This window comes from Columba livia, unplaced genomic scaffold, assembly GCF_036013475.1.
Source record: "Columba livia isolate bColLiv1 breed racing homer unplaced genomic scaffold, bColLiv1.pat.W.v2 Scaffold_102, whole genome shotgun sequence".
Lineage (NCBI taxonomy): Eukaryota > Metazoa > Chordata > Aves > Columbiformes > Columbidae > Columba > Columba livia.
Genome location: NW_027043007.1, coordinates 338,231 through 399,178, shown reverse-complemented (window position 1 = coordinate 399,178; position 60,948 = coordinate 338,231). Strand labels below are relative to the sequence as shown.

The following is a 60,948-nucleotide window of genomic DNA, read 5'->3' as shown; positions in this document are numbered from 1 at the left end:
CCTCATTGTCTACTATTCTCTTGTTCTTTGCTCCTTCCTGCAAATCCAAACAGCGCTGAAAAGCAAGCTGTGAAGGAGGAGTCTGGTTTAATGATGCCCACTTGGCGCTGTAGCAGGGCTGTGAGAGGGTCTTAAAATCCTTGTAGGATTTAGTGAAATCAGATAGAATGAAGGCAGCATGAAAGAAAAACAAGAGACCCACAGATAAGCTGAATTCTTGCAAGACTGCAATTATTTCCCTTTTAACCCAATGAAGAGAAGAAAAAAGAAGACAACACATTTTAGTCAGATTATTCAAGCCTGTATCTGCCTCAGCATATTCTAGATCACTTCAGTATTACACAGAAAACCTAAATGCACAGCCCAGCAGATCAGATCAGTTCACCCGTGGCAACACAGCCCAGTCTTGGTTTTGTAGGTCAAAGCGATGTTCTTGCTTTCATGTGCTCCCTCCTGTTCACAGCTGCAAGTTCCAACAGTCTCTGCACCAGCAGAGCTCCTGAGAGAACTGGTGCTAACCCTTGTGGATCAAAATGTTCATGCAGCGGCCGTCAGTATTGGGTGTTAGTGCCCCTTCTCCTGGCAGGGCACAATTCAGGATGGGGTGAAGAAGCAGAAGAAGGAGCTGTTTACCGTGTCACTCTGAAAAGAGTGCAGATCTAGCAAGCTGCCGACGAAGGAGCAGGATGGCTCCGGGTAAATAAAGCTGGCGCGGTGGCATTTAGGATGGCTGCTAATGGACTCTGACACCCAGACCCCGGCTCCCTCCAGACCGCGGCGCCAGCTGCGTGCTGGGCACTATGGGTGTCTGGGCAGGGGAAGGCAGGCGAGGCCAGTCCTGGGCGTCGGGGGAGGCTTTGCGCCAGCCCTGTCCCCTGGTGCTCTCACCAGCTCAGGGAGGACAGCAGCAGAGTGGAGGACTACCTGCGCCAGAGCCTGCCGTACCTGCAGAGCCCGCAGGAGCCCTTGCGTGAGGCGGCCGTCATGTTCCTGGGTGAGCCACAGCCCTGCCGAGGGACCCTCCCTGCCCCACGGCAGCTTAGCTCCAGCCACGGCTGCTGCCAAATCTGCCGGGCAGCTGCAGAGCCCTGCCTGCCCCATGTGGGGCCCACGGGGAGTCCTGCTGCCCTTTTGCACCTGGGCTCGCACACGGGCTCCCCGTGGGAGCTTTGCTGGGTCTCTCGCAGCCTTCTTGGCCTTCCCATTCGGGGCACCGCCCTGGGCTCAGCCTTGCCCAGGGGCAGGAAGGAGCGTGGCCAGGCCCATGGGGCTGGTGGCAGGAAGCTGGGTCTCTGGGCAGGCAGGCTAGCGGGCTGCGTGACGGGCTGTGTGTGCCTGGGGCTCATCGGGCGCCAGCAGGCAGACGTGTGCCAGGAGAAGCTCCGGGTCATCTACGAGGAACAGTGAGGACAGTGGGGTGTCTGTGGAGGCTGGCAGGAAGGAGGAAACACCCCAACTCCTGTCCCAGGCCAGGAGGGCTCTGCTCCCTGCGCAGGTGAGGGTCAGTGTGGGCAGAGCAGACAGAGACTTCAGGGGCACGTTGGACACTGGTGGCCAACACCCTTGGGCTGATCCCGACACCCCTGCCTCCCTCCTGGCCCTGGGAAGAGCTGGGAGGGTAGGGGTGACCCTGGCCGGAGGAGCTGCAGAGGTCCCCACAGAACAAATAAACCTGACAACAACAAAACAAAACAAGCAAAGGTGAATAACCATGAAAGAAAGAGGAAGACTGCCCCGTCCATGGAGCTCTGCAGAAGGAGCGTGGAGCCGTACATCATGAGGCGATATATTTGGCATCAGCACGTAGAGAAGACTTTTGTAGGGAAGACTTTGAAGGGAGCGGCCTGACTCCATGCAGCTGAAAACCTGAGAGCTGGCAGTGTGCTGAAGGGATGGGGAGAAGTGTCCTGGGCTGAACAGAAACCTGTGGATGACACAAGGTTGGAGAGATGTGCTTTGCAGAGACTGGCAGGAGTCCTTCCCAGGGATGAGCGGGATGAGCTTTGGACACACGGAAAAATAAAGCGGCTCTCAAGCGTGGTTTGGAATTAGTGCCACTGTCACTAATAGCAGAAAGAGGACCGTGCCGTAAGGGAACTCCTTGTTCTTCAGGAAAAAAACTGAAGCTTTTTCACGTCCTTACTTGTCAAAGAAGGTGTAATTCTTGAGTAGTTAGCCTGTGGCATCACAGAATCCCAGAATGTCAGGGGTTGGAAGGGACCTGGAAAGCTCATCCAGTGCAATCCCCCCATGGAGCAGGAACACCCAGATGAGGTTACACAGGAAGGTGTCCAGGCGGGTTGGAATGTCTGCAGAGAAGGAGACTCCACAACCCCCCTGGGCAGCTTGGTCCAGTGTTCTGTCACCCTTCCCATGAAGAACTTTCTTCTCAAATGTAAGTGGAATCTCTTGTGTTCCAGTTTGAACGCATTTCCCCTTGTCCTACTGTTGGTTGTCACCGAGAAGAGCCTGGCTCCATCTCCTGACACTCACCCTTTATATATTTGTAAACATTAATAAGGTCACCGCTCAGTCTCCTCTTCTCTAGCTCCAGAGCCCCAGCTCCCTCAGCCTTTCCTCACAGGGGAGATGCTCCACTCCCTTCAGCATCTTGGTGGCTGCGCTGGACTCTCTCCAGCAGTTCCATGTCCTGCTGGAACTGAGGGGCCACAACTGGACACAGTATTCCAGGTGTGGTCTCCCCAGGGCAGAGTAGAGGGACAGGAGAACCTCTCTGACCTACTGACCACCCGCCTTCTCATCCACCCCAGGTACCTTCCTGTCCACAAGGGCCCAGTGCTGGCTCGTGCTCATCCTGCTGTCCCCAGGACCCCCAGGTCCCTTTCTTCTATGCTGCTCTCTAATAGGTCATTCCCCAACTGTGGCAGAAAGCAAACCCCCCTATCTCCCTCTCCCTCCTTCATCATGGAAGGAGTAGACACATCTCCCTCTCTCTTTGCTACAGTTTCTTTCGTTTGGCCCCAGAGCCCCCTGGCCAGGGCTGTTAGGAGAAGGGAGTGACGAGGTGCCAGGGAGCCGCTGGACGACCGTGGCCAGTGTGGGGGATGTTTGGAGGCTTCAGGGGCACCCCCACAGGCAGTGTGGGGGTGCAGAGAAGCTTCTGGAATGCCCACAGTCAGATCTGATCACCCAATCAAAAAACGGGACTCTCGTCGAGAGTCCGCCCATTGTTGCGGGTCTCTTGGAGCACGAGCTGAGCCACTGACACCAGGAGCCACGGCGCCCCCTGCCCGGGACAAAGACTCCGCTTGCCTTGCCGCCACGGGTGTGAGTAAAATTAACCCTCGCAGGATTGTGAGTGCATCTACTTTCCGTGCACATTTTGCACATGTGTTTATACTTTCCGTGCACATTTGCATGTGTCCTCCCGTGCTTCGACATAAGCACGTGTAATATTCCGTGCACATTTGCACGTGTATTTAAAAATAATCCCACGCCGTGTTCAGGCAAGTGTGGACTCTTCCCGGACTCAGGGGTGGCTCCGGCATTGTTTTGGGTGAAGCCACGTGCATGCACACTGTGGACCTCCTGTTGTATTAGTTGCTGGCCCTTAATAATTTACTCAACTGATATCTGAACCTGTATTCAAGTCACTTTGGAGGGCTAAAACCCTACTTCTCACTTCTTTACCCTCTTGTCCCTCAAACTAACCCCGGGGTGCCTCCGTGACACCAACTTATACTGGAACCTGGGGTTGTTCCTGCCCAGATTCAAGACTCTGCACTTGCCCTTGTTATATTTCATTTAATTTTTCCCCGCCCAACTCTCCAGCCTGTCCAGGTCTCTGGATGGCAGCACAGCCTCTGGCGTGTCAGCCACTCCTCCCAGCTCGGTGTCATCAGCAAACTTGCTGAAAGTCGCTCTATTCCCTCATCTAAATCGTTAATTAATGTATTGAATAATACAGGCCCCAGCACTGACCCCTGAGGCACTGCACTAGATACAGTCCTCCAACTGGACTCCGCCCCATTGACCACGACTCTCTGGCTTCTTCCCTTCAGCCAGTCACCTCACTACCCGGTCATCCAGACGGCATTCCCTCAGTTTAGCTGTGAGGATGCTGTGGGAGACTGTGTCAAATGCCTTACTCAAGTCAAGGTAGATCACGTCCACCGCTCTGCCATCATCCATCCATCTTGTTATGTCCTCAAAAAAGTCAATGAGGTTGGTCAAGCACGACTTCCCCTTGGTGAGGCCATGTTGACTGCCCCTAATGACCCTCTTATCCTTGATATGCCTTGAGATGGCACCAAGCATAAGTCATTCCAGCCGTTTCCCAGGGATGGAGGTGAGCCTGACTGGTCTATAGTTACCCAGGTCCTCCTTCTTGTCCTTTTTGAAGACTACAGTGACATTTGCTTTCCTCCAGTCCTCAGGCACCTCTCCCGTTTCCCAAGACTTGGCAAAGATGATGAAGAGTGGTCCAGCAATGACCTCAGCCAGCTCCCTCAGCATCCGTGTGTGGAGGGGTTTCTGTTAGATGGAGATTTATTGTTGAATTAGTCAGGCCCAAAGGAATCTCAAGGCCACTCCAAAAAGCTGAAAACAGGCCCTGCTCTGGGAGAGAGGCATTTCTACAATAACAAGGCCTCAACGTGACGTAAATCAACGGACCTGTCATCAGTGGGACTCCAGCGTGTGGACAGCTCGGGAACATAGATGATATCCAATGAGTGAATACATGCTTGGAGCGTGGACGTGCGATCGGAGAATAGTTGCATGTATAAGGAAGCTTGTTTCTGTAATAAATGGCTTTGCGTGATTCACATTAAATTGGAATGCTGAGTCCTTTATCGTTCCAACAGCACGGAAGGGGTTTTGGGAAAGGGACCGATGGGGCAGTCTCTGGTAGGGTATCAGACACCCCAGGGTGAGGCTGGGTGACATTTTCGTGAGCTGAAACCTCCAAAGGCGGGGATCACCGAGAGTCCCCGGGTGTCCTGCTGCAGGGCAGCACCACCCGCCTGCTCAGTTTTTCCTAATGCTCCGTTCAAAGCTCCCTGGAGGGTGTTGGTGGCTGCTGCCTCTGTCCCACCAGCCGCCACTGCAGAAGGGTTTGCCTCCCCCATCATCTCCCCAAGCAGGAGTCGCTGCTTTTCCAGTGCCCTGTGTCCCCTTCAGCAGACTGAAGAGGCCCAATTGACTGAGCTGCTCCACAAAGCTCAAGTGCCCCTGACCCCACCATGACAGATGTTCCTCTGGACCTTCACCCGTGTCGTAGTTTAACCCGAGCTGGCAACACAACCGCGGCAGCTGATCACTCACCCCCAACCCCTTCCCCTCCCAATAGGGGAGAGAATCGAAAGTGAAGGGAGAAATTTGGACTGAGAGAAACACAGTTTAGTAAAATAAAAAAATGCTAAGAGACTTCTAGTAAATATAGATAAACCCATCATAACTCCCACGCCCTTCTCCTCAGGACTGCTCAGCCGGTCACATCCCAGCCTGTCCCGGGACACCAGGTTTGCTCCGCCCCCAGCGCACACCTTGCGCCTTGGCCTTGTAAGACTTGCAGAGGCTTTTGTTGGCCAAATCCACCACGGTGTCCAGGTTCCCCTGCACTGAAACCACAGTGTGTGACCATTTAATGATCCTGGGGCGTGGCCGGAGTGCGATGACGTCACAACAAGCCCCGCCCCCGGCAGGCTCCGCTCCCGGCGTTGCCGGGACGCGCAGGCGCAGCTCAGTCCTGTTCTGGACGCGGAGCGGAGCGGACGGCGAAGGCGAGGGGAGGAGTCAGTGGGCCGAGCCGAGTGCGAGCGACCGCAGCGAAGGGCGGGACTTGAGGAGGAGGCGCGGGAAGCGTGTGTGGAGGTGGAGAGGGAGAGGCCGAGAGACCGGCGCGACCTCGAGGCGGTGGCACGTGCGGCGACACGCCATGGCGGGCACGGCGAAGCCGAGGGAGCTGCTGAAAGCGCGGCGGGACGCGGGCGAGGCCGGGGCGCTGGGCCGGCTGCTGAGCACCTCGGCCACGAAGGTGCTGCTGCACAAGATCGAGTTCCAGCCCGCCAGCCACGGCTTCTCCGGCCAGCCGGAGCTGCTGCGGGCCAAGTACCTGCTGCTCAACCCCCGCACCGAGCCCGCCGAGCACCCCCGCGGCGCTGAGGAGGGACAGCCGGGCAAGCAGGGTGGGTGCAGAGGGCCGGGGGGCTCTCCCTGCGCTGCGCAGCCCGCGGCTCACCCGCCTCTCTCTCCCCGCAGGCAGCGACCGGACCCCGGGGCGCCTCGGGGACGGCGTCCCTGCACCCCAGAAGGGGCTGTTCCCTGCAGGGCGCCTCGCCATGCAGTGGCAGCGTGTCCAGCGCATCGGCGCCGGGCTGCTCAACCTGGGAAACACCTGTTTCCTCAACGCCACCCTGCAGTGCCTCACGTACACGCCACCGCTCGCCAACTACCTGCTCTCCAGGGAGCACAGCCGCACCTGTGAGTCGGAGGCGAGCGCCCGCCTGTCCCGGGGCTGCGCTCAGCACCCTGCGCACGGCTCTGCCGGGGCTGTGCGGATGCCGGGATGTGCCTTCTCTGCTCCCTCCTGCCCGTTTCTCCGTGGAGAGGACATTCCTGCATACGGGAGCATCCACTTTTCCTGGCCGTAGCAGTGTTCCTGAGCTCTGCATCCTGCGTCTCAGAGGCTCTGTCTGTGCTGGACACAGCCAGGACTAAGATGGGTCCATGAGGGTCTGAGCAGGGGTCCCAAACAGCCGCAGCCTGTGGGGACCGTGTGAGCGCAGGGCACAAGGCTGCGTACAGGCTGCAGGTGCGGTTCACAGGCGGCTTTGAACGGGAATCTGGTGGGCTCTGCTCCGAGCCGTGACCGAGGGGAGCACGTGGGGCTCACAGCCCTGTCCGTAGGGCTCCGGTGGGATCGACCCCTCAGGGCTGACCCGTGGGCTCATCAGCGAGTCCCTGTGCCCTGTTTCCCCTCCACGTGGATGCTGTCTCATCTGGAGGGTTGCAGCGACTGGTGCTGTGACTGGGGCTGTTCCAGCCGGGGTGGTGTGTGCTGGTCCCTGTGACCCCGGGATGCCCCAGAGCTCTGCTGCAGCACAGAGCTCATAGGAAAACTGAGCGTGGATGAGCCGTGCTGGACCAGAGATTCCCTGTCCCCTGTACTGCCTCTATCTCTCCTGGGTTTGTCCTCAATGTTCTGTCTTCTCCTCTCCCACTCCAGGTCACCAAAGCGGCTTCTGCGTGACATGCGTCATGCAGAACCACGTCACGCAGGCGTTCGCGAACAGCGGCAGCGTGATAAAGCCAGTGTCCTTTGTCCGAGACCTCAAGAGTAAGGATGGCTGCCCTCGCGTCCCCTCCTGTAGCCGTGCAGGAGGGCAGAGACTATTGCAGGAGCAGAACCTTTGAGATCAGGGCAGGTCTTGGCAGAGGTTCTTCCGAGATGACTCACTGAGCCTGCCAGGGCCTTCACGGGCCTTGTGGGGCTTCCCCCACGGCCCACATGAGTCTGACGTCTGGTTTGGGCCGAGGGAGCTCAAACCCCGCAGTCGCTGTCCCGAGGGAGGGCGGGAGGACCTGCCTCTGTTGCAGCGCGTGCTGCGGCTGATCCCTCCCTCTCCTGCAGAGATCGCCCCGCACATCCGCTTGGGCAGGCAAGAGGACGCACACGAGTTCCTCCGTTTCACCATCGATGCCATGCAGAAGGCCTGCCTGCCCGACTGCACCGAGTATGTGGGGCCTCTGGTGGTGACAACTGCCCTTGTCTGCTGGTCCCCTGTGCCCGCGGGAGGGGACTGTGGGGTGAACGTGTCCCCCGGGCTGGGCTCATGGAGGGAGGTGCTGACTCCAGGGTCTGGGGTGGATGGCCCAGCTCTCTGCCCCTCTGTGACACAGCCCTGGGCTGCTGTCTGCCTTCTCCTGACACCTCCACCCCAGCACAGCTGCGGTTCTGTCCCCAAATCCTGTGACTGGGCTGGGTTTGGATCCTGAGGACACAGCGCTGGCCCGTGGGGGTGGCTCTTGGGGCGGGCGCTGTGTGATCCAAGCTGCCGTCTCTAGGTTGGATCGCCAGACCCAAGCCACCACCCTGATCCACCAGATCTTTGGCGGTTCCCTGCGGTCCCGTGGTGAGTGCTGGCTGCCAGGGCCTGGGCCTGTGACTCTCAGGGCTGCTGTTTCCCCGAGAGCCTTGCAGTAACTTGGGAAAGTTACTAAGCATGTGCAAATTATGCAGAGCTGCAGCTGGTCAGTCTTTTGGTATCTGTGGGTCACGAAGCTGCTGGCTGTGGGTCCCCAGCTCATTGCCACCAGCAAAGGAACCCACATTGCCAGCTGTCCCGCAACACTTGTTGTCCCAGCACGTACAGACTGCGAATGCTGGTGCTGCCGTCCCAGAGCCCAAACGCGGAAAAGGGCAACACGGCAGCCGCCTGCGCTGTGCTGGGGGTGGTGGTGCCGTGTTGTGCCAGGGGGTGCTCACTGCTCGTTCTCTTGCAGTGAAGTGCTCGATGTGCAAAGCAGTCTCGGACACCTTTGACCCCTGTCTGGACCTGCCGGTGGAGATCACGGTACCGGGGCAGGGTCAGGTGGGGAGGAGCTCTGCTCTGCAGGGGATGTTCCTGCAGCTGCACCGCTACTGCTCGAGGCTGTTTAACCTGCCAGTGTCAGGCACGGTGCAGGCAAGAGGGAATCAGCTTCTGTTGTTGCGCTGCCTCCTCTGCCTGGCCCTGACCTCTCCTCTGTCCTGGCAGCAAGCCGCAAACGTAGAGCAGGCACTGGAGCTGTTTGTGAAGCCAGACCTGCTGGGCGGAGAGAACGCCTACCTGTGTGACAAGTGAGTGTGCGGGGCTGGGGCGGGAAGGGGCCGCGGGTGTGCTGGTGGGAAGCAGGAGGGCAGCTGCAGTACAGGAGGGCTTCTCTACCTGCTCCACCGCTAAACCGTGACGTGCGTGGCTGTGAAGCCTGCGATGAAGCCTGTCACTCCTCATCTCCCCCGTCTTGAGACGGGGACCTGAGCCAGCAGACCTGGCCGTGAGCAGGTGCCCTGGAGCAGAACCCGCTCTCACCAGGGTCATTTCCGTGGGGTTTGTGGCTTGGCCAGGACTGGCAAGCACCTGGGTGGTGGAACAGCGTGAACAGCTCAAGCTCTCCCTGTGCAGATGCAAGAAGAAAGTGTCGGCAACCAAACGCTTCACCATCCACCGAGCGCCCAGGGTTCTCACGCTTGCTCTGAAGCGTTTTGCCGACTTCACTGGAGGCAAGATCACAAAGGTGAGTGCTCAGCAATCCAGAGCGGGGCTGTGTCCTGTCCCGAGGCCCTGCTGCCCCGAGCAGGGTGGGAGGTGGTTCTGTGCGCGGTGCGAGCTCTACCGCAGTCCTGCAGCCCTTCCCCAGCTGTGCGCTGCGGTGGGAGTTTGGCTCATACCGGCATCTTCCTCACCGTGGGCTCTGCCTGGGGAGAGTGGGTTCTCCCTCCCTCGTGACACGGGACTCGTAGGACAGCTGAGCTGCTCTTGCCATCTGCTGTGCAGGCTTCTGAGACATCCTCTCTCTGCAGGACGTGGGCTACCCTGAGCTCCTGAACATCCGCCCGTACATGTCCCATACCAGCGGGAATCCGGTCATGTACGGGCTCTACGCGGTGCTGGTGCACTCGGGGTACAGCAGCCACGCAGGACACTACTACTGCTACGTGAAGGTGAGCCCAGGGCGCTCTCTTGGCACCTCTCTGTGCTGGGGGTAGGCAGGAGGGTGCTCAGCAGAGGTGCATGGTGTGGAGCACTGGGGTGTACGGGCTGTGCTCCGTCACAGGAAGTGTGGAGTTCTGCTCTTGCAGAGACCCCTCACCTGCCCGGGATCACCTGCGGGTTTTGGGGAGCGGAGCTCTGCCGACGGGCGCTGTTCCTGCTGCTTCTCAGGCCAGGAGCGTCCCTGGACACAGCCCAACCCCGTTCTCTCTCCCTCCCCAGGCCAGCGACGGGCAGTGGTACCAAATGAATGACAACGTGGTCCGCCCCAGTAACATCAAGGTGGTCCTTAACCAGCAGGCGTATGTGTTGTTCTACCTCAGGTGAGCGTGCCCTGTGTCCCCGGCCCCTCTGCCCCTGCTCAACGTGTGGGACAGGGCTGGGGGCACATGCCTGGATGTGGGAAGGAGCTTGGCCCAAGTAGCCCCAGTGCCCACGTGCGTGTGCTGGCTCAGGGGAGGGCGGCAGCCGTTTGTTGTGGTTTTGCGGCAGCTCAAGAGCTCCTCACCTCCTCGGAGCTTCTGGCTCCTGGTTCTCGTGCGCAGCTATGATGAGTGTGTTGCAGTCACTCAGACACTGGCAGTTAACACGTGCCCTGCTCTGCCTTCCCCAGGATCCCCAGCCCCGGGAAGAGCTCAGAGGGTCCCGTTTCCAAAGCTGCCTCCAGCCTGCCTGGCCGTGTCAAGCTGCCTTCTGGGTCACCGTCACCCAAGCTGGCCCTGAAAGCCAAACGCGCGGCTGCAGCGTTTCCCGGTGACGCAGCCCAGAGGCCCAAGAAGCCGCGCTCCTCGCAGCCGCCCCCCGCGCCCAGAGCGGCTCCAGGACTTTGCGGCCCCAGTCACACCAGTGGGGCCAAAGCGCAGGTTCCCCGGAAGCGCTGCTGGGAGCCCGGGCCCCTGCCCGCCTCCCCTGGGCTGCCGGAGCCCATCCCTGGCCAGGAGCCGTGGAGCAGTGGGGAGAACACCGGGACACCGGCAAGGGACCCTCGCAGCAGGGCTTCTGCCAGCCTGGTGCTGGCAAAGCTGAAAGCCTTCTTGTCGGCCAGGGCTGCTCCGCAGCCCAGCAGCACCATGTCACCACCACCGGCCAAGAAGCTGGCGCTTTCCGACACATAGGTGAGTCTGAGCTTCTGCCCAGAGACTTTAGTAGGTGCCTCGTGCCTCCGGAGTCGGGGCTTGTGTTGGGGAGTGCAGGAATGATGCTGGTACCTTGCTAAGCAGGAGGCGGGCGGGGAGAGCCCCTAAACCCCAGGGCTCTGCCCTCCCTCTGGGTCGGGGTGCGGGGCCAGGCCCCCGCTCTTGTTCCCATCCCTGCAGAGGCTGGAGAATTGGCTGCTGCCTCCTTGCTCAGGACGGCGGGGTGGCTGCGCCAGTCCCTGGAGCGGGGCGGCCTTGCCAGCCTTGTCAGGGCAGCGTGTCCCCGGGGGCGATGGGAGCTGGTGACACCACAGCTGGAGGCTGCAGAGTTGCCTCCTCCCCAGGCAGCGGCTGCACCGGCTCTCTGGGCGCCGCTGTGCAGCCGGGGCTGGGGACGGCGCTGGGGGTTCTGTTCTTAAAGTTTCCTTCCTTTTTTCCTTTCTGCTTCTAAGGGAAAACCCTTCTGATTCTTCTACTCCCTCACTTCCCTCTCGCTGTCTGTGTCTTTTCCCCTCCCCTTTCTCTGGGCTCCCCTTTTTGTTTTCTCCTCTTGGCTCACAGCAACCTCTTTTATTTAGACCACCAAGTTGTTCTTTATGTCAATAACTGCAGGGCGGCCCCCCAGGGAAGGAGAGCAGAGGGGACCACCGTGCATGTCCTCACCTGCTGCTGCCGGTTCCTGTGCCCGCCCCAGCCCCACGCTAGGTCTCTGTGGGGCCGGGGCGCTGCCGCCGGGACACCGGGCAAGAAACTGGAGCGTTCCCTCGGGAACCGGCTGGGCTGGCGGGACAGCGGGAGCGGCCAGAGGAGCCACAGGGAGGATCCGAGGCTGGAACAGCTCTGCTGGGAGGAACGGCTGAGAGAGAGTCCTCAGCACTCGGACAACTCCTGGGAGAGCTTTCCGTCAGATACTTCTTGGTGAAGATTTCAAACATGATTTCATAAAAGAGGGGTTTTTCTTTCCGAGTTGTTTTCTATCATTTTTCATCGTATACAAGAAGTGATAGCAGCATTCTACCATGGGTATTGATCCAGGGGGTCTCCTGGAGACATCTGGATGGGCAGGAGAGCAGCCCTGTGAGGCTGGACATTGTATGGATGAATTTGCCCCTCACTCCTCCCCAATCCCACCTGTTCCCTCACCGGCCACCTGGGACTTGGCCTCACCAAGCTGGAGCACAAGTCTGATGAGGAGTGGCTGAGGGACCTGGAGGTTCATCTGGAGAACAGGAGCTGAGGGGAGACCTTCTGATCTCTGAACTGCCTGAAAGGAGCTTGGAGCCAGGGGGGTCGGGCTCTGCTCCCCAGGAACAAGCGCCAGGAGCAGAGGAAACGGCCTCAAGTTGCGCCAGGGGAGGTTGAGGTTGGATGTGGGGAACAATTTCTTCCCCAAAGGGCTGTGGGGCATTGGAACAGGCTGCCCAGGGCAGTGCTGGAGTCACCATCCCTGGAGGGTTGGACAGACCTGAGATGAGGGTCTCAGGACACGGGTCAGTGCCGGGGGTGGGGAACGGTTGGACTCCATGATCTTAGAGGTGTTTTTCAACCAAAATGATTCTATCACACAGTCTATCTTTGCATTGTAATAGTGCCTCAAGGTCACAACCAGGGTTTATATTTTCTTGTCCTGGTATTTTTGCAAACGGGTAGAAGTCTGTCTCAAAGGATGTAATGAAAACAAAACAAAAGAGCGTGGGTAGAGCGAACAATGGGAAGGAGGGAGGGCCAAGTATTAAGGTGAATCCCAGTGAGAGCAAGTATTTACACATCACTAGTGATACGCATCACTTGCAGGCTGTAAATCATTGACACTCTTTTTGTTAGTAATGGAAATGTTTCCTGTGTCCCACAGGATCCTTGTGTCACTGTTGTGAACTGCAGATGCATTTTTGGCATCAAAACGAAGGTGCATCTCAAAGCTGGGTGGGTCAGATTGAAATTGTTACCGAGAGTATATTGGTAGCATATGAAAGAAAAAGCCTCGCAGTGATCTTTAGCACTGGGAGCTTCTGGCAGGTGTTGATCTGCGAGAAGCAGCCTCAGCAGGGGTGAGAAGATTCTAAAAGATGGAAATAAGGAGAGTCAGAGAGAGAGAAGATTCTGAGGGATCTTAAGAGTGAACATGAAATAACTGAATGCAAAAGCAAGTGTTAATGCTGCGTTCTGACTGAGCTGGAGGGTAGGAGTCTGGGCTTTGGAAAGCTCGGAGTTTGCACAGGCTGGAAGGCAAGAGTCATAACAGCATAAAGGGAGAAGGGCTGGAGCTGACTTCTGCTGGGAAAAGCATTTTTGCCTCCCCTAGAAAAACAGGTGGCTTCCAGAAACATGTTCAGTACCCATTTTCTCAATCTGGAGGTGTCCTGGTGGAGGAAGCCTTAGCACCGCACTGACACACGCAGGGCAGGCGAGGCAGAAGAAGATGCGCTGTCTGGGTTACCGGCTCAGGCCACTGAACAGCGGCACCGACTGTGATAGAGAAAGCAGCGACTGAGGGGAGCTGGAAGGGGCCTTGGTTGCAGGTAACCGTGCCCTGGGCTGAGAGGGGCTGGCGCTGCGTCTAATGAATGTGACTGAGCATCTTCCTTGTCTGTGTGCTGATCTTATTCAATTGTTGTGTTTCACAAGGGAGAGAGAAAGAGAAAGGACATGAAAAGTAAATGTTGTGCTATCGGCATTTCAAAACTGCCTTTCTGTTGTTTTCAAACAGGCTCAGAATTTCTCTTTTCGGAACCTGTGTCTTTGGAGATGTTGGAGGAGACAAAGGAGGAGGACACCCAGGAGGAAGACACGCGAGGAAGATGTGGAGTCTCTGCACAGCCTTCCTGAGAGTCTGAGGAACCAACCAAGGAAGACGTGGAGACTCCACAGAGCGTTCCAGAGGCAAGTCGCTGGCATATGGACCATTCTGTGTGACTAGGGGATATTTTAGAGACGGAGGAGGTAAAAACAAACAGCTCATAAAGAACCCAAACCCCAGCCTCCCCAAACCAGGATTTTGTTGCAGTGTCCTCGAAAGAAATCCTTTCTAGTTTAGCTATTGCTGTGCTTAACGCTATGGTACTTAAAAGCCATGAAATTTTAATTGTTCAAGCGCTGTGTATGATGACCAAACATTATGCGGTTGCTGGGGGACCAGTATACGTATTTCAAAAGTTAATTGGTACCTCATTGTCTACTATTCTCTTGTTCTTTGCTCCTCCCTGCAAATCCAAACAGCGCTGAAAAGCAAGCTGTGAAGGAGGAGTCTGGTTTAATGATGCCCACTTGGCACTGTAGCAGGGCTGTGAGAGGGTCTTAAAATCCTTGTAGGATTTAGTGAAATCAGATAGAATGAAGGCAGCATGAAAGAAAAACAAGAGACCCACAGATAAGCTGAATTCTTGCAAGACTGCAATTATTTCCCTTTTAACCCAATGAAGAGAAGAAAAAAGAAGACAACACATTTTAGTCAGATTATTCAAGCCTGTATCTGCCTCAGCCTACTCTAGATCACTTCAGTATTACACAGAAAACCTAAATGCACAGCCCAGCAGATCAGATCAGTTCACCTGTGGCAACACAGCTCAGTCTTGGTTTTGTAGTGCCCCTTCTCCTGGCAGGGCACAATTCAGGATGGGGTGAAGAAGCAAAAGAAGGAGCTGTTTACCGTGTCACTCTGAAAAGAGTGCAGATCTAGCAAGCTGCCGACGAAGGAGCAGGATGGCTCCGGGTAAATAAAGCTGGCGCGGTGGCATTTAGGACGGCTGCTAATGGACTCTGACACCCAGCCTCCGGCTCCCTCCAGACCGCGGCGCCAGCTGCGTGCTGGGCACCATGGGTGTCTGGGCAGGGGAAGGCAGGCGAGGCCAGTCCTGGGCGTCGGGGGAGGCTTTGCGCCAGCCCTGTCCCCTGGTGCTCTCACCAGCTCAGGGAGGACAGCAGCAGAGTGGAGGACTACCTGCGCCAGAGCCTGCCGTACCTGCAGAGCCCACAGGAGCCCTTGCGTGAGGCGGCCGTCATGTTCCTGGGTGAGCCACAGCCCTGCCGAGGGACCCTCCCTGCCCCACGGCAGCTTAGCTCCAGCCACGGCTGCTGCCAAATCTGCCGGGAAGCTGCAGAGCCCTGCCTGCCCCATGTGGGGCCCACGGGGATCCCTGCTGCCCTTTTGCACCTGGGCTCGCACACGGGCTCCCCGTGGGAGCTTTGCTGGGTCTCTCGCAGCCTTCTTGGGCTTCCCATTCGGGGCACCGCCCTGGGCTCAGCCTTGCCCAGGGGCAGGAAGGAGCGTGGCCAGGCCCATGGGGCTGGTGGCAGGAAGCTGGGTCTCTGGGCAGGCAGGCTACGGGCTGCGTGACGGGCTGTGTGTGCCTGGGGCTCATCGGGTGCCAGCAGGCAGACGTGTGCCAGGAGAAGCTCCGGGTCATCTACGAGGAACAGTGAGGACAGTGGGGTGTCTGTGGAGGCTGGCAGGAAGGAGGAAACACCCCAACTCCTGTTCCAGGCCGGAAGGGCTCTGCTCCCTGCGCAGGTGATGGTCAGTGTGGGCAGAGCAGACAGAGACTTCAGGGGCACGTTGGACACTGGTGGCCAGCACCCTTGGGCTGATCCCGACACCCCTGCCTCCCTCCTGGCCCTGGGAAGAGCTGGGAGGGTAGGGGTGACCCTGGCCGGAGGAGCTGCAGAGGTCCCCACAGAACAAATAAATCTGACAACAACAAAACAAAACAAGCAAAGGTGAATAACCATGAAAGAAAGAGGAAGACTGCCCCGTCCATGGAGCTCTGCAGAAGGAGCGTGGAGCCGTACATCATATGAGGCGATATAGTTGGCATCAGCACGTAGAGAAGACTTTTGTAGGGAAGACTTTGAAGGGAGCGGCCTGACTCCATGCAGCTGAAAACCTGAGAGCTGGCAGTGTGCTGAAGGGATGGGGAGAAGTGTCCTGGGCTGAACAGAAACCTGTGGATGACACAAGGTTGGAGAGATGTGCTTTGCAGAGACTGGCAGGAGTCCTTCCCAGGGATGAGCGGGATGAGCTTTGGACACAAGGAAAAATAAAGCGGCTCTCAAGCGTGGCTTGGAATTAGTGCCACTGTCACTAATAGCAGAAAGAGGACCGTGCCGTAAGGGAACTCCTTGTTCTTCAGGAGAAAAACTGAAGCTTTTTCACGTCCTTACTTGTCAAAGCAGGTGTAATTCTTGAGTAGTTAGCCTGTGGCATCACAGAATCCCAGAATGTCAGGGGTTGGAAGGGACCTGGAAAGCTCATCCAGTGCAATCCCCATATGGAGCAGGAACACCCAGATGAGGTTACACAGGAAGGTGTCCAGGCGGGTTGGAATGTCTGCAGAGAAGGAGACTCCACAACCCCCCTGGGCAGCTTGGTCCAGTGTTCTGTCACCCTTCCCATGAAGAACTTTCTTCTCAAATGTAAGTGGAATCTCTTGTGTTCCAGTTTGAACGCATTTCCCCTTGTCCTACTGTTGGTTGTCACCGAGAAGAGCCTGGCTCCATCTCCTGACACTCACCCTTTATATATTTGTAAACATTAATAAGGTCACCGCTCAGTCTCCTCTTCTCTAGTTCCAGAGCCCCAGCTCCCTCAGCCTTTCCTCACACGGGAGATGCTCCACTCCCTTCAGCATCTTTGTTGCCCTGCGCTGGACTCTCTCCAGCAGTTCCCTGTCCTGCTGGAACTGAGGGGCCACAACTGGACACAGTATTCCAGGTGTGGTCTCCCCAGGGCAGAGGAGAGGGGCAGGAGAACCTCTCTGACCTACTGACCACCCGCCTTCTCATCCACCCCAGGTACCTTCCTGGCCACAAGGGCCCAGTGCTGGCTCGTGCTCATCCTGCTGTCCCCAGGACCCCCAGGTCCCTTTCTTCTATGCTGCTCTCTAATAGGTCATTCCCCAACTGTGGCAGAAAGCAAACCCCCTTATCTCACCCTCCCTCCCTCATCATGGAAGGAGTAGACACATCTCCCTCTCTCTTTGCTACAGTTTCTTTCGTTTGGCCCCAGAGCCCCCTGGCCAGGGCTGTTAGGAGAAGGGAGTGACGAGGTGCCAGGGAGCCGCTGGACGACCGTGGCCAGTGTGGGGGATGTTTGGAGGCTTCAGGGGCACCCCCACAGGCAGTGTGGGGGTGCAGAGAAGCTTCTGGAATGCCCACAGTCAGATCTGATCACCCAATCAAAAAACGGGACTCTCGTCGAGAGTCCGCCCATTGTTGCGGGTCTCTTGGAGCACGAGCTGAGCCACTGACACCAGGAGCCACGGCGCCCCCTGCCCGGGACAAAGACTCCGCTTGCCTTGGCGCCACGGGTGTGAGTAAAATTAACCCTCACAGGATTGTGAGTGCATCTACTTTCCGTGCACATTTTGCACATGTGTTTATACTTTCCGTGCACATTTGCATGTGTCCTCACGTGCTTCGACATAAGCACGTGTAATATTCCGTGCACGTTTGCACGTGTATTTAAAAATAATCCCACGCCGTGTTCAGGCAAGTGTGGACTCTTCCCGGACTCAGGGGTGGCTCCGGCATTGTTTTGGGTGAAGCCACGTGCATGCACACTGTGGACCTCCTGTTGTATTAGTTGCTGGCCCTTAATTTACTCAACTGATATCTGAACCTGTATTCAAGTCACTTTGGAGGGCTAAAACCCTACTTCTCACTTCTTTACCCTCTTGTCCCTCAAACTAACCCCGGGGTGCCTCCGTGACACCAACTTATACTGGAACCTGGGGTTGTTCCTGCCCAGATTCAAGACTCTGCACTTGCCCTTGTTATATTTCATTTAATTTTTCCCCGCCCAACTCTCCAGCCTGTCCAGGTCTCTGGATGGCAGCACAGCCTCTGGCGTGTCAGCCACTCCTCCCAGCTCGGTGTCATCAGCAAACTTGCTGAAAGTCGCTCTATTCCCTCGTCTAAATCGTTAATTAATGTATTGAATAATACAGGCCCCAGTACTGACCCCTGAGGCACTGCACTACATACAGTCCTCCAATTGGACTCCGCCCCATTGACCATGACTCTCTGGCTTCTTCCCTTCAGCCAGTCACCTCACTACCCGGTCATCCAGACGGCACTCCCTCAGTTTAGCTGTGAGGATGCTGTGGGAGACTGTGTCAAATGCCTTACTCAAGTCAAGGTAGATCACGTCCACCGCTCTGCCATCATCCATCCATCTTGTTATGTCCTCAAAAAAGTCAATGAGGTTGGTCAAGCACGGCTTCCCCTTGGTGAGGCCATGTTGACTGCCCCTAATGACCCTCTTATCCTTGATATGCCTTGAGATGGCACCAAGCATAAGTCATTCCAGCCGTTTCCCAGGGATGGAGGTGAGCCTGACTGGTCTATAGTTACCCAGGTCCTCCTTCTTGTCCTTTTTGAAGACTACAGTGACATTTGCTTTCCTCCAGTCCTCAGGCACCTCTCCCGTTTCCCAAGACTTGGCAAAGATGATGAAGAGTGGTCCAGCAATGACCTCAGCCAGCTCCCTCAGCATCCGCGTATGGAGGGGTTTCGGTTAGATGGAGATTTATTGTTGAATTAGTCAGGCCCAAAGGAATCTCAAGGCCACTCCGAAAAGCTGAAAACAGGACCTGCTCTGGGAGAGAGGCATTTCTACAATAACAAGGCCTCAACGTGACGTAAATCAACGGACCTGTCATCAGAGGGACTCCAGCGTGTGGACAGCTCGGGAACATAGATGATATCCAATGAGTGAATACATGCTTGGAGCGTGGACGTGCGATCGGAGAATAGTTGCATATATAAGGAAGCTTGTTTCTGTAATAAATGGCTTTGCGTGATTCACATTAAATTGGAATGCTGAGTCCTTTATCGTTCCAACAGCACGGAAGGGGTTTTGGGAAAGGGACCGATGGGGCAGTCTCTGGTAGGGTATCAGACACCCCAGGGTGAGGCTGGGTGACATTCTGGTGAGCTGAAACCTCCAAAGGCGGGGATCACCGAGAGTCCCCGGGTGTCCTGCTGCAGGGCAGCACCACCCGCCTGCTCAGTTTTTCCCAATGCTCCGTTCAAAGCTCCCTGGAGGGTGCTGGTGGCTGCTGCCTCTGTCCCACCAGCCGCCACTGCAGAAGGGTTTGCCTCCCCCATCATCTCCCCAAGCAGGAGTCGCTGCTTTTCCAGTGCCCTGTGTCCCCTTCAGCAGACTGAAGAGGCCCAGTTGACTGAGCTGCTCCACAAAGCTCAAGTACCCCTGACCCCACCATGACAGATGTTCCTCTGGACCTTCACCCGTGTCGTGGTTTAACCCGAGCTGGCAACACAACCACGGCAGCTGATCGCTCACCCACTACCCCTTCCCCTCCCAATAGGGGAAAGAATCGATAGTGAAGGGAGAAATTTGGACTGAGAGAAACACAGTTTAGTAAAATAACAAAATGCTGATAGATTTCTAGTAAATATAGATAAACCCATCATAACTCCCACGCCCTTCTCCTCAGGACTGCTCAGCCGGTCACATCCCAGCCTGTCCCGGGACACCAGGTTTGCTCCGCCCCCAGCGCACACCTTGCGCCTTGGCCTTGTAAGACTTGCAGAGGCTTTTGTTGGCCAAATCCACCACGGTGTCCAGGTTCCCCTGCACTGAAACCACAGTGTGTGACCATTTAATGATTCTGGGGCGTGGCCGGAGCGCGATGACGTCACAACAAGCCTGGCCCCCGGCAGGCTCCGCCCCTGGCGTTGCCGGGACGCGCAGGCGCAGCTCAGTCCTGTTCTGGACGCGGAGCGGAGCGGACGGCGAAGGCGAGGGGAGGAGTCAGTGGGCCGAGCCGAGCGCGAGCGACCGCAGCGAAGGGCGGGACTTGAGGAGGAGGCGCGGGAAGCGTGTGTGGTGGTGGAGAGGGAGAGGCCGAGAGACCGGCGCGACCTCGAGGCGGTGGCACGTGCGGCGACACGCCATGGCGGGCACGGCGAAGCCGAGGGAGCTGCTGAAAGCGCGGCGGGACGCGGGCGAGGCCGGGGCGCTGGGCCGGCTGCTGAGCACCTCGGCCACGAAGGTGCTGCTGCACAAGATCGAGTTCCAGCCCGCCAGCCACGGCTTCTCCGGCCAGCCGGAGCTGCTGCGGGCCAAGTACCTGCTGCTCAACCCCCGCACCGAGCCCGCCGAGCACCCCCGCGGCGCTGAGGAGGGACAGCCGGGCAAGCAGGGTGGGTGCAGAGGGCCGGGGGGCTCTCCCTGCGCTGCGCAGCCCGCGGCTCACCCGCCTCTCTCTCCCCGCAGGCAGCGACCGGACCCCGGGGCGCCTCGGGGACGGCGTCCCTGCGCCCCAGAAGGGGCTGTTCCCTGCAGGGCGCCTCGCCATGCAGTGGCAGCGTGTCCAGCGCATCGGCGCCGGGCTGCTCAACCTGGGAAACACCTGTTTCCTCAACGCCACCCTGCAGTGCCTCACGTACACGCCACCGCTCGCCAACTACCTGCTGTCCAGGGAGCACAGCCGCACCTGTGAGTGGGGAGGGGAGCGCCCGCCTGTCCCAGGGCTGCGCTCAGCACCCTGCGCACGGCTCTGCCGGGGCTGTGCGGATGCCGGGATGTGCCTTCTCTGCTCCCTCCTGCCCGTTTCTCCGTGGAGAGGACATTCCTGCATACGGGAGCATCCACTTTTCCTGGCCGTAGCAGTGTTCCCGAGCTCTGCATCCTGCGTCTCAGAGGCTCTGTCTGTGCTGGACACAGCCAGGACTAAGATGGGTCCATGAGGGTCTGAGCAGGGGTCCCAAACAGCCGCAGCCTGTGGGGACCGTGTGAGCGCAGGGCACAAGGCTGCGTACAGGCTGCAGGTGCTGTTCACAGGCGGCTTTGAACGGGAGTCTGGTGGGCTCTGCTCCGAGCCGTGACCGAGGGGAGCACGTGGGGCTCACAGCCCTGTCCGTAGGGCTCCGGTGGGATCGACCCCTCAGGGCTGACCCGTGGGCTCATCAGCGAGTCCCTGTGCCCTGTTTCCCCTCCACGTGGATGCTGTCTCATCTGGAGGGTTGCAGCGACTGGTGCTGTGACTGGGGCTGTTCCAGCCGGGGTGGTGTGTGCTGGTCCCTGTGACCCCGGGATGCCCCAGAGCTCTGCTGCAGCACAGAGCTCATAGGAAAACTGAGCGTGGATGAGCCGTGCTGGACCAGAGATTCCCTGTCCCCTATACTGCCTCCATCTCTCCTGGGTTTGTCCTCAACGTCCTGTCTTCTCCTCTCCCATTCCAGGTCACCAAAGCGGCTTCTGCGTGACATGCGTCATGCAGAACCACGTCACGCAGGCGTTCGCGAACAGCGGCAGCGTGATAAAGCCAGTGTCCTTTGTCCGGGACCTCAAGAGTAAGGATGGCTGCCCTCGCGTCCCCTCCTGTAGCCGTGCAGGAGGGCAGAGACTATTGCAGGAGCAGAACCTTTGAGATCAGGGCAGGTCTTGGCAGAGGTTCTTCCAAGACGACTCACTGAGCCTGCCAGGGCCTTCACGGGCCTTGTGGGGCTTCCCCCACGGCCCACATGAGTCTGACGTCTGGTTTGGGCCGAGGGAGCTCAAACCCCGCAGTCGCTGCCCCGAGGGAGGGCGGGAGGACCTGCCTCTGTTGCAGCGCGTGCTGCGGCTGATCCCTCCCTCTCCTGCAGAGATCGCCCCGCACATCCGCTTGGGCAGGCAAGAGGACGCACACGAGTTCCTCCGTTTCACCATCGATGCCATGCAGAAGGCCTGCCTGCCCGACTGCACCGAGTATGTGGGGCCTCTGGTGGCCGTCACTGCCCTTGTCTGCTGGTCCCCTGTGCCCGCGGGAGGGGACTGTGGGGTGAACGTGTCCCCCGGGCTGGGCTCATGGAGGGAGGTGCTGACTCCAGGGTCTGGGGTGGATGGCCCAGCATTCTGCCCCTCTGTGACACAGCCATGGGCTGCTGTCTGCCTTCTCCTGACACCTCCACCCCAGCACAGCTGCGGTTCTGTCCCCAAATCCTGTGACTGGGCTGGGTTTGGATCCTGAGGACACAGCGCTGGCCCGTGGGGGTGGCTCTTGGGGCGGGCGCTGTGTGATCCGAGCTGCCGTCTCTAGGTTGGATCGCCAGACCCAAGCCACCACCCTGATCCACCAGATCTTTGGCGGTTCCCTGCGGTCCCGTGGTGAGTGCTGGCTGCCAGGGCCTGGGCCTGTGACTCTCAGGGCTGCTGTTTCCCCGAGAGCCTTGCAGTAACTTGGGAAAGTCACTAAGCATGTGCAAATTATGCAGAGCTGCAGCTGGTCAGTCTTTTGGTATCTGTGGGCCACGAAGCTGCTGGCTGTGGGTCCCCAGCTCATTGCCACCAGCAAAGGAACCCACGTTGCCAGCTGTCCCGCAACACTTGTTGTCCCAGCACGTACAGACTGCGAATGCTGGTGCTGCCGTCCCAGAGCCCAAACGCGGAGAGGGGGAACACGGCAGCCGCCTGCGCTGTGCTGGGGGTGGTGGTGCCGTGTTGTGCCAGGGGGTGCTCACTGCTCGTTCTCTTGCAGTGAAGTGCTCGATGTGCAAAGCAGTCTCGGACACCTTTGACCCCTGTCTGGACCTGCCGGTGGAGATCACGGTACCGGGGCAGGGTCAGGTGGGGAGGAGCTCTGCTCTGCAGGGGATGTTCCTGCAGCTGCACCGCTACTGCTCGAGGCTGTTTAACCTGCCAGTGTCAGGCACGGTGCAGGCAAGAGGGAATCAGCTTCTGTTGTTGCGCTGCCTCCTCTGCCTGGCCCTGACCTCTCCTCTGTCCTGGCAGCAAGCCGCAAACGTAGAGCAGGCACTGGAGCTGTTTGTGAAGCCAGACCTGCTGGGCGGAGAGAACGCCTACCTGTGTGACAAGTGAGTGTGCGGGGCTGGGGCGGGAAGGGGCCGCGGGTGTGCTGGTGGGAAGCAGGAGGGCAGCTGCAGTACAGGAGGGCTTCTCTACCTGCTCCACCGCTAAACCGTGACGTGCGTGGCTGTGAAGCCTGCGATGAAGCCTGTCACTCCTCATCTCCCTCGTCTTGAGACGGGGACCTGAGCCAGCAGACCTGGCCGTGAGCAGGTGCCCTGGAGCAGAACCCGCTCTCACCAGGGTCATTTCCGTGGGGTTTGTGGCTTGGCCAGGGCTGACAAGCACCTGGGTGTCGGAACAGCATGAACAGCTCAAGCTCTCCCTGTGCAGATGCAAGAAGAAAGTGTCGGCAACCAAACGCTTCACCATCCACCGAGCGCCCAAGGTTCTCACGCTTGCTCTGAAGCGTTTTGCCGACTTCACTGGAGGCAAGATCACAAAGGTGAGTGCTCAGCAATCCAGAGCAGGGCTGTGTCCTGTCCCGAGGCCCTGCTGCCCCGAGCAGGGTGGGAGGCGGTTCTGTGCGCGGTGCGAGCTCTACCGCAGTCCTGCAGCCCTTCCCCAGCTGTGCTGTGCTGTGGTGGGAGTTTGGCTCATCCCGGCATCTTCCTCACTGTGGGCTCTGCCTGTGGACAGCGGGTTCCCCCTTCCTCGTGACACAGGACTCGTAGGACAGCTGAGCTGCTCTTGCCATCTGCTGTGCAGGCTTCTGAGACATCCTCTCTCTGCAGGACGTGGGCTACCCTGAGCTCCTGAACATCCGCCCGTACATGTCCCAGACCAGCGGGGATCCGGTCATGTACGGGCTCTACGCGGTGCTGGTGCACTCGGGGTACAGCAGCCACTCAGGACACTACTACTGCTACGTGAAGGTGAGCCCAGGGCGCTCTCTTGGCACCTCTCTGTGCTGGGGGTCGGCAGGAGGGTGCTCAGCAGAGGTGCGTGGTGTGGAGCACTGTGGGGTACGGGCTGTGCTCCGTCACAGGAAGTGTGGAGTTCTGCTCTTGCAGAGACCCCTCAGCTGCCCGGGGTCACCTGGGGGTTTTGGGGAGCGGAGCTCTGCCGACGGGCGCTGTTCCTGCTGCTCCTCAGGCCAGGAGTGTCCCTGGACACAGCCCGACCCCATTCTCTCTCCCTCCGCAGGCCAGCGACGGGCAGTGGTACCAAATGAATGACAACGTGGTCCGCCCCAGTAACATCAAGGTGGTCCTTAACCAGCAGGCGTATGTGCTGTTCTACCTCAGGTGAGCGTGCCCTGTGTCCCCGGTCCCTCTGTCCCTGCTCAGCGTGTGGGACAGGGCTGGGGGCACATGCCTGGATGTGGGAAGGAGCTTGGCCCAAGTAGCCCCAGTGCCCACGTGCGTGTGCTGGCTCAGGGGAAGGTGGCAGCCCCTTGTTGTAGTTTTGCGGCAGCTCAAGAACTCCTCACCTCCTCGGAGCTTCTGGCTCCTGGTTCTCGTGCGCAGCTATGACGAGAGTGTTGCAGTCGCTCCGACACTGGCAGTTAACACGTGCCCTGCTCTGCCTTCCCCAGGATCCCCAGCCCCGGGAAGAGCTCAGAGGGTCCCGTTTCCAAAGCTGCCTCCAGCCTGCCTGGCCGTGTCAAGCTGCCTTCTGGGTCACCGTCACCCAAGCTGGCCCTGAAAGCCAAACGCGCAGCTGCAGCATTTCCCGGTGACGCAGCCCAGAGGCCCAAGAAGCCGCGCTCCTCGCAGCCGCCACCCACGCCCAGAGCGGCTCCAGGACTTTGCAGCCCCAGTCACACCAGTGGGGCCAAAGCGCAGGTTCCCCGGAAGCGCTGCTGGGAGCCCGGGCCCCTGCCCGCCTCCCCCGGGCTGCCGGAGCCCATCCCTGGCCAGGAGCCGTGGAGCAGCGGGGAGAACACCGGGACACCGGCAAGGGACCCTCGCAGCAGGGCTTCTGCCAGCCTGGTGCTGGCAAAGCTGAAAGCCTTCTTGTCGGCCAGGGCTGCTCCGCAGCCCAGCAGCACCATGTCACCACCACCGGCCAAGAAGCTGGCGCTTTCCGACACATAGGTGAGTCTGAGCTTCTGCCCAGAGACTTTAGTAGGTGCCTCGTGCCTCTGGATCCGGCGCTTGTGTTGGGGAGTGCAGGAATGATGCTGGCACCTTGCTAAGCAGGACGCGGGCGGGGAGAGCCCCTAAACCCCAGGGCTCTGCCCTCCCTCTGGGTTGGGGTGCGGGGCCAGGCCCCCGCTCTTGTTCCCATCCCTGCAGAGGCTGGAGAATTGGCTGCTGCCTCCTTGCTCAGGATGGCGGGGTGGCTGCGCCAGTCCCTGGAGCGGGGCGGCCTTGCCAGCCTTGTCAGGGCAGCGTGTCCCCGGGGGCGATGGGAGCTGGTGACACCACAGCTGGAGGCTGCAGAGCCGCCTCCTCCCCAGGCAGCGGCTGCACCGGCTCTCTGGGCGCCGCTGTGCAGCCGGGGCTGGGGATTGCACTGGGGGTTCTGTTCTTAAAGTTTCCTTCCTTTTTTCCTTTCTGCTTCTAAGGGAAAACCCTTCTGATTCTTCTACTCCCCCACTTCCCTCTCCCTCTCTGTGTCTTTTCCCCTCCCCTTTCTCTGGGCTCCCCTTTTTGTTTTCTCCTCTTGGCTCACAGCAACCTCTTTTATTTAGACCACCAAGTTGTTCTTTATGTCAATAACTGCAGGGCGGCCCCCCAGGGGAGGAGAGCAGAGGGGACCACCGTGCACATCCTCACCTGCTGCTGCCGGTTCCTGTGCCCGCCCCAGCCCCGCGCTGGGTCCCTGTGGGGCCGGGGCGCTGCCACCGGGACACCGGGCAAGAAACTGGAGCGTTCCCTCGGGAACCGGCTGGGCTGGCGGGACAGCGGGAGCGGCCAGAGGAGCCACAGGGAGGATCCGAGGCTGGAACAGCTCTGCTGGGAGGAACGGCTGAGAGAGAGTCCTCAGCACTCGGACAACTCCTGGGAGAGCTTTCCGTCAGATACTTCTTGGTGAAGATTTCAGACATGATTTCATAAAAGAGGGGTTTTTCTTTCCGAGTTGTTTTCTATCATTTTTCATCGTATACAAGAAGTGATAGCAGCATTCTACCATGGGTATTGATCCAGGGGGTCTCCTGGAGACATCTGGATGGGCAGGAGAGCAGCCCTGTGAGGCTGGACATTGTATGGACGAATTTGCCCCTCACCCCTCCCCAATCCCACCTGTTCCCTCACCGGCCACCTGGGACTTGGCCTCACCAAGCTGGAGCACAAGTCTGATGAGGAGCGGCTGAGGGACCTGGGGGTTCATCTGGAGAAGAGGAGCTGAGGGGAGACCTTCTGATCTCTGAACTGCCTGAAAGGAGCTTGGAGCCAGGGGGGTCGGGCTCTGCTGCCCAGGAACAAGCGCCAGGAGCAGAGGAAACGGCCTCAAGTTGCGCCAGGGGTGGTTGAGGTTGAATCTGGGGAACAATTTCTTCCCCAAAGGGCTGTGGGGCATTGGAACAGACTGCCCAGGGCAGTGCTGGAGTCCCATCCCTGGAGGGTTGGACAGACCTGAGATGAGGGTCTCAGGACACGGCTCAGTGCCGGGGGTGGGGAACGGTTGGACTCCATGATCTTAGAGGTGTTTTTCAACCAAAATGATTCTATCACACAGTCTATCTTTGCATTGTAATAGTGCCTCAAGGTCACAACCAGGGTTTATATTTTCTTGTCCTGGTATTTTTGCAAACGGGTAGAAGTCTGTCTCAAAGGATGTAATGAAAACAAAACAAAAGAGCGTGGGTAGAGCGAACAATGGGAAGGAGGGAGGGCCAAGTATTAAGGTGAATCCCAGTGAGAGCAAGTATTTACACATCACTAGTGATACGCATCACTTGCAGGCTGTAAATCATTGACACTCTTTTTGTTAGTAATGGAAATGTTTCCTGTGTCCCACAGGATCCTTGTGTCACTGTTGTGAACTGCAGATGCATTTTTGGCATCAAAACGAAGGTGCATCTCAAAGCTGGGTGGGTCAGATTGAAATTGTTACCGAGAGTATATTGGTAGCATATGAAAGAAAAAGCCTCGCAGTGATCTTTAGCACTGGGAGCTTCTGGCAGATGTTGATCTGCGAGAAGCAGCCTCAGCAGGGGTGAGAAGATTCTAAAAGATGGAAATAAGGAGAGTCAGAGAGAGAGAAGATTCTGAGGGATCTTAAGAGTGAACATGAAATAACCGAATGCAAAAGCAAGTGTTAATGCTGCGTTCTGACTGAGCTGGAGGGTAGGAGTCTGGGCTTTGGAAAGCTCAGAGTTTGCACAGGCTGGAAGACAAGAGTCATAACAGCATAAAGGGAGAAGGGCTGGAGCTGACTTCTGCTGGGAAAAGCATTTTTGCCTCCCCTAGAAAAACAGGTGGCTTCCAGAAACATGTTCAGTACCCATTTTTTCAATCTGGAGGTGTCCTGGTGGAGGAAGCCTTAGCACCGCACTGACACACGCAGGGCAGGCGAGGCAGAAGAAGATGCGCTGTCTGGGTTACCGGCTCAGGCCACTGAACAGCGGCACTGACTGTGATAGAGAAAGCAGCGACCGAGGGGAGCTGGAAGGGGCCTTGGCTGCAGGTAACCGTGCCCTGGGCTGAGAGGGGCTGGCGCTGCGTCTAATGAACGTGACTGAGCATCTTCCTTGTCTGTGTGCTGATCTTATTCAATTGTGGTGTTTCACAAGGGAGAGAGAAAGAGAAAGGACATGAAAAGTAAATGTTGTGCTATCGGCATTTCAAAACTGCCTTTCTGTTGTTTTCAAACAGGCTCAGAATTTCTCTTTTCGGAACCTGTGTCTTTGGAGATGTTGGAGGAGACAAAGGAGGAGGACACCCAGGAGGAAGACACGCGAGGAAGATGTGGAGTCCCTGCACAGCCTTCCTGAGAGTCTGAGGAACCAACCAAGGAAGACGAGGAGACTCCACAGAGCATTCAAGAGGCAAGTCACTGGCGTACGGACCATTCTGTGTGACTAGGGGATATTTTAGAGACGGAGGAGGTAAAAACAAACAGCTCATAAAGAACCCAAACCCCAGCCTCCCCAAACCAGGATTTTGTTGCAGTGTCCTCGAAAGAAATCCTTTCTAATTTAGCTATTGCTGTGCTTAACGCTGTGGTACATAAAAGCCCTGAAATTTTAATTGTTCAAGCGCTGTGTATGATGACCAAACATTATGCGGTTGCAGGGGGGCCAGTATACGTATTTCAAAAGTTAATTGGTACCTCATTGTCTACTATTCTCTTGTTCTTTGCTCCTCCCTGCAAATCCAAACAGCGCTGAAAAGCAAGCTGTGAAGGAGGAGTCTGGTTTAATGGTGCCCACTTGGCGCTGTAGCAGGGCTGTGAGAGGGTCTTAAAATCCTTGTAGGATTTAGTGAAATCAGATAGAATGAAGGCAGCATGAAAGAAAAACAAGAGACCCACAGATAAGCTGAATTCTTGCAAGACTGCAATTATTTCCCTTTTAACCCAATGAAGAGAAGAAAAAAGAAGACGACACATTTTAGTCAGATTATTCAAGCCTGTATCTGCCTCAGCCTACTCTAGATCACTTCAGTATTACACAGAAAACCTAAATGCACAGCCCAGCAGATCAGATCAGTTCACCCGTGGCAACACAGCCCAGTCTTGGTTTTGTAGCTCAAAGCGATGTTCTTGCTTTCATGTGCTCCCTCCCGTTCACAGCTGCAAGTTCCAACAGTCTCTGCACCAGCAGAGCTCCTGAGAGAACTGGTACTAACCCTTGTGGATCAAAATGTTCATGCAGCGGCCGTCAGTGCTGGGTGTTAGTGCCCCTTCTCCTGGCAGGGCACAATTCAGGATGGGGTGAAGAAGCAAAAGAAGGAGCTGTTTACCGTGTCACTCTGAAAAGAGTGCAGATCCAGCAAGCTGCCGACGAAGGAGCAGGATGGCTCCGGGTAAATAAAGCTGGCGCGGTGGCATTTAGGACGGCTGCTAATGGACTCTGACACCCAGCCTCCGGCTCCCTCCAGACCGCGGCGCCAGCTGCGTGCTGGGCACCATGGGTGTCTGGGCAGGGGAAGGCAGGCGAGGCCAGTCCTGGGCGTCGGGGGAGGCTTTGCGCCAGCCCTGTCCCCTGGTGCTCTCACCAGCTCAGGGAAGACAGCAGCAGAGTGGAGGACTACCTGCGCCAGAGCCTGCCGTACCTGCAGAGCCCGCAGGAGCCCTTGCGTGAGGCGGACGTCATGTTCCTGGGTGAGCCACAGCCCTGCCGAGGGACCCTCCCTGCCCCACGGCAGCTTAGCCCTAGCCACGGCTGCTGCCAAATCTGCCGGGCAGCTGCAGAGCCCTGCCTGCCCCATGTGGGGCCCACGGGGATTCCTGCTGCCCTTTTGCACCTGGGCTCGCACACGGGCTCCCCGTGGGAGCTTTGCTGGGTCTCTCGCAGCCTTCTTGGGCTTCCCATTCGGGGCACCGCCCTGGGCTCAGCCTTGCCCAGGGGCAGGAAGGAGCGTGGCCAGGCCCATGGGGCTGGTGGCAGGAAGCTGGGTCTCTGGGCAGGCAGGCTAGCGGGCTGCGTGACGGGCTGTGTGTGCCTGGGGCTCATCGGGCGCCAGCAGGCAGACGTGTGCCAGGAGAAACTCCGGGTCATCTACGAGGAACAGTGAGGACAGTGGGGTGTCTGTGGAGGCTGGCAGGAAGGAGGAAACACCCCAACTCCTGTCCCAGGCCGGGAGGGCTCTGCTCCCTGCGCAGGTGAGGGTCAGTGTGGGCAGAGCAGACAGAGACTTCAGGGGCACGTTGGACACTGGTGGCCAGCACCCTTGGGCTGATCCCGACACCCCTGCCTCCCTCCTGGCCCTGGGAAGAGCTGGGAGGGTAGGGGTGACCCTGGCCGGAGGAGCTGCAGAGGTCCCCACAGAACAAATAAACCTGACAACAACAAAACAAAACAAGCGAAGGTGAATAACCATGAAAGAAAGAGGAAGACTGCCCCGTCCATGGAGCTCTGCAGAAGGAGCGTGGAGCCGTACATCATGAGGCGATATAGTTGGCATCAGCACGTAGAGAAGACTTTTGTAGGGAAGACTTTGAAGGGAGCGGCCTGACTCCATGCAGCTGAAAACCTGAGAGCTGGCAGTGTGCTGAAGGGATGGGGAGAAGTGTCCTGGGCTGAAGAGAAACCTGTGGATGACACAAGGTTGGAGAGATGTGCTTTGCAGAGACTGGCAGGAGTCCTTCCCAGGGATGAGCGGGATGAGCTTTGGACACAAGGAAAAATAAAGCGGCTCTCAAGCGTGGTTTCGAATTAGTGCCACTGTCACTAATAGCAGAAAGAGGACCGTGCCGTAAGGGAACTCCTTGTTCTTCAGGAAAAAAACTGAAGCTTTTTCACGTCCTTACTTGTCAAAGCAGGTGTAATTCTTGAGTAGTTAGCCTGTGACATCACAGAATCACAGAATGTCAGGGGTTGGAAGGGACCTGGAAAGCTTCTTCTCAAATGTAAGTGGAATCTCTTGTGTTCCAGTTTGAACGCATTTCCCCTTGTCCTACTGTTGGTTGTCACCGAGAAGAGCCTGGCTCCATCTCCTGACACTCACCCTTTATATATTTGTAAACATTAATAAGGTCACCGCTCAGTCTCCTCTTCTCTAGTTCCAGAGCCCCAGCTCCCTCCACCTTTCCTCACACGGGAGATGCTCCACTCCCTTCAGCATCTTTGTTGCCCTGCGCTGGACTCTCTCCAGCAGTTCCCTGTCCTGCTGGAACTGAGGGGCCACAACTGGACACAATATTCCAGGTGTGGTCTCCCCAGGGCAGAGGAGAGGGGCAGGAGAACCTCTCTGACCTACTGACCACCCGCCTTCTCATCCACCCCAGGTACCTTCCTGGCCACAAGGGCCCAGTGCTGGCTCGTGCTCATCCTGCTGTCTCCAGGACCCCCAGGTCCCTTTCTTCTATGCTGCTCTCTAATAGGTCATTCCCCAACTGTGGCAGAAAGCAAACCCCCCTATCTCCCTCTCCCTCCTTCATCATGGAAGGAGTAGACACATCTCCCTCTCTCTTTGCTACAGTTTCTTTCGTTTGGCCCCAGAGCCCCCTGGCCAGGGCTGTTAGGAGAAGGGAGTGACGAGGTGCCAGGGAGCCGCTGGACGACCGTGGCCAGTGTGGGGGATGTTTGGAGGCTTCAGGGGCACCCCCACAGGCAGTGTGGTGGTGCAGAGAAGCTTCTGGAATGCCCACAGTCAGATCTGATCACCCAATCAAAAAACGGGACTCTCGTCGAGAGTCCGCCCATTGTTGCGGGTCTCTTGGAGCACGAGCTGAGCCACTGACACCAGGAGCCACGGCGCCCCCTGCCCGGGACAAAGACTCCGCTTGCCTTGCCGCCAAGGGTGTAAGTAAAATTAACCCTCGCAGGATTGTGAGTGCATCTACTTTCCGTGCACATTTTGCACATGTGTTTATACTTTCCGTGCACATTTGCATGTGTCCTCCCGTGCTTCGACATAAGCACGTGTAATATTCCGTGCACATTTGCACGTGTATTTAAAAATAATCCCACGCCGTGTTCAGGCAAGTGTGGACTCTTCCCGGACTCAGGGGTGGCTCCGGCATTGTTTTGGGTGAAGCCACGTGCATGCACTCTGTGGACCTCCTGTTGTATTAGTTGCTGGCCCTTAATAATTTACTCAACTGATATCTGAACCTGTATTCAAGTCACTTTGAAGGGCTAAAACCCTACTTCTCACTTCTTCACCCTCTTGTCCCTCAAACTAACCCCGGGGTGCCTCCGTGACACCAACTTATACTGGAACCTGGGGTTGTTCCTGCCCAGATTCAAGACTCTGCACTTGCCCTTGTTATATTTCATTTAATTTTTCCCCGCCCAACTCTCCAGCCTGTCCAGGTCTCTGGATGGCAGCACAGCCTCTGGCGTGTCAGCCACTCCTCCCAGCTTGGTGTCATCAGCAAACTTGCTGAAAGTCGCTCTATTCCCTCGTCTAAATCGTTAATTAATGTATTGAATAATACAGGCCCCAGTACTGACCCCTGAGGCACTGCACTACATACAGTCCTCCAACTGGACTCCGCCCCATTGACCACGAGTTCGCAGTCACCTCACTACCCGCTCATCCAGACCGCACTCCCTCAGTTTAGCTGTGAGGATGCTGTGGGAGACTGTATCAAATGCCTTACTCAAGTCAAGGTAGATCACGTCCACCGCTCTGCCATCATCCATCCATCTTGTTATGTCCTCAAAAAAGTCAATGAGGTTGGTCAAGCACGACTTCCCCTTGGTGAGGCCATGTTGACTGCCCCTAATGACGCTCTTATCCTTGATATGCCTTGAGATGGCACCAAGCATAAGTCATTCCAGCCGTTTCCCAGGGATGGAGGTGAGCCTGACTGGTCTATAGTTACCCAGGTCCTCCTTCTTGTCCTTTTTGAAGACTACAGTGACATTTGCTTTCCTCCAGTCCTCAGGCACCTCTCCCGTTTCCCAAGACTTGGCAAAGATGATGAAGAGTGGTCCAGCAATGACCTCAGCCAGCTCCCTCAGCATCCGTGTGTGGAGGGGCTTCTGTTAGATGGATATTTATTGTTGAATTAGTCAGGCCCAAAGGAATCTCAAGGCCACTCCGAAAAGCTGAAAACAGGACCTGCTCTGGGAGAGAGGCATTTCTACAATAACAAGGCCTCAACGTGACGTAAATCAACGGACCTGTCATCAGTGGGACTCCAGCGTGTGGACAGCTCGGGAACATAGATGATATCCAATGAGTGAATACATGCTTGGAGCGTGGACGTGCGATCGGAGAATAGTTGCATATATAAGGAAGCTTGTTTCTGTAGTAAATGGCTTTGCGTGATTCACATTAAATTGGAATGCTGAGTCCTTTATCGTTCCAACAGCATGGAAGGGGTTTTGGGAAAGGGACCGATGGGGCAGTCTCTGGTAGGGTATCAGCCACCCCAGGGTGAGGCTGGGTGACATTCTGGTGAGCTGAAACCTCCAAAGGCGGGGATCACCGAGAGTCCCCGGGTGTCCTGCTGCAGGGCAGCACCACCCGCCTGCTCAGTTTTTCCCAATGCTCCGTTCAAAGCTCCCTGGAGGGTGTTGGTGGCTGCTGCCTCTGTCCCACCAGCCGCCACTGCAGAAGGGTTTGCCTCCCCCATCATCTCCCCAAGCAGGAGTCGCTGCTTTTCCAGTGCCCTGTGTCCCCTTCAGCAGACTGAAGAGGCCCAATTGACTGAGCTGCTCCACAAAGCTCAAGTGCCCCTGACCCCACCATGACAGATGTTCCTCTGGACCTTCACCCGTGTCGTGGTTTAACCCGAGCTGGCAACACAACCGCGGCAGCTGATCGCTCACCCACTACCCCTTCCCCTCCCAATAGGGGAAAGAATCGAAAGTGAAGGGAGAAATTTGGACTGAGAGAAACACCGTTTAGTAAAATAAAAAAATGCTAAGAGACTTCTAGTAAATATAGATAAACCCATCATAACTCCCACGCCCTTCTCCTCAGGACTGCTCAGCCGGTCACATCCCAGCCTGTCCCAGGACACCAGGTTTGCTCCGCCCCCAGCGCACACCTTGCGCCTTGGCCTTGTAAGACTTGCAGAGGCTTTTGTTGGCCAAATCCACCACGGTGTCTGCACTGAAACCTGCACTGAAACCACAGTGTGTGACCATTTAATGATCCTGGGGCGTGGCCGGAGCGCGATGGCGTCACAAACAAGCCTTGCCCCCGGCAGGCTCCGCCCCTGGCGTTGCCGGGACGCGCAGGCGCAGCTCAGTCCTGTTCTGGACGCGGAGCGGAGCGGACGGCGAAGGCGAGGGGAGGAGTCAGTGGGCCGAGCCGAGCGCGAGCGACCGCAGCGAAGGGCGGGACTTGAGGAGGAGGCGCGGGAAGCGTGTGTGGTGGTGGAGAGGGAGAGGCCGAGAGACCGGCGCGACCTCGAGGCGGTGGCACGTGCGGCGACACGCCATGGCGGGCACGGCGAAGCCGAGGGAGCTGCTGAAAGCGCGGCGGGACGCGGGCAAGGCCGGGGCGCTGGGCCAGCTGCTGAGCACCTCGGCCACGAAGGTGCTGCTGCACAAGATCGAGTTCCAGCCCGCCAGCCACGGCTTCTCCGGCCAGCCGGAGCTGCTGCGGGCCAAGTACCTGCTGCTCAACCCCCGCACCGAGCCCGCCGAGCACCCCCGCGGCGCTGAGGAGGGACAGCCGGGCAAGCAGGGTGGGTGCAGAGGGCCGGGGGGCTCTCCCTGCGCTGCGCAGCCCGCGGCTCACCCGCCTCTCTCTCCCCGCAGGCAGCGACCGGACCCCGGGGCGCCTCGGGGACGGCGTCCCTGCGCCCCAGAAGGGGCTGTTCCCTGCAGGGCGCCTCGCCATGCAGTGGCAGCGTGTCCAGCGCATCGGCGCCGGGCTGCTCAACCTGGGAAACACCTGTTTCCTCAACGCCACCCTGCAGTGCCTCACGTACACGCCACCGCTCGCCAACTACCTGCTGTCCAGGGAGCACAGCCGCACCTGTGAGTGGGGAGGGGAGCGCCCGCCTGTCCCGGGGCTGCGCTCAGCACCCTGCGCACGGCTCTGCCGGGGCTGTGCGGCTGCCGGGATGTGCCTTCTCTGCTCCCTCCTGCCCGTTTCTCCGTGGAGAGGACATTCCTGCATACGGGAGCATCCACTTTTCCTGGCCGTAGCAGTGTTCCCGAGCTCTGCATCCTGCGTCTCAGAGGCTCTGTCTGTGCTGGACACAGCCAGGACTAAGATGGGTCCATGAGGGTCTGAGCAGGGGTCCCAAACAGCCGCAGCCTGTGGGGACCGTGTGAGCGCAGGGCACAAGGCTGCGTACAGGCTGCAGGTGCTGTTCACAGGCGGCTTTGAACGGGAGTCTGGTGGGCTCTGCTCCGAGCCGTGACCGAGGGGAGCACGTGGGGCTCACAGCCCTGTCCGTAGGGCTCCGGTGGGATCGACCCCTCAGGGCTGACCCGTGGGCTCATCAGCGAGTCCCTGTGCCCTGTTTCCCCTCCACGTGGATGCTGTCTCATCTGGAGGGTTGCAGCGACTGGTGCTGTGACTGGGGCTGTTCCAGCCGGGGTGGTGTGTGCTGGTCCCTGTGACCCCGGGATGCCCCAGAGCTCTGCTGCAGCACAGAGCTCATAGGAAAACTGAGCGTGGATGAGCCGTGCTGGACCAGAGATTCCCTGTCCCCTGTACTGCCTCCATCTCTCCTGGGTTTGTCCTCAATGTCCTGTCTTCTCCTCTCCCACTCCAGGTCACCAAAGCGGCTTCTGCGTGACATGCGTCATGCAGAACCACGTCACGCAGGCGTTCGCGAACAGCGGCAGCGTGATAAAGCCAGTGTCCTTTGTCCGGGACCTCAAGAGTAAGGATGGCTGCCCTCGCGTCCCCTCCTGTAGCCGTGCAGGAGGGCAGAGACTATTGCAGGAGCAGAACCTTTGAGATCAGGGCAGGTCTTGGCAGAGGTTCTTCCAAGACGACTCACTGAGCCTGCCAGGGCCTTCACGGGCCTTGTGGGGCTTCCCCCACGGCCCACATGAGTCTGACGTCTGGTTTGGGCCGAGGGAGCTCAAACCCCGCAGTCGCTGCCCCGAGGGAGGGCGGGAGGACCTGCCTCTGTTGCAGCGCGTGCTGCGGCTGATCCCTCCCTCTCCTGCAGAGATCGCCCCGCACATCCGCTTGGGCAGGCAAGAGGACGCACACGAGTTCCTCCGTTTCACCATCGATGCCATGCAGAAGGCCTGCCTGCCCGACTGCACCGAGTATGTGGGGCCTCTGGTGGCCGTCACTGCCCTTGTCTGCTGGTCCCCTGTGCCCGCGGGAGGGGACTGTGGGGTGAACGTGTCCCCCGGGCTGGGCTCATGGAGGGAGGTGCTGACTCCAGGGTCTGGGGTGGATGGCCCAGCATTCTGCCCCTCTGTGACACAGCCGTGGGCTGCTGTCTGCCTTCTCCTGACACCTCCACCCCAGCAAAATGCCGTTCTGTCCCCAAATCCTGTGACTGGGCTGGGTTTGGATCCTGAGGACACAGCGCAGGCACGTGGGGGTGGCTCTTGGGGCGGGCGCTGTGTGATCCGAGCTGCCGTCTCTATGTTGGATCGCCAGACCCAAGCCACCACCCTGATCCACCAGATCTTTGGCGGTTCCCTGCGGTCCCGTGGTGAGTGCTGGCTGCCAGGGCCTGGGCCTGTGACTCTCAGGGCTGCTGTTTCCCCGAGAGCCTTGCAGTAACTTGGGAAAGTCACTAAGCATGCGCAAATTATGCAGAGCTGCAGCTGGTCAGTCTTTTGGTATCTGTGGGTCACGAAGCTGCTGGCTGTGGGTCCCCAGCTCATTGCCACCAGCAAAGGAACCCACGTTGCCAGCTGTCCCGCAACACTTGTTGTCCCAGCACGTACAGACTGCGAATGCTGGTGCTGCCGTCCCAGAGCCCAAACGCGGAAAAGGGCAACACGGCAGCCGCCTGCGCTGTGCTGGGGGTGGTGGTGCCGTGTTGTGCCAGGGGGTGCTCACTGCTCGTTCTCTTGCAGTGAAGTGCTCGATGTGCAAAGCAGTCTCGGACACCTTTGACCCCTGTCTGGACCTGCCGGTGGAGATCACGGTACCGGGGCAGGGTCAGGTGGGGAGGAGCTCTGCTCTGCAGGGGATGTTCCTGCAGCTGCACCGCTACTGCTCGAGGCTGTTTAACCTGCCAGTGTCAGGCACGGTGCAGGCAAGAGGGAATCAGCTTCTGTTGTTGCGCTGCCTCCTCTGCCTGGCCCTGACCTCTCCTCTGTCCTGGCAGCAAGCCGCAAACGTAGAGCAGGCACTGGAGCTGTTTGTGAAGCCAGACCTGCTGGGCGGAGAGAACGCCTACCTGTGTGACAAGTGAGTGTGCGGGGCTGGGGCGGGAAGGGGCCGCGGGTGTGCTGGTGGGAAGCAGGAGGGCAGCTGCAGTACAGGAGGGCTTCTCTACCTGCTCCACCGCTAAACCGTGAGGTGCGTGGCTGTGAAGCCTGCGATGAAGCCTGTCACTCCTCATCTCCCCCGTCTTGAGACAGGGACCTGAGCCAGCAGACCTGGCCGTGAGCAGGTGCCCTGGAGCAGAACCCGCTCTCACCAGGGTCATTTCCGTGGGGTTTGTGGCTTGGCCAGGGCTGACAAGCACCTGGGTGGTGGAACAGCATGAACAGCTCAATCTCTCCCTGTGCAGATGCAAGAAGAAAGTGTCAGCAACCAAACGCTTCACCATCCACCGAGCGCCCAGGGTTCTCACGCTTGCTCTGAAGCGTTTTGCTGACTTCACCGGAGGCAAGATCACAAAGGTGAGTGCTCAGCAATCCAGAGCGGGGCTGTGTCCTGTCCCGAGGCCCTGCTGCCCCGAGCAGGGTGGGAGGTGGTTCTGTGCGCGGTACGAGCTCTACCGCAGTCCTGCAGCCCTTCCCCAGCTGTGCTGTGCTGTGGTGGGAGTTTGGCTCATCCCGGCATCTTCCTCACCGTGGGCTCTGCCTGGAGAGAGTGGGTTCCCCCTCCCTCGCGAGACGGGACTCGTAGGACAGCTGAGCTGCTCTTGCCATCTGCTGTGCAGGCTTCTGAGACATCCTCTCTCTGCAGGACGTGGGCTACCCTGAGCTCCTGAACATTCGCCCGTACATGTCCCAGACCAGTGGGGATCCGGTCATGTACGGGCTCTACGCGGTGCTGGTGCACTCGGGGTACAGCAGCCACGCAGGACACTACTACTGCTACGTGAAGGTGAGCCCAGGGCGCTCTCTTGGCACCTCTCTGTGCTGGGGGTCGGCAGGAGGGTGCTCAGCAGTGGTTCGTGGTGTGGAGCACTTGGGGGTACGGGTTGTGCTCCGTCACAGGAAGTGTGGAGTTCTGCTCTTGCAGAGACCCCTCACCTGCCTGGGGTCACCTGGGGGTTTTGGGGAGCGGAGCTCTGCTGACGGGCGCTGTTCCTGCTGCTTCTCAGGCCAGGAGCGTCCCTGGACACAGCCCAACCCCGTTCTCTCTCCCTCTGCAGGCCAGCGACGGGCAGTGGTACCAAATGAATGACAACGTGGTCCGCCCCAGTAACATCAAGGTGGTCCTTAACCAGCAGGCGTATGTGCTGTTCTACCTCAGGTGAGCGTGCCCTGTGTCCCCGGTCCCTCTGTCCCTGCTCAGCGTGTGGGACAGGGCTGGGGGCACATGCCTGGGTGTGGGAAGGAGCTTGGCCCAAGTAGCCCCAGTGCCCACGTGTATGTGCTGGCTCGGGGGAGGGTGACAGAGAGAGCTCCAGCCCCTTGTTGTGGTTTTCCTGCAGATCAAGAGCTCCTCACCTCCTTGGAGCTTCTGGCTCCTGGTTCTCGTGCGCAGCTATGATGAGTATGTTGCAGTCACTCAGACACTGGCGGTTCACACGTGCCCTTCTCTGCCTTCCTCAGGATCCCCAGCCCCGGGAAGAGCTCAGAGGGTCCCGTTTCCAAAGCTGCCTCCAGCCTGCCTGGCCGTGTCAAGCTGCCTTCTGGGTCACCATCACCCAAGCTGGCCCTGAAAGCCAAACGCGCGGCTGCAGCATTTCCCGGTGACACAGCCCAGAGGCCCAAGAAGCCGCGCTCCTCGCAGCCGCCACCCGCGCCCAGAGCAGCTCCAGGACTTTGTGGCCCCAGTCACACCAGTGGGGCCAAAGCGCAGGTTCCCCGGAAGCGCTGCTGGGAGCCCGGGCCCCTGCCCGCCTCCCCTGGGCTGCCGGAGCCCATCCCTGGCCAGGAGCCGTGGGGCAGCGGGGAGAACACCGGGACACCGGCAAGGGACCCTCACAGCAGGGCTTCTGCCAGCCTGCTGCTGGCAAAGCTGAAAGCCTTCTTGTCGGCCAGGGCTGCTCCGCAGCCCAGCAGCACCATGTCACCACCACCGGCCAAGAAGCTGGCGCTTTCCGACACATAGGTGAGTCTGAGCTTCTGCCCAGAGACTTCAGTAGGTGCCTCGTGCCTCTGGATCTGGCGCTTGTGTTGGGGAGTGCAGGAATGATGCTGGTACCTTGCTAAGCAGGAGGCGGGCGGGGAGAGCCCCTAAACCCCAGGGCTCTGCCCTCCCTCTGGGTTGGGGTGCAGGGCCAGGCCCCCGCTCTTGTTCCCATCCCTGCAGAGGCTGGAGAATTGGCTGCTGCCTCCTTGCTCAGGACAGCGGGGTGGCTGCGCCAGTCCCTGGAGCGGGGCGGCCTTGCCAGCCTTGTCAGGGCAGCGTGTCCCCGGGGGCGATGGGAGCTGGTGACACCACAGTTGGAGGCTGCAGAGTCGCCTCCTCCCCAGGCAGTGGCTGCACCGGCTCTCTGGGCGCCGCTGTGCAGCCGGGACTGGGGACGGCGCTGGGGGTTCTGTTCTTAAAGTTTCCTTCCTTTTTTCCTTTCTGCTTCTAAGGGAAAACCCTTCTGATTCTTCTACTCCCCCACTTCCCTCTCCCTCTCTGTGTCTTTTCCCCTCCCCTTTCTCTGGGCTCCCCTTTTTGTTTTCTCCTCTTGGCTCACAGCAACCTCTTTTATTTAGACCACCAAGTTGTTCTTTATGTCAATAACTGCAGGGCGGCCCCCCAGGGAAGGAGAGCAGAGGGGACCACCGTGCACGTCCTCACCTGCTGCTGCCGGGTCCTGTGCCCGCCCCAGCCCCGCGCTGGGTCCCTGTGGGGCCGGGGCGCTGCCACCGGGACACCGGGCAAGAAACTGGAGCGTTCCCTCGGGAACCGGCTGGGCTGGCGGGACAGCGGGAGCGGCCAGAGGAGCCACAGGGAGGATCCGAGGCTGGAACAGCTCTGCTGGGAGGAACGGCTGAGAGAGAGTCCTCAGCACTCGGACAACTCCTGGGAGAGCTTTCCGTCAGATACTTCATGGTGAAGATTTCAAACACGATTTCATAAAAGAGGGGTTTTTCTTTCCGAGTTGTTTTCTATCATTTTTTGGTTTATACAAGATGTGATAGCAGCATTCTACAATGGGTATTGATCCAGGGGGTCTCCTGGAGACATCTGGACAGGCAGGAGAATAGTCCTGTGAGGCTGGACATTATATGGATTACTTTGCCCCTCACCCCTCCCCAATCCCACCTGCTCCCTCACTGACCACCTGGGACTTGGCCTCACCAAGCTGGAGCACAAGTGTGATGGGAGCAGCTGAGGGACCTGGGGGTTCAGCTGGAGAACAGGAGCTGAGAGGAGACCTTCTGATCTCTGAACTGCCTGAAAAGAGCTTGGAGCCAGGGCGGGTCGGGCTCTGCTCCCCAGGAATAAGTGCCAGGAGCAGAGGAAACAGCCTCAAGTTGCGCCAGGGGAGGTTGAGGTTGGATGTGGGGAACAATTTCTTCCGCAAAGGGCTGTGGGGCATTGGAACAGGCTGCCCAGGGCAGTGCTGGAGTCACCATCCCTGGAGGGTTGAACAGACCTGAGATGAGGGTCTCAGGACACGGGTCAGTGCTGGGGGTGGGGGAGCAGTTGGACTCCATGATCTTAGGGGTGTTTTTCAACCAAACCTTTGCATTGTAATAGTGCCTAAAGGTCACAGCCAGGGTTTCTTTTGTCTTGTCCTGGTATTTTTGCAAATGGGTAGAAGTCTGTCTCAAAGCATGTAATGAAAACGAAAAAAAAGAGCATGGGTAGAGCAAACCATGGGAAGGAGGGAGGGCCAAGTATGAAGGTAAATCTCAGCAAGAGCAAGTATTTACACATCACTAGTGATACGCAAAACTTGCAGGCTGTAAATCATTGACACTTTTTTTGTTACTCATGGAAACATTTCCTGTGTCCCACAGGATCCTTGTGTCACTGTTGCGAACTGCAGATGCATTTTTGGCATCAAAACAAAGGTGCATCTCAAAGCTGGGTGGGTCAGTTTGAAATTGTTACCGAGTGTATATTGGTAGCATATGAAAGAAAAAGCCTCGCAGTGATTTTTACCATTGGGAGCTTCTGGCAGGTGTTGATCTGCAAGAAGCAGCCTTGGCAGAGGTGAGAAGATTCTAAAAGATGGAAATAAGGAGAGTCAGAAGAGAGATTAGATTCTGAGGGATCTTAAGAGTGAACATGAAATAACCGAATGCAAAAGCAAGTCTTAATGCTGCATTTTGACTGAGCTGGAGGGTAGAAGTCTGGGCTTTGGAAAGCTCGGAGTTTGCACAGGGTGGAAGGCAAGAGTCATAACAGCAAAAAGGGAGAAGGGCTGGAGCTGACTTCTGCTGGGAAAAGCATTTTTGCCTCCCCTAGAAAAACAGGTGGCTTCCAGAAACACGTTCAGTACCCATTTTCTCAATCTGGAGGTGTCCTGGTGGAGGAAGCCTTAGCACCGCACTGACACACGCAGGGCAGGCGAGGCAGAAGAAGATGCGCTGTCTGGGTTACCGGCTCAGGCCACTGAACAGCGGCACCGACTGTGATAGAGAAAGCAGCGACCGAGGGGAGCTGGAAGGGGCCTTGGCTGCAGGTAACCGTGCCCTGGGCTGAGAGTGGCTGGCGCTGCGTCTAATGAACGTGACTGAGTGTTGGGACATGGCTAATAGAGAAGGGGCATGGCTCTATTGATCCGTTGTATCAGGAGAATTCTGTTCTAAGTTAGCATGAATAGGCCTCAGTTAGCATGAGTTTGGTGTAGCATAGTGGAAAAGTACTGAGCGTTTGCTCTCTGGTTCAGCTGAGCGTTTAGATAAACAAGCTGGGGAATTATCTCTAGCAGGGTGAGAAGGTTGCATTCCAGAGAAACCACAAGAAGGTTGAGCTCATTATGTATACTATCCAATCAATAGAAGACGAGTAGGCATAATCATTGTATACTATCCAATTAATAGAAGACGAGTAGGCATAATTACTGTATACTATCCAATTAATAGGTGACGAGTATGCATAATTATTGTAAGTCTTATATAAATCAGCTTAGTGCATCAATAAAGTTGAGGTATGCTTATCACTCATATTGGGTCGACCGCATTCCTTCCTCCGTCCGCTCGGGTCTGGAACTCTGATGGAATTTTTCTCTCGGCAATTGGCGCCCGAACCGGCGATCCGAAGCGGCGGATAGAAGCAAAAGGCACCGGGAGAGCAGCGACCGGCGGGCAAGATCGACCGAACACTTTGCTGCGGTGTGTCGTCTCCGAAGCCTGAACCGACTGAAGTTCGCCAGTGCTGGGCTACAGGAAACAAGGGCTGCAAGAGGTCTCTTAATTTAGCAAGAGGTACCGTACTATAATGATGAATAACGGGGAAATAGATTAAAAATGATGAATAACGGAGAGATAGATAACAGAGAAACGGATTAAAAGAGATAGATAACAGAGAAACGGGTTAAAAGCGATAAATAACAGAGAAACGGGTTAAAAGTGATAAATAACAGAGAAACGGATTAAAAGTGATGAATAACGGAGAAACGGGTTAAAATGATGAATAACAGAGAAATGGATTTAGAAGTAGCCCTAGATTTATTACAAAGCTTTTTAGAAAAGCGAGGTGTTGATCATAGTTACGTTAAACAGCTAGCTGGTCTAGTAACATTGGGAAAAACTAAAGGCTGTTTTCAGGATCCTGATTTATTATTTGATGAAGGAGAATGGAGGAAATTGGGGGATGTGTTGTGGGATATGATCATAGACGAGGATAAAACAGCTAAGAAACTGATGAAACCGTGGAGGGAAGTAATTAATAATATTAAGCGTCATAAACTGGAGAAGAATTTAGCCGCGGTAGCTTCACAAAAACTCGGCAAAATGGAGCCTTCCGCTCCTCCGATGGAAACAGGCATATCTGCTTTTTCAGGGGGGCCAACGCTGCCACCCTCAGGACAAGACGATTTGTTATTTAGTACATGTAAGGCTCCTGTTTCTCCGTGCTGGCAATCGGTGTGTGTAAAAAAGAAAGCAGAGTTGAGTTCTAGTTGGAATGTAGATCAAGTACAGCAGTCGCAGCAGCAGAAACAAAGTTGTGAGGAGTATAACGATCGGAAAGCTATAAGTGAGTCAGAGATGGAGAAAGTTGTAAAGGATACATCTAAGAGACCAGTCAGGTGTCCAGCACTAGTTAATTGGAAAAAGGTAATGGAGGATGCTGCAGACAATGGAGATTTTGGGCCAGATTCACCTTTTGCGTTCCCCGCACTATTTGAGCGAGATAGATATGGAGATATGCACGGGCACTATAATCCGATTAGTTGGAAATTATTGTCGCAGTTGAGAGCTACAGTTTCGGAATCAGGGTTGCATGGAGAGCCGACTAAACAGCTTTTAAATTATTTGTTTGGGAGTACGTTATTGTGTCCAGAAGATATTAAGGTAATAATGAGAATGATAATGACACAGTCACAGTTGTTATTGTGGCAAGCACATTGGCAGAGATTTTGTGAGGCTTCTGTACAGCAAGCGAGAAATCCTAATGATCCTTTAAGTGATGTAACGGTAGAACAGTTAATGGGGTTAGGACCATTCCTTCAAGTTCGAGCTCAATTAGAAATGGGCCCCGAAAAATGTGCTGAGGCTATGAGAACAGCTCGAGAAGCCATTGAGCATGTTAAAACATCACAGCCATCTCCGTCGTACATGAGTATTAAGCAAGAAAGGGATGAATCATTTGCACAATTTATAGACAGGATTACTTCAGCAATAGAACAATCAGATGTACCAGGCTGGATGAGGGCAGCTTTGTTAAGACAGTGTGCATTGCAGAATGCAAATTCAGTAACTAGAGGTATCTTAGTGACGTTACCTGCAGACGCTACCATAGAAGCTATGTTAGACAGAATGAGCAGAGTTCCGGTAGGGCCACAAGCCATGATGGTAGAGGCTATGGAGAAGCTAGGGAGAGACCTCCTGCAAGCCCAGCAACAGGCATTTGCTGCATTAGCCCAGCTACGTGCTACTCCTGTGGAAGTAGAAAGACGACCACGCCCGAATGAGGGAAGACAGAGTAATAAATGCTTCAGATGTGGAAAAGAAGGTCACTTTCGCCGTGACTGCCGGGTGCCTCGAGTTTGGTGTGAGAACTGTAAATCTAGCGGTCATAATACTGAAGCATGTTTCTCGGGAAACGGGAGAATGAGCGCGCCGAGCCGCCGCGCTCCGACAAAAGTGGCAGCTCCAGCAATCGAAACACCAGAGGATCTACAGAGAGAGCACCACATGACAGTGACAGCTGCTCCACTGGTACGCTCCAACCTGCAACAGCCGGGAGCCTCGGATTGGACTTGGCAACCTCAGTAGATATCAGTTTGATCGATCAGCGGCCACAAAAGATACCATCCACCTTTAAAGGACCTTTAATAATTAATGGACAATCACAAGGGGCATTGTTAATTGGTCGTTCGTCGAGTGGTATGAAAGGCCTTACGATTATCCCAGGACTTATTGATGCCGATTACAAAGGGATTGTACAAATTATGGTTCAGACACTGTTTCCTCCGATTTTCATTCCGAAGGGTAGTCAAATAGCACAATTGATACCACTTCCGCAATTAACAAAGGACATGACGCCAGCATTATCTTCAGAAAGAGGAGGTGGTGGATTTGGATCGACAGGACCTGCTGTGATGCTAACTATGTCAATGAGCCGGCGACCAACTGCGTCAGTTCGAATGGAATCTAGAGGACAATCTATTTTACTTACAATGTTACTGGACACTGGGGCTGATTTGACCATCGTAGATGAGGGCGCCTGGCCTCAGGATTGGCCAACAAAACCTATGGACGGGGGCGTTGAAGGAGTAGGAGGTCATTCATCAGTACGTCAAAGTATTGAACGTATTCTGTTCATCATAGACGGGAGAAAAGCCAATACATTTGTTACAGTAATGACTCTTCCTGCAGGTGTAAATGGACTAATAGGTCGAGATATACTGGATCAGCTAGGAGTCATTTTGACAACTGAAAGGGCTTTTCGCTAACGGTCACTGCAAAATGGGCTTTCCCGATCCCTCTTAAATGGACTTCAGATGACCCTGTATGGATCGAGCAGTGGCCGTTAAAGATGGAAAGTCTTGCAGCAGCACATCAGTTGGTACAAGAACAGTTTGATCAAGGACATTTGCAACTGTCAACAAGCCCATGGAATACGCCTATATTTGTGATTAAGAAAAAATCAGGAAAGTTCCGACTGCTTCATGATTTGAGAGCTGTAAATGCACAAATGCAACCGATGGGAGCATTACAACCTGGTCTTCCGAATCCGGCAATGCTTCCTGAACACTGGAAGTTGTTAATTGTGGATTTGAAGGATTGCTTTTTTACTATTTCTTTGCACCAGCTTGACACACAGCGATTTGCCTTCACTTTGCCAGCGATTAATAGGGAAGCTCCTGCTCAGCGGTTTGAATGGACTGTGTTACCGCAAGGAATGAAAAATAGTCCGACATTGTGTCAATTGTTTGTGGACAATGCGTTGCGTCCTATTCGTGATGCCTGGCCTACAGCGATGGTGTATCACTACATGGATGATATTCTTATTGCACAAGAACAAGACTTTACTGAGCAACAATTGCAATTTTTACATTGTCAGTTGTATAAGGAGGGTTTAGTAATTGCTAAGGAAAAAATTCAGCGACAAGAACCGTGGTTGTACTTAGGGTGGAAAATTACTGACTCCCAAATTCGACCGCAAAAACCGCATATTACCACAGATATTAGGACACTTCATGATGTTCAGAAACTCATGGGGGATTTACAATGGTTAAGGCCTGTCGTGGGTATTACCAATACGTAGTTAGAGGTGTTACGACCATTGCTGCGTGGAACCGATCCCTCCACTCCGGTGGATCTCTCTATGGAGCAAAAACAAATGATCCAGAATTTAGCTCACTTAATCACATTGGGTTTTACAAGGAGACGTGACCCTGCAATACCTGTAGATTTTTCTGTTTTTCAAACAGATGGTCATTTAATTGGGGCTCTTACACAACATAAAGAGAAAAAGGGGGAGCGGGAGGAATTTGGGATACTTGAATGGGTATTTCCAAAGCTACAGCCAAGAAAGTCAATACAGCAAAAGGTCGAAACCTTAGCAGATTTAATAAGGAAGGGTAGGAAGCGTGTAATTCAGATCACAGGGCAAGAGTTGCAGACAATATATGTTCCGATGAAAAAAGAAGCAATAGAGTGGTACCTTCAGAATAGCGAGGAGTTGTGTGAGTGTTTATTCTCATCAGCTACAACTATATCCTTGTCTCCTGTAAAGGCGGCAATAGTGCAGTTTATTGGTCACAATGAATGGATGCAGAAACCTCTCCGCAGTAAATCACCCCTAGAAGATGCCCAGACAGTGTTTACGGATGCAGGAAAAAGGTCCAGAAGAGCTGCAGTTACCTGGATCGCTTGTGGTGAGTGGCACCACCACTTGCTGGAAGCTGTTCCGGGAGATTCCTTGCAGACATTGGAGCTTGCTGCTGTTGTATGGGCCATGGGGAAGTGGAGAGAGGAAACAATTAATATTGTGACCGATTCGCTGTATGTCGCGGGTGTGTTACACAGGATAGAAGATTCTCAGATTAAGGATGTTAAGCAACTGCGTTTGGGAGAACTGTTTAGACAGTTGCGTACATTAATTCAAGGAAGAACAAAACCATATGCAGTGATTCACATCCGTAGTCATATGTGGGATTGTGGCCTTGGGGAAGGGAATGCTAGAGCAGATAGGTTGGTAGCATGTTCTGCCCCTGTTAGTGATTTTGCCAAGGCTAGAGAATCACATAGTGTGTTCCATCAGAACGCGAAAGGATTACATTCACAGTTTAAGATCACTGTAGAGGAAGCTAAGGGAATTGTACGGACTTGCCCTCAGTGTAGTCATCATGGTTCTGGTCTAGGCGTAGGGGTTAATCCTAGGGGGTTGGGTCCTAATGAGATCTGGCAAATGGACGTGACGCATGTGCCCTCAATGGGTAGGCTCAAATATGTACATATTACAGTTGATACATATAGTCATTTTGTATGGGCAACGCCACAGGCAGGGGAAAAAGCTAGTCATGTAATTCGTCACTTGACGGCGTGTTTTGCTGTAATGGGGGTACCAGCACAGATTAAAACGGATAATGGGCCAGCTTATTGTAGTGAGAAGATGCGTAAATTCTGTCAGTTATGGGGAGTACAACATGTTACAGGGATTCCACATTCCCCAACGGGACAAGCAATTGTAGAGAGAATGAATCAAACGCTGAAGCAATATTTGCAGAAATTTCAAAGTATCACGGACAGTCAAGAAAGGGTTATGAAAACATTGTTTGTTTTAAATTACCTCTGTATATTTGGATCAGATGAGGAGCCACCAGTAAAAGTGCATTCAGGTCTCTCAAAGAAAGTAACTGTTCAAATGAAGGTGTTTTATCGAGACCCAGAAACTGGACAGTGGAAAGGGCCTGCAGAAGTTCAATACATTGGCAGAGGGTACATGTGTGTACTTACTCCTACAGGGCCAAGATGGGTACCTGCAAAATGGACTCGGCCAGCATTAAAGGACTGATGGTGTTTATTTTGACTGCCATTGGTACAACCGCTGTCCCGCATTTGTTGATGAAGCAACAGAACATTTGGTTAACTTGGGCCAATAAGACGCACAATCCTAATTTCTGTCTGAGTCTCGCTTCAGCTCAAGAGCCATTCAAGATGTGTCTAATTGGAATACCTTTATCAGTCAATGAATCTATTGAGATGCTTACAGGACTGTATAATGTGTCTGTTTGGAACAACTGTAATTGTACGGGGGAACCTGATGCTTGTTTAGCTCATTTACCCTTTAATAATGCATCTTGTCGATTAGCTTTCCAATAGCTAGGTGGTGGGCCTCGCTAGGTTTTCCTTCATGGCTGTTGTCATTCTTTAAACCAGTATTGGTAGGAATTGCTTTTATTTTGCTTATATTGCTTATTGGTATGTGTTGTCTTTCATGTATTAGGCAATTATGTTTAAAGATAATTGATGCTACTTTTCGCAAGGAAGTGTTATTAGCCCAAAGAGAAAAAGGGGGAATTGTTGGGACATGGCTAATAGAGAAGGAGCATGGCTCTATTGATCCGTTGTATCAGGAGAATTCTGTTCTAAGTTAGCATGAGTAGGCCTCAGTTAGCATGAGTTTGGTGTAGCATAATGGAAAAGTACTGAGCGGTTGCTCTCTGGTTCAGCTGAGCGTTTAGATAAACAAGCTGGGGAATTATCTCTAGCAGGGTGAGAAGGTTGCATTCCAGAGAAACCACAAGAAGGTTGAGCTCATTATGTATACTATCCAATCAATAGAAGACGAGTAGGCATAATTATTGTATACTATCCAATTAATAGAAGACGAGTAGGCATAATTACTGTATACTATCCAATTAATAGGTGACGAGTATGCATAATTATTGTAAGTCTTATATAAATCAGCTTAGTGCATCAATAAAGTTGAGGTATGCTTATCACTCATATTGGGTCGACCGCATTCCTTCCTCCGTCCGCTCGGGTCTGGAACTCTGATGGAATTTTTCTCTCGGCAACTGAGCATCTTCCTTGTCTGTGTGCTGATCTTTTTCAATTGTGGTGTTTCACAAGGGAGAGAGAAAGAGAAAGGACATGAAAAGTAAATGTCGTGCTATTGGCATTTCAAAACTGCCTTTCTGTTGTTTTCAAACAGGCTCGGAATATCTCCTTTCGGAACCTGTGTCTTTGGAGATGTTGGAGGAGACAAAGGAGAAGGACACCCAGGAGGAAGACACGCGAGGAAGATGTGGAGTCTCTGCACAGCCTTCAGGAGAGTCTGAGGAACCAACCAAGGAAGACGAGGAGACTACACAGAGCATTCAAGAGGCAAGTCACTGGCGTACGGACCGTTCTGTGTGACTAGGGGACATTTTAGAGACGGAGGGGAAAAACAAACAGCTCATAAAGAACCCAAACCCCAGCCTCCCCAAACCAGGATTTTGTTGCAGTGTCCTCAAAAGAAATCCTTTCTAATTTAGCTATTGCTGTGCTTAAGGCTGTGGTAGTTAAAAGCCCTGAAATTTTAATTGTTCAAGCGGTGTGTTCAAGTGCGGATTGGACTAGATGATCTTCTGAGGTCCCTTCCAATCCCAAACATACTGTGTGATACTGTGTGTGATGACCAAACATTAGGCAGTTGCAGGGGACCAGTATATGTATTTCTAAAGTTAATTGTTACCTCATTGTCTACTATTCTCTTTTTCTTTGCTCCTCCCTGCAAATCCAAACAGCGCTGAAAAGAAAGCTGTGGAGGAGAAGTCTGGTTTAATGGTGCCCACTTGGTGCTGTAGCAGGGCTGTGAGAGGGTCTTAAAATCCTTGTAGGATTTGGTGAAATCAGGTAGAATGAAGGTAGCATGAAAGAAAAACAAGAGACCCATAGATAAGCTGAATTCTTGCAACAATGCAATTATTTCCCTTTTAACCCTATGAAGAGAAGAAAAAAGAAGATAACATATTTTAGTCAGATTATTAAAGCCTGTATCTGCCTCAGCATACTCTAGATCACTTCAGTATTACACAGAAAACCTAAATGCACAGCCCAGCAGATCAGATCAGTTCACCCGTGGCAACACAGCTCAGTCTTGGTTTTGTAGCTCAAAGCGATGTTCTTGCTTTCATGTGCTCCCTCCTGTTCACAGCTGCAAGTTCCAACAGTCTCTGCACCAGCAGAGCTCCTGAGAGAACTGGTACTAACCCTTGTGGATCAAAATGTTCCTGCAGCGGCTGTTAGTGCTGGGTTCAGGAGATCTGGACACTCTGGTTCAGTTCTTACCTCTTTCATTGGTGTGCACAGTAACTTGTGCACTCAGGTCCTCTCTGCTTTCGTTTGAAGTCCAAAAAAACCCCAGGTAAGTCAAGGCAGCTAAAAGAGCCCGGGAGGGCTCTGCTCCCTGAACACAATATTCCAGGTGTGGTCTCCCCAGGGCAGAGTAGAGGGGCAGGAGAACCTCTCTGACCTACTGACCACCCCCTTCTAACCCACGCCAGGTACCATTGACCACCACTCTCTGGCTTCTTCCCTTCAGCCAGTTCACTGTTGAGTGCACCAGGTTGGGAGTGCCTTGGTGATATCCTTGATCTGGGCTGCAGGTAGACTACAAACTTCCCTTTGATGAGGGTCAACTCTGCATGTTGGGCGCTCTGTCCCTCTCAGAAGGGAATTACCTACTACAATTACCCTTCTTTCTTTCTTATCAGAGTCAGTCTTGAGGTGTGGGGTCAACTGCCTCTTTCTATGTGGCCTTGTAGGTGGGCCTTGCACCACATCCTCACCTACCTCTTCTTCAAGTTCCAGGGCCTCAAACTTATTACGGAGGGGCACCTGAGGAAGCAAAGCAGGTAAGGAGTGGGGGTTGCCCGTGACGCTGAACTGGAACTTGCTTCCAACCCTCATCATCTTTGTGGTCCCCTACCTCAGCCCAACAGCAACAGGGCAGGGGCTGTCTCGGGTCTTCCCCCTCTGCCTGACAGGGCAGGGGGTCCATCACCTTTTGGAGGGTATCCCCCTGGGACCTTTCTGACTGGTACATCAGGGAGTTACTCCACCAGTTAATCTCCTTTTCACACTCCCTGATGGACCTCGGTGTCTGGACCTTCTCCCTAAGATTTGCGATCATGCTGAGCAGATCTTGCACCAGCTCACACCTCACACATGTGGGATGCTGGCCATCCTCCCCAAGCAGCAGCAGGCTCTGGCAATCCCTGCAGCCAGAAACCTGAACAGCCACGGTTCGGGGCAAGGCCTCTGTCTGAGTTGCGACAGTCTTTTTGTGACAAGCTCTCTTTCTGGAGACCGTGGTCAGCAGCGCTCTGGGACACTGGCAATAGGTGAGAGGGTCTACCAAGCAAGGAGTGACACCCTCTGCACCCTACTACACGAGCTAACACACCTGCTGCTGCAGCAAAGTGTGGGTGGTACTCACCCACTTGACAAGCTGGTTGCTCCCCTCCCAGTGCCTGCTGAGCAGTGACAGTCGCTACCCTCTCGGAGGCTTTTTCAAGGCCAGGGGTCGGGGTGTGATCGCCGACACTGTGGTAACACCACGCCACGTCAGCCACTCTTGCAAGGGCTGCCGGGGGCTTCCAGGTCGAAAAATTGGGATCCGGGGAACCGCAAAACCCCGTGTACCTCAGGATCCGCTGAAACGACTCCAGCTGAGCTGGCGCCAATCAGCTGACCCCGGGGACTGAGATTTAGATTGCATATTAGAAAAATATTATTCTCAGAAAGGGTTGTCAGGCGTTGGAACAGGCTGCCCAGCGCAGTGGTAGAATCACCATCCATGGAGGGGTTTAAAAGGCATTTAGACAAGGTTATTAGGGACATGGTTTAGTACCAGAGTTAGATTAGGTTATGGTTGCACTTGGTGATCCTGAGGGCCCCTTCGAACTGAAACGATCCTATAATTCTATGATTGTATGATTTATATCTGGTCTTCAGAACTTGTACACTTAATCAGATCAGTTTCAAAAGTGTGGCTGAAGAGGAAGGGATGTAAAGAGAAGAAGTGATAGAGGAATTCTCCAATTGATATTGATACAGAGTTCCTCCTAAAGAGGTGTGTATGGGAAGGAGAAGCCATCTCCTTGGGGTCCATCATTGCATGGACAGTGTTGTTCCTCACCTCCCCAGCCCAACTGTGTCTATTTGTATGTTTGGCTGTGTCAGTGGAAAATATACATCCATATGACACACATAAGGTTTAGAACCCTCCAAGAGCAGGTCTTAGATTTGGAATCTATTCAGAAGTTGACCTTGGGTCACCTCATCTCCCCAGTACCCCAGAGACAGACAAACAGACACACACACAGACAAACTCACTCACACACACACACAAATCAGTCAGGGAAGGACTAATCTGGAGTTTGAAAATCATAGAATAACTTGAGTTGAAAAGGACCCATAAGGATCATTGAATCCAAGTCTCTGCTCCTCACAGGACTACCTAAACTAAACCATAAAACTAAGAGCATCTGCCAGATGCTCCTTGAACTCTGACAGATGTGGTGTCATGACCACTTCCCTGAGGAGCCGGTTCCAGTGACTGACCACCCTCTCAGTGAAGAACCTTTTCCTAATGTCCAATCTGAACTTCCCCCGATGCAGTTTCACTCCATTTACATGTCCTATCACAGGTCATCAGGAAGAAGAGATCAGCGCATCCCCCTCCACTGCCCACCATGAGGAAGGTGCAGACTGCAATGACGTCCCATCCAGCCCCAGCCGTGTCCCATGCAGGGGCTGCTACAGCCCTGCTCTGGCTCTGCCAACCTCTGGGCAAGAAGGGAGGCCGGGCAGGGCTGGCTGTTCCCTGACACAGGCACCGAGTCCCACAGCAGGAAGAAGATGGACAGAGAGCAAACCTCACACGTGAACTTGGGGGAGTGGTCAGTGCTGTAAATGGCAGCGGGAGAGACAAATGTCCTGGGAACCTTCCCAGTCTGGCTGGAGCTGGACATGGCACGAGGACATGGAGACCAGTGCAAACCCAGGACTGCTGGTGTCAGCTCCAGGAGATCCCCAGCACAGACGGCCTGTGCCCCTCAGTGCCAGCCCCTCTCCCCAGCCCAGAACAGGAGTGCTGCTCCAGCAGCAGAGCAGCCGGCCCCAAATGAGTGTCTGCAGAAGGGGGTTTCTCTTCCTCCTGGATTCCTCCCTGCAGGCACAGCAATGCTCCCTTGCTCTTCTCCAGAGACGTCCCTTTCCCTGGGTGACTGTGTCCAGGCTGGGCTGGCCAGGCAGCCTTGGTTCCCACTCTGGGCTCTCCTCAGGGCCCTGAGCTGGCCCCGCTGCTCTGAAAAGACCATGAACTGCTCTTGTCCATGACCATGGCTCCAGGGAGCCCAATGCAAAAGTGGCAGAAAGGATCTGTCCAGTGAGGCGGTGAGGAGCAGCCCTGAGGTCCACAAGTGCCTGATCCTCCTCATGGCAGCTGGGCTCTTGGCTCCTTGACCCCTCCTGCGTGCCAGGACTGAACCCCCAGTTCCAGAGGACATGTACAAGATGAGACACAGACAAATAATTTCCTGCTGGTTTCTTTACTGTGTTTACCTGCACTGGGAGCAATGCTCCATTTGTATATGAGGACTTTACACCACAAAACACTGGTAGAGGGCAATAAATAATATTCTTTCAGTGGGAATATGATTTGAAGTATATTAAACAAAAAGAAAACCAAGACATATATGTTAAAAAAAGCCTCCAAGCTTTCTCCTGAGGATGATAGACTGCTTATTGATACTGCAGTATTCCTTGGTCAAATAATTTCCTCAGGGAATCCTTGATCTCTTTGTTCCTCATACTGTAAATGAGGGGGTTCACTGCTGGAGGCACCACTGAGTACAGAACGGACACCACCCGATCTAGGTTTGGGGAGAAGATGGAAGGGGGCTTCAGGTGAGCAAAAATACCAGTGCTGACAAACAGGGAGACCACGGCCAGGTGAGGGAGGCACGTGGAAAAGGCTTTGTGCCGTCCCTGCTCAGAGGGGATCCTCAGCACGGCCCTGAAGATCTGCACATAGGACACCACAATGAACACAAAACACCCAAAGACTAAACAGGAGCTAACAACAAGAAGCCACACTTCCCTGAGGTAGGAGTGTGAGCAGGAGAGCTTGAGGATATGAGGAATTTCGCAGAAGAACTGGTCCACAGCATTGCCCTTGCAGAGTGGCAGTGAAAATGTGTTGACCGTGTGTAGAAAAGTGTTGAGAAACCCACTGGCCCAGGCAGCTGCTGCCATGTGGACACAAGCTCTGCTGCCCAGGAGGGTCCCGTAGTGCAGGGGTTTGCAGATGGCAACGTAGCGGTCATAGGCCATGATGGTGAGAAGGGAATACTCAACAGAGATCAAGGAGAGAAAAAAAAAGAGCTGTGTAGTACATCCTTGATAGGAGATAGTCCTGGTGTCCCAAAGGGAATTTGCCATGGATTTGGGGACAATGGTGGAGATGGAGCCCAAGTCAAGGAGGGAGAGGTTGAGGAGGAAGAAGTACATGGGGGTGTGGAGGTGCTGGTCCCAGGCTATGGTGGTGATGATGAGGCCGTTGCCCAGGAGGGCAGCCAGGTAGATGCCCAGGAAGAGCCAGAAGTGCAAGAGCTGCAGCTCCCGTGTGTCTGTGAATGGCAAGAGGAGGAACTGGGTGATGGAGCTGCTGTTGGACATTGGCTGTTTCTCTGTTCAAAAAAGGAAACAACAACTTAATATTAGGACAGACTCCACGGAGCAAAACTACTCTCTTTTTCATTAACATCACCCCAACTGAAATGCGTTTCCTTTCTCTGGTCTGTGCTGGCTGAGTGTGCTGTGAGCAGCAGAACCTCTGCCCGTGTGCTGCCAAGCAGCCAGCTCTGCTCTGCTGCACTGGGGACACGGGAGCTGGGTTGTGGCAGCTCCAACGTTCACAAGCGGTGTCCGATTTTATGCATTGTTAATGGAAATCGTCAGTATCTGCACTCTTGACACTGAAAAGCACGGGAAGCAGAGCCGTGTTTTAACATGTCTTTGTAATGATTTTGTCTGTGTTTTTAGTTTTTCACCATCACATCCCGTGACTGGGTTTTTGTAGGGGTCAAAATCTTCATCTTTATGAGGTAAAATGTGAAGAGTCTTGAGAGAGGACAGGTGAAAGGGCTCATCTTTCTGTGGCTCAGTGCAGAGTCAGGACAGCAGAAGAGTCCATCAGTCTTCTTGTCATCGCTCCTGTGCCTTTGCTTGTGCTACTTTGAAGATGACTTCACACACAAATCACTCCTTAAAAAACCCCAAATATTTGGACTCATATGGGAGCGGGGGAGCATTGTTTGAAAGGGCAGATCTGCAAACTGTTCTCTGTTCCAGCCCACTGTCGGAGATGTGATGGAGAGAGCAGGACCCGACCTCTCACCGAGTGAAGCAAAGGACTCTGAGAGGACAGTGCGGACCCCAAGGAAAGGCTCAGCACTGCTGGGATCCTACAGCAGACCTGAGCCTTTCTGGGGGCAGCTCGTGAGCCCAGCAGGACAGGCAGAGCAGGGTCAGGCTCCTGAAAGCGACATGTCCTAAAGGGACAGTCAGATCATTGCCCAGCACACAACACCCAGCATCATCTGCAGACAAGGACCGAAAGAGCTCCTGAACACCCCCTGCTCTGCTGCCTGGAGCTGTCCCTGCCTGCAGCTGTGTCTGTGTCCCCAGGTCTCCTGCTGTCAGTGCCACAGATCCCATCCCACTCGCTGTGTGCTCAGCTCTGCCCTGCAGACCCCTCCCAGCAGCCGGCACTGCCCAGGGACAGCTCTGTGTGACTCCAGGAGCTACAGCTGAATTACCCTGCACCCAGAGACTTACCATGTCAAGGGCTGCAGAGATGTCTCCTCCAGTGAACTCTCAGTTACGGTCCCAGTCCTGAGCCACTTCCTCACTCCTCCCTCCTCAGCAGCTCCAGGCAGAGCCCTCATCCCTGCTGCGTGTGCAGAGGAGCTGCTCCTGGGCAGAGCTGTCTCTCTGCAGCGCTGCCGCTGCCATGAGCTCCCTCTGTGCCAGGAGCCCGGCCCAGCTCAGCAGCACAGGAGCAGCACAAGGCACTTTAATGACCCCTCTGGTGGGTTTGCTGCTGAGTCCATGAACCTCAGGCCCTGAGAGGAAGTTGAAGAAACATCTCAAGAAGTCAATGTCAGATTCAAACTCCAAACTTCCTTGTAGTGCTAATGGGTCCCACCGAGGAACACTACTGAGAAACCAGGTGCAGGGTCTGGGTAGAGAAGAAAACTGGAAGCAGAGATGACATATCAGGAAAAGCAAAGTAAAGGTGGCTCTGATGGGCAGTGAACATGGATGTGCTGCATGAACGCTGCAGGCCGGGGAAGAGCAGCTGGAAAGTGCCTGGAGGAAAAGGCCCTAAGGGTGTTGGTGACAGCGTCTGAACATGAGCCAGTGTGTGCCCAGGTGGCCAAAAAGGCCACCAGCATCCTGGCTTGTATCAGGAATAGTGTGGCCAGCAGGACCAGGGAAGTGAGCGTTCCCTGTCAGTAGATGAAACACTCCCACCCAATTTGTTGTCATCTGCAAATTTACTAAGGGTGCACTCAATCCCTTCATCCAGATCATTGATAAAGAGGTTAAACAGAACTGCCCTTGACGCATCCAGCAGCAGGTACAGCGAGTGATGGCACCACCAGCTGAGGTGCCATCACAGGTGGAGGAACCATGGCACATGAAGCTATTGACACAAATACAGCTGAAGAGAAGGTTACAGAGAGCAGCACAGATGCCAATACAGGTGCTGTTACACCTACAGGTCCACCCCGCAGTGGACACCCTGCCCCTCCCAGCCTGGGTGATGCGTCACAGTGAGGCCCTTTGTGACCCGCTGTGTGACACCACACGGTGCCATATACAGGTGGCGTGACCGCAGCCCTGCACTGTCTGTCAAGACAGCGACGGGACAGGACAGGCGAGCAGAGCTGGCGAGGAGACCCCGAGCACAGCCCACGACTTTCATTGCCAGTCCCGGCACTTCAGAGCACAGAGGCCTTTGCCTGAAGTTCCCCCTTCCCCAATAGTACAGAGGACTTTCCCTTAAGTTCCCGTCCTTTCCCCCTGCTTCCCGGCATTTCACAGGATGGCAAAGAGACCGCCCCCCAGCACCCCAAGGGCGGCCTGGGAAGAGGTGGAGGCTTCCCAGGAGAGCAGTTCTCTGCTGGACGCCTGCAAGGTCCCCACGGTCCAGCTGATGCAGACCGGTGAGTGCAGGGCTGCCTCAGGGCTGGGCAAGGGTCCGGGCCAGTAAATAAATGGGCCAGTGAGAGCGACCAGCTCGATGCCAGGATCACGTTTCCTTGGCACAGCGGCAGTGCAGTCCTGCAGGTGGGGGACATGGCGGTGCTTGACCACCAGGGCTGCCCAGGAGCAGCTGGAAGCCGGCCCCAGCACAGCCGCCCTCCTCAGCCGTGCTGAGCTTCAAGCTCTTTTCATGGTTGCGGAAGCTTGTTGGCAAAGATGCTGTGTCCAACTGACTCCTCTGTGTTTCCCCTCCACGTAGGCGAGACACTGCCAGAGGAGAACCCAAAGCATCCAGAGCTCCAACCTGCATGGGATTCTGTGAGCATCTGGACAATTGCTTCACTCCACCACGGTATCAACATGGCCAAGGTAACGAGCTCCCACCTTGTGTCAGGAGACACCTGTGAGCAAAGCGACCCAGAATCAGCAGAGTTGGCATGGCCTCACTGTCCCTGGTGAGAGGGTTCCTGCTCTCCCCACGTAGGGACTGTCCGAGGGTGGTCCGGCCATCCTGGACACCAGGGAGCCCTGGTTCCCAGCAGGGCAAACACATAATGCCCATGCTCCCAACCCTCCTCCCTCCACCTGGGGAGCCTCTGCTCTAATCCTCCCCCCTGCAGTGACGGCAGACCCTGTTTCCAGCTTCCCTGCAGGCACTGCTGACAGCGCTGCCGGGCATCTCTGGCCAGAGCTGCTCATGGTGCTCAGCCAAGCAGCACCAGCAGGGTGGTCAGCACGACATGTCTTCCCCATCTTCCTTCCTCCTGTAGGAGTTTGGAGAAAACCGCCAGCCTGCCCAGATGACGGACATTCTCATGGTGGCCATTGAGGCCTTGACAGCAGAGGATATCTGTGACAGGCAGATGGGCAGCAGGGTCCTGGACACGGCCATGGGAGACCCGGCCTCCTGGATGACAGATGTAAGTGCCCTGTGGCTGGATTGTCCTGCCTGTGAGCCCTGTCAGGCCTTGTCCTTCCCTCCTTCCCTAAAGCAGCTCTCTCAGGCACCTGAAGCCATTTCAAGAGAGCGGAGAAGGACGGGGAGGGCAGCAGTTTCAGTGGCAGCTTGGGGAATGGCTGCAGCAGCACCAGGGGCTGCAGCATCCTCACCCGTCTCACATCCAGGTGCCAAAGCTCATGAGATACATCTACAAAAACATCAAGGGCGTCTCCACGGAGCCAGCCCGGCACAGCCTGCACTCACTCCTCCTCCTGCTGACGGAGCGGTGCTCCAGGGAAGTGGTGAGGAGCCTGTTGGAGATCTCTCCAACATGTGACAGGTATTGGCCCTGACAGCCCTGGGGGCTTGTTCCCTGTGGGGAGGAGGGCACAGGGATTCTCTGGCTGCCAGACCCACATCCCCAAGGAGAAGGGCTTCCATCCCACCACGTGTCCCAGCCCCACTGGGTCAGCCAGGCCCGCAGCAGCCCAAACTGGCCAATCTGGAGCCCAGCGCCACCACGCTCCTCCCTGCCCAAAGGGCAACACCACCTCAGGCCCGTCCAACCTGCCCGGGCAGGGCCCCCGGGCACCCCAAGCAAAAATGGTGGGCAGGGCCAGGGCTGCAGCACCGCCCGGCTCTGGAGGACCTGGCTTGGACATGCTGCCCTGGCCGAGGCAGCCCCGCTGACGGGCGCTCTGGCTCTGCAGCGCTGCCCTGGCCATGTGGGAGGTGATGATCTCCATGCCTGGGACTTTGTGGAGCGTCCTGACCGAGCTGCGCAGCGTGCTCCAGGACCTGCAACTGCACAAGGTGTTCAGCTGTGCCATGGAGGACGCCTGCATCAGTCTCTTGGCTGTGAGTGTCCACGCTCATCTTCAGGGCTGTGCCTGCCCCTGCGGGGAACCAGGCACAGCCCCCTCCCTGTCTGTCAGCTCCGAATGGCCAGCTCCCCCAGGACATACAGACACGGCCTCTCAGGGTCAGCATGGACCTGACCAGTACCACCAGACCCTGTGCCAGACGCCTGGGGCTGCCCCGTGCGGTTTCGGCCCTGGTGAAAACACACCACGTCTGCCCCTGCCCAGGCAGCACTGTGCTCACCCCCGCCTGCATTGCCCTGCCTGGCTCTGCCCCCTGGAAAGCTGGGGCAGGGACAGAGAAAGGGGCAGAAGCCAGAGACAGCCCAGTTGCTGGCCCTGGGGCAGAGGAACGGTCTCTGCACGGGCTGAGGGCCTTCAGCTCTGGGGAGAGGAGACACTTGCCACCGGCCTTGTCATGCCTCCTTCGTGCCAACACACTGGAGGGAGCCCCACCGGCTCTGCTGTTCTCTCACTGCTGCCTTCACTTTAGCTGCTGCTGCGCACTGACTTTGGATCAGAGAAGTTTGCTGTCCTCTACAAACCCGAGAGTTTCCTGAGGAATCCGAGTTGGATGATGCTCTCGGTGGTGCTCGAGAGCCTCATCACGCTTTCAAAGGCACATATGATGGTGAGTGAGGCACAGTCAGCTGGAGCCATGTTGGCAGCTGGGGGCTGCAGCAGTGGGTAATGCGTTGGCTTGGCCTTGGTGGGAGTCTGAATGTGGAGTGATGGCTCCAGTCCCCCTCTCTGCTATGGAGGGGGCTGGTGGGCGCCTGGGGAGCCCTCCAGGCACAGAGGGTTTCCCATCCTTCCGCCCCTTCAGGCTTCTCAGAAAAGGGGGTGGCTGAGCAGGGGACACTGCTCTCCTGCCCCCCCTTCCCTGCTCCATGCTCTCCCCACATCCCCATCAGTGGCCGCTGCCTGTCAGGAGGCTGCTGCAGCGACTCCTGTGCCACCTGCTGGGAAGCTGAACGGGAGGCTGGTCCTCAGTGGCCAGAGCATTTTTGCCAGGGTGATCTTTCAGCGCTTCACAATAAGGAAACTGTGTTTCTTACAGGCAAGAAAAATACTGGTCCTGCTGCCAGACATCATGGAGACCATGCAGGACACCAACAGTGATGTCAAGAGGAAGGCCCTGCTACTCTTCAGGAACACGATGGGTCACCTGGACCGGGAGGAGGCGAGCCCCATCGCTCTGCAGCTGGCGGAGAAGCTCCTGCCCCTCTTTGATGATGTAAGGCTGCCCTGGGAGCCCCAGCCCGAGCCCTACAGATGGGCACTCGGCAAAGACAGCTGCCCCTCAGCCCAGCCCCGTGGGCAGACCTCGGGCAGGGCTCCCCTCATGCTCCTCTTGCATGGCCTTTCAGGGCTCTGGGGCCATCCAGCCTCAGCTGTAGATCTGCCCCACGGCTCCTGTGCTCAGGATCCGACCCCTCACATCAGCCACGCTGACGCCCTTTGCTCACCGTGGGCTGGGAGTGCCTGTTGCTGAAGTTCCCCATCCTCCACCCTACCAGGAGTCCAGCCTGGTGCGGGAGTTCTCCATCAGCCTCTTCAGAGATGTGATGGACACTGTGGTGGGGAGAAACAAGAAGATGCTGAGGAAGACAGTGAAGAGGGTCCTGGTCCCACTGTTCCTCCGTATGAATGACCAGAGCAAGAGCGTGGCCAAGGTGCAGTGACCAGAGTTGTTGGGAAGGCTGTGCTGCAGCAGCAGCCCAAGGCCACCCCACACAAGTCCCTACAGGCTTCCCAACTGTTCCTGCACGTGTGGGAGGCCAGGGCTGTGAGTCCCCATCACTGCCCCCAGGTCTTTGAGCCCCCAGCGCTGTCCCCCAGGGCTGTGCCCAAGAGACGCCCAGGTGTTTGGGCCGGAGACAACCCCAGCCCCTGAGGGCAGGATGGCCTCAGGACAAAGTCCTGCTCACCCAGTTCCCCCTGCCTTGGGCCAGCTAACTCGGGCTGTGCAGGGGGCTGCAGCACTTACAAGGGCTGCAGAGCCAGCTTGTTCAGGTGTCCTGCTGGGGGACGCCCGTGGGAGCTGCTGCTGGCTCCGTCCTGCCCCGGGGTCTCTGGGACTCCAGCCCTCACTGCCTTCAGCCGTGGGCCCTCAGCTCCTCTGCCCCTCAGGCTGCCCCCAGCCCCGGTGGAAGCTCAGCAGCTCTTGAGGATCTCTGTTCTGCTGGCCAGCAGCAGGCTACACCTGAGGTGGCAGCTGCCCCGTGTCCCTGCCCTGGGCACTGAACCCACTTCAGACTCCATTCCCTGATGCCTCTTCCCACAAGGGGCTGGGAACAGCTCATGCTGGGCCAAGAGGAGGGAAGGTGCCAGGTGTCTTCCCCCGGGGTGCGGTGCCATCTCCCAACCTCTGCTTCTCTGCAGGCCTCTAGGGACGCCCTGCTGGACTGTGCAGGGTTCCTGGGATGGAGGAACCTCAGCACCCTGGTCCAGACACATCAGATACACCGCATCGGAGAGTGTTTGGTAAGAATTGGACGAGGGCTGCCCCAGGTGCCCCGTGGGGAGGGCTGTGCAGCTGAGCCTCACCTGCCCTGTTCCAGCCCAGAGCCCACAGCCTGGAGCCACATCCTCCTTCCCTGCCTTCAAGCACAGACCCCCCAAGGGCTCTTCTCCAGGCCCCTCTCCCCTCCCTGCCCCCAGGTGCTAAATAAGACCCTGGCACATGTTGGCCCTGGCCGTGGGACAGAGGGCTCTCAGCACTGCCAGGCCCCCTCTGCCCTCTGCTCTCTCTGAACCTCAGCCCCACAGGGCTCCTGTCTGGGAGGGAAGAGGCCACTGGTA

At 55.9% G+C, this 60,948-nt stretch overlaps 4 protein-coding genes and 1 long non-coding RNA gene across 5 annotated transcripts; 4 read left to right on the top strand and 1 right to left on the bottom strand.

The window, feature by feature from the left end:
- The first annotated feature begins 5,635 nt into the window (after positions 1 to 5,635).
- LOC135577562 (ubiquitin carboxyl-terminal hydrolase 36-like) lies at positions 5,636 to 10,831 on the top strand. Its single transcript, XM_065047698.1, has 11 exons — positions 5,636 to 6,149; positions 6,223 to 6,444; positions 7,190 to 7,300; positions 7,595 to 7,697; positions 8,029 to 8,096; positions 8,467 to 8,537; positions 8,721 to 8,803; positions 9,129 to 9,240; positions 9,527 to 9,667; positions 9,939 to 10,039; positions 10,330 to 10,831. Exons 1-11 carry the CDS (start codon positions 5,636 to 5,638, stop codon positions 10,829 to 10,831), a joined length of 2,028 nt encoding a protein of 675 aa, XP_064903770.1.
- An 8,669-nt stretch (positions 10,832 to 19,500) lies between these two features.
- On the top strand, positions 19,501 to 24,700 carry LOC135577561 (ubiquitin carboxyl-terminal hydrolase 36-like). Its single transcript, XM_065047697.1, has 11 exons — positions 19,501 to 20,014; positions 20,088 to 20,309; positions 21,056 to 21,166; positions 21,461 to 21,563; positions 21,895 to 21,962; positions 22,333 to 22,403; positions 22,587 to 22,669; positions 22,995 to 23,106; positions 23,396 to 23,536; positions 23,808 to 23,908; positions 24,199 to 24,700. Exons 1-11 carry the CDS (start codon positions 19,501 to 19,503, stop codon positions 24,698 to 24,700), a joined length of 2,028 nt encoding a protein of 675 aa, XP_064903769.1.
- Positions 24,701 to 33,616: 8,916 nt separating this feature from the next.
- Positions 33,617 to 38,563, top strand: LOC135577560 (ubiquitin carboxyl-terminal hydrolase 36-like). Its single transcript, XM_065047696.1, has 11 exons — positions 33,617 to 33,866; positions 33,940 to 34,161; positions 34,908 to 35,018; positions 35,313 to 35,415; positions 35,746 to 35,813; positions 36,184 to 36,254; positions 36,438 to 36,520; positions 36,846 to 36,957; positions 37,247 to 37,387; positions 37,659 to 37,759; positions 38,062 to 38,563. Exons 1-11 carry the CDS (start codon positions 33,617 to 33,619, stop codon positions 38,561 to 38,563), a joined length of 1,764 nt encoding a protein of 587 aa, XP_064903768.1.
- A 2,680-nt stretch (positions 38,564 to 41,243) lies between these two features.
- On the top strand, positions 41,244 to 48,024 carry LOC135577601 (uncharacterized). The gene is made up of 2 exons (XR_010469319.1): positions 41,244 to 41,829; positions 47,040 to 48,024. It is a non-coding gene; the product is annotated as an uncharacterized LOC135577601 (long non-coding RNA).
- Positions 48,025 to 52,606: 4,582 nt separating this feature from the next.
- LOC135577597 (olfactory receptor 14I1-like) lies at positions 52,607 to 54,272 on the bottom strand. The gene has a single exon (XM_065047733.1). The coding sequence runs from the start codon at positions 53,746 to 53,748 to the stop codon at positions 52,813 to 52,815; it is 936 nt and encodes a 311-aa protein (XP_064903805.1). The 5' UTR covers positions 53,749 to 54,272; the 3' UTR covers positions 52,607 to 52,812.
- Between the last annotated feature and the right edge of the window lie 6,676 nt (positions 54,273 to 60,948).

Coding starts and splice junctions, on each gene's coding strand:
- LOC135577562 (XM_065047698.1), top strand. CDS start 5,636: ATGACGTCACAACAAGCCCCGCCCCCGGCAGGCTCCGCTCCCGGCGTT. Junction 6,445..7,189: donor CAGGGAGCACAGCCGCACCT/GTGAGTCGGAGG, acceptor CTCCCACTCCAG/GTCACCAAAGCGGCTTCTGC. Junction 7,698..8,028: donor TGCCTGCCCGACTGCACCGA/GTATGTGGGGCC, acceptor TGCCGTCTCTAG/GTTGGATCGCCAGACCCAAG.
- LOC135577561 (XM_065047697.1), top strand. CDS start 19,501: ATGACGTCACAACAAGCCTGGCCCCCGGCAGGCTCCGCCCCTGGCGTT. Junction 21,963..22,332: donor CGGTTCCCTGCGGTCCCGTG/GTGAGTGCTGGC, acceptor GTTCTCTTGCAG/TGAAGTGCTCGATGTGCAAA. Junction 22,670..22,994: donor AACGCCTACCTGTGTGACAA/GTGAGTGTGCGG, acceptor CTCCCTGTGCAG/ATGCAAGAAGAAAGTGTCGG.
- LOC135577560 (XM_065047696.1), top strand. CDS start 33,617: ATGGCGGGCACGGCGAAGCCGAGGGAGCTGCTGAAAGCGCGGCGGGAC. Junction 33,867..33,939: donor GGGACAGCCGGGCAAGCAGG/GTGGGTGCAGAG, acceptor CTCTCCCCGCAG/GCAGCGACCGGACCCCGGGG. Junction 37,760..38,061: donor TATGTGCTGTTCTACCTCAG/GTGAGCGTGCCC, acceptor TGCCTTCCTCAG/GATCCCCAGCCCCGGGAAGA.
- LOC135577597 (XM_065047733.1), bottom strand. CDS start 53,748: ATGTCCAACAGCAGCTCCATCACCCAGTTCCTCCTCTTGCCATTCACA.